This window comes from Ictidomys tridecemlineatus, chromosome 12 (assembly GCF_052094955.1).
Source record: "Ictidomys tridecemlineatus isolate mIctTri1 chromosome 12, mIctTri1.hap1, whole genome shotgun sequence".
In the NCBI taxonomy this organism is placed as follows: domain Eukaryota; kingdom Metazoa; phylum Chordata; class Mammalia; order Rodentia; family Sciuridae; genus Ictidomys; species Ictidomys tridecemlineatus.
Genome location: NC_135488.1, coordinates 23,926,529 through 23,995,829, shown reverse-complemented (window position 1 = coordinate 23,995,829; position 69,301 = coordinate 23,926,529). Strand labels below are relative to the sequence as shown.

Here is a 69,301-nt window from a genome sequence, read left to right as displayed (position 1 = left end):
CAGTCAGGGTCCCTGTCCACCTGCAGATCCCAGTTTGGAGGTGCAGCTTAGGGACTGCGGTCCTCCCTGAGGGGCAATGGCACACAGTGACCACAGCTCAGAGTCTTCTTGCAAACAGAAGGGACGCCCCGTCTGCCTGCCCATGCGGGATCCGCGACGCTGGCCTCTCGTTGGAGCGCAGATGCGCCATCTTTCAGCCTCATCCCAGGGTCGTCCTGGCCTCCCGCCTGCCCTGTCTGTTTCCTTCGTGAAGGGCGGGCTTCATATAAAAATAGCCCTCCCGGGCATCGTGGGGCTCCTCGCAGGTTCCCATAGAAACCAGGCAGTGCAAACATGTGGAGGATTTTTTCTCAAGTGAGCCCAAAATTTTATCCTCCAAAGATTCAGGGTCATTCTGTCTCACAATTTGGAAGAACCCTTGGCTGCTTACAGAAGGTCTTTAAAAAGGAATTGATAAAGTGCCCTCGTCCTCTCCGTTTCTCCTGCACTCTCACACACTGGTTTTGTTCCATTTTAGAGGAGCCACAAAATGTCACTTCCTGAGGTTTCCAACTCACCCCTCAGGAGCTGGGAAAAAGCCCTTTTGAGATAGAACTCCCCAGACTCGGAAGGCAGAATGGGAAGAGATGCGTCACTCCTCCCGTTTCAGAGCTTGGCCTCGCCCGGGTTAGGTCACTGGGAAACTGTCCATCAAGGAAGGGAACCTGGCCTCCAGCTCTGAACGGGTCGTGGGAGGCAGGTGACATGGAGAAGCAGGGCCCCTCACGGCCTGGGGCACCCTGCCTTGCGCAGCCCAGTTCAGTTGAGGTCAACTGCGCTTGGTCAGCGGAGGCCTCTTCAGGGCGTCGAGCTGGAGGGTCAGGAAGACGTGGAGCCAGGGCTTTCGTCCCTGTCCCTTGGTTTTCTTGGAGCTCGTACTTGGCACAGGCGTGGGGGGCCGGGCCGGCAGACAGGAGCAGAGCCCAGCAGCCAGGCCATGAGGTCATCCCTCCAGGCCCAGCCGTCACTAGTGGAAGCCGCTCCTTGCAGGGAGGACAGCCCTGCAGAGGTGTGCTCCGGCTTCGCCCTGGGACCAGGCCAGGGCCACGCTCCTCTGAGTCCCCCTGGCCCAGGACAAGGGCATGGCTTCCCTGGACAGCAGCCCCTGACTGAGTCCAGCCCTGACCTGCAGAGGTCTTCCCCATGGGTATTTTAAAGGTAAAGGAGCTCTCTCTTGGGTGGGGTGGCTTGCAGCCCCCGTGAGGAGGAAGTTCTGGCTCCCTGGACCTGCAGCTGTTCGGAGAAGGAAACAGGGTCTTGGTAATGTCAGGTTGGGCCCGTCCAGGGCGGCCTCAGCCCAGGAGGACCCGCTGTCTTGGTCAAGGCCTCCATCCTCCACCAGCCGCCAGTCACACTTCTTCCCTGAGTCCTGGTCACCCTGACCTTGACCGTGGCTCTGCCTTGCCTGCAGCCTGCCCGCCCACCCTGCCGTGTGCTTTCTAGAAGTCTCCATCCACCAACCCCCTGAGCCTCTCGCTCCCCCTCCCTGAAGGGCTCTGCTGCCCTGGGTGGGGCGCAGCCCCTCTGTGTGGGCACCTGGGGTCCTCTTCTCTCCTGTCCACAATTCTTCTCTGACACGGAAAGGGCACAGAGGGAGAAGGACCCTCACACACCCGGGGAGGACACCATGTAAAGACAGCCATGGCCGGGTGGCGGCCCTACAGGTAGCAGGGCCAGCAACACGCAGAGCTGGGGGGCTCGGGGACAGGCGCTTTCTCGTGGGCTCACAGGGCCCAGCCTGCCTACACCTTGACCAGGGACCACAGGGCTCCAGAGCCTGGCGAGGACCCATTCTGCTGGTGAAGCCCCCAGCCTGGGGTACCTTTGATATGGAGCAGGGCTTGCCTGCTGCCCAAGGCACCAGACGCCTGCAGGACGCCTGCAGCACTCGGTTCTGCACAAAGAAAGCACTTTCATTGAAGGCTGACCCAGGAGGGGGGCACACTGGGGCCGCCTCCCTCTCGGCTGGTGGTGGAGGAACTGACACATGGGGAGGGGAGTGAGTGGTTTGAACAGGAGTCCTGGGAGCCGTCCATCCCCGCAGCAGGAGGTCGGTGCCCAGTGTGCCACTGTGGTGGGACTGGGGCTACTTAGGGTCCCTCTGCAGCTGTTGACGACACCCCCTTCTTATCCCCCCCGGGGACCCGCGCTCTGGCCTCGGGTCCCATTCGTCAGAGACCTCAGGTTGCACCCGACTCTCACGTCACCCCAGGCCAGGCCTGGGTCTGAGTCTGGTCCTGAAGACGCTTCTCTGGGCATCGACGTTGCCGTTTCTAGCTCGAGCCTGGGACTGTGTCTTTCATCTGGCCTGTGCATCCCGGGCATCATGCCTGGCCCCCAACCTTGGCCCTTCTTGGGTAACTCTGAGCCCCGGGTCATCAGTGCCCAGAGCTGCATCCCCGCAGGATGTGGGTGGGGGGCAGCAGGGTGCTCAGGGAGCCCAGGCTGGTGGAGGGCTCCACTGGGAAGAAGGGGCTGCCGGCTGTGTGCAGAGGGGCCTCCTTAGAAAGCCCATCTCCCCCTCTGCAGGTGTGCGAGGAGCACTCACCTGGGGAGACCTTGAGAAGCCATGTGCAGCCCGAGTCTGTCTGGAAGGAAGGGCGGGAGGGTGCCTTCCCCGCAGGCTGCTCCTCAAGGCACTTCCCCGACTTGAAAGAGACAGCGCCCAGTGCTGCACGGCGCTGCCCTCCCTTGGAGGCACTTCTCCAGGGGAACGGCGATGCTCAGCTGGCTGTCAGTCGCGGCCCGTGATGGGCCGGGGAAAGCGCTACGCTGTGAATTAAGCTGACTGATGGGGACGCCAGTTTTATTAGCCTTCTTCCTTGGGTGATAATTTCCATCTAGGAGGATGAGTTACTAAAGAGGTCCTGCAGGCGCCTGTTTGGATGATGCAGGCGTTTTAATAAAGCCTGCCTTTCCTCCTTCGCTCTGGTTTTGAATATTTGATCTTTGTTGGGGGAATTGTTTCCATGCTGCTGGCCCAGGATTGGGCAAGAAGTCGACAGCGCGGGCCGTTGGGCGTCTGGCCACCTCAGCGTCGAGACTCACGGCTGAGGGGCCACAGTCCTGGGCAGGGTGCCTCTGGAAGAGGGTTACGGGAAGTCACAGGAAAACGGAGAAGTGGCGCTCAGACATCAGCGGTTGGCCGCAGGGACTCAAGCCCAGACAGGAGTGTCCTGTGTAGTGAGAATATTTCAATGTGTGCGTCTACCCCCCATTTCCTGTGTGTCCCAAGCCAGGAACCCACTGAAAGCTCCGTGGACCCCTCCCAACCCCTGCAGGGACCCCTTGCTGAGCAGACCCCACACCTTCCCCTCCAGAGCCGTCCGCTCCAGTGTTGGGCTGTGCTGGTGACCGTGACTAGAGCCTCTAGTAGTTACCAATCCCCCGGTGATCACCCGAGTTGCCCCCAGCCAGCCAGAGGCTTCACCTGCCCCCTTCCAGCGCGATATCTCCTGAGGTCTGCCCCTGGGCCTTTGCCCTTGATCTACCCTCCTCCCTGTGCACCATCCCCGGAAGGCTCCATGGCTCCTCCCTTGTTGGCTTGTTCAGTGTCCATTGTCCCTCAGAGGCAGCCTCCCTGAGCTCCATCCCACAGCTCTCTGCTGTCGGGAGTCACCCCAGAGGTGGTTTGCACCCGTCTCCTGTGCACTGATTTCCTGCACATGCTGGAACACCCTGGAGGGGTGGGGGGACTTGGCCCTGGGTCAAGGACTGGAGCAGGGCTGGCACCCACGGGAGCTGCTCATAGGTCCTCTGCAGGCAAAGCCATCCTGGGGGCCTCAGTGGAGGACAGGACCCTGTGACGATGTGACCTGGCTGCTCCGGAGGACTTAGGTCTTACCAAGAGCCCTAAGCTTCGTCCACGAGAAGAGCAGATGCCCTGCTATCAGAAGGGCAGCCGGCCCGCTCTGGTCCCGGGTCTGTCCCCTGACCAGCCCTAGGAACGAGGGCACAGGGATCAACACTCTGGGCTCCTGAACCAAAAGGCCTCTACCCAATTAGCCTCTGGCATCATTGTCCCCCCAAACCAAAGCCTAGACAGTGCGTGTCCCCTGCTCAGGGTGACCCTGTTCACCTGACCCCGTCCATCAGCCATGATCACTCCTTTGATCTGCACACACGGCTCAGCTCTGCACGTGTGATGGTGAGAGGCCGTGAGCATGTGTGAGAGCCGGCTTGAGTGTGTGCAGCAGGAATGGGAGGAGAGGAGAGTGCCAGGTGTGAGGGCTGTGGGTGAGCAGGCGGGTGTGCGGGCCCTCTGGGTCTCGGCAGTCTCGGGAAGTGTCAATGAGGGCGTGTGTGGAGTGAAGTGTAGGTGGGTGTGAGGCAGTGTATGTGTGTGTGACAGCCTGGTGTGTCGGTAGGAGTGAGAGATGCTGGGTGTGATGACAGAGGTGTGAGGAAGGTGTGAAAGTGCGTGTAAGGTGGGTGTGTGCACTGTGCCAATGTGCACGGTGAGTGTTCACCCAGCATGGTGTGCATCCTGCCATGATGTGTGTGTGTAAAACAATACCCTGCAGTGTGAGTGTGCACATGGTGTGGGTGTCGATGTGTGTGCATTGTGTTACACACGTGTGTGCACAGGTGCGTACAGTGCGTGTGGCCATGGGTAGGATATACAGGTATGCATATGTGGTCTGTGGATAAACGTGGGGTGTATGTGCAGTGTGAGTATAAACATGCCTTATGCATGTGTGGGCACATGCTGTGTGTGAATGTACATGTGTGACATGTGTGCACATATCAGTGTGTGTGCAACCCACGTGTTATCTAGGTGTGCACACTTGGTGTGTATGAGCATAAACTTGTATTTTAATACACATGGTGTGTAAGTATGTGTGACTGCACACATGTAAACACCACATGATACACTTGTGCACACACCTGGTGTTTGCCGGAGACCCTGCTGCTCGATGCACAGACGTCTCACTCCTGCCCCTGCAAAGGAGCAGTGGTGCCGGAGAGCCTTGTGCCTGGAGTTCCGTGCTATGTGCCCGGTGCTGGGCCCGTGGCGGGGTGGGCTGAGCAGTCCTGATGTGGCTTCTCTGGCTGCTGAGATAGCCGCAGGCTGTCGTGTGCCTTTGTTTCCAGGAACTTCACCGTAGACACAGCAATTGTGCCTTGTGAGCAAAACCAACTGTCCACATTTGGTACTATTTAGTTATGTTGAAAAAGTCCAGCCTTTTGCACTGGTGCACTGCCGAGTGCCCTGTGGTCCTTGCCCGGTCCCCACGCTGCAGAGCAGGGGCTGCCCCTTGACATGCTGTGCTCTCTGCAGTCAGGATGTGCATGGCGCGGCTCTGCAGACAGGGCCACCTCTGCACCCTCTGTGCCCTCTGAGCCCTCTGAGTCCTCTGAGCCCTCTGTGCCCTCTGTGCTGGGTGCACCCTTTAGAGGAGCAGGTCCTGCCTGTATCATGCAGCCTGGGGACGGCTGAGGACGTTCCAGGGCTCATCTCTGGCAGAGAATTGTGACACCAGCCAGGAAGGGACTGGGAGCTTTGCAGTCTGGTGTCGAGTTGGGTTTTCAGCTTTTAATCTCACAAGATCTCTGTGAAATAAGAAATACATCTGTGCATACATCTCTGTCCCCAGTTCCTGTCACACTGCACCTCACTTGTCACTCCATGAGTGTCAGGGGCCAGGCGAGCCTTTTGTTGGATAGTTGGTCTCTGCCCTGGTTCCTGCAGCAGAGCTCCCGACCCCGTGCTGGTTGCCGAGTGCAGGGAACATTTTCCATCCCCGTGAAACAGGGCTCCTGGGCTCCTGGGCTTTGGCTGGCCCTCCCGGGCGTAGCCGGCCACCACAAGAGCCCAGCGGTGGCTAGAAGCCTGGAGCCATCAGGGGCCCACTGGATCAAGGGGAAAAAACATTCTGGTGGGTTCCCAGGTCACTGGCGGGTGACGTGTGGGTTTCCAGGCTGAGGTGGCGACAGGCGCTCGGCTCACTTTGGGAGAACTGGGGGGCAGGCCAGTTCCTGCCTTCTCCCCCAAGGGTCCTGTCTTAGGACAGGTCTCCGGGACTCCAGGCGGCCAGCAAGGGTGGTGCCCCAGGTCCTGGCGTGATGGGACCAGAGTCTGCGCCACCCAGATTTATGGGAAAGCCTCACCCCGGGAAAGGCTCTGGCTGTCGCCAGGGAGGAAATTACAGAAGGAGCAGCCCAATAACTCAGAGCGCATGAAGGGTGACCTACCGAAATTTGTGCTCCTTCTACCCGCCACTCCCTGGCCTTTCCCCCCCTCTGGCTTCCAGGGGGCCATTTTTCAAATATTCCAAGCACCTTCAGACTTGCTGCATCTGCAGTCTCTGGGGTTAGAGGACGGAGGGGAAGAGAAATGGCTGAGCTGCCCCTTAGCCCCAGCCCCGGGAGAGGCGCACGCAGGCCGGCCCCACCGCAGCGTGTCTTCAGTCATTGACGTGGAGGGGCCGGGCAGGGTATGGGGAGGAGGACGAGAGGCCCGAGTCCCTGGTTCTGAGAGCAGCTCTGACCCGGGCAGCTGGTCCCCATAGCGCCCTCTCCTTGTCCTCAGAACGTGACTGTGTTTGGAGGCCAGGGCCACAAACGGTAAGGAGGTCTGTGGTGTGGCCCTCTCCTGCAGGACCGATGACCTTAAAAGACGGGATTAGCACACACGGGAAAGACCACGTGAGGACCCAGGAAGAAGACGGTGCCGCAAGCCCAGGAGGGACCCCGGAGACGCCCGTCTGCTGCACCTCGATACCAAACCTCCAGCCCCCAGATGCGTGGTCGAAGTCCCCTGGACTGTGGCTTCTGTAGCACCAGCCGTAACCAAACCAGGTGGAGAAGTGGCTGTAATTGTGGAATCGCCCATTAACACAAGAGTGAGCCCAGGCTCAGCTTCCTTCTGGCCGGGTCCCCAGGGCCTGTGGCCTCTCCACCAACCCCCAGGCCCAGTGGCCTCCTCCACCAACCCCCAGGCCCAGGGTCAAGGTTCTGTTGACAGAAGACTCAGTGGAAGAGGCCAACTGTGAGGACGCCCAGCTTCATTTCCATGGACGTCCTGGTGAGTCCAGCCTTCAGCCAGCCCAGCCCGGGGCCAGCTGGGCCGCCGTGGTTTTGTAAGGCCCCGATGACGGGAGGGTCCTGAGCAGCTGGCCCCCGTGGGAGTCGGCTTCTTTGCCAGGCATCCAGCCAGCTGGAGGCTGAGGGGGACGCGTCAGTGCCCCCCGTTCTGCTGCATTGTCCTGGATCCCACCACCCATTTGCTCAGAAGCTCCGGGATCCTCCACCAAGCCCCAGTCTAATACCCACACCGTCTGCGGGATGATGGACGGTATGAGAGCTCTGGTGGAATACAGAATCCAGTGACCGTGGGGTCTGCACACCGAGGGAGGAGCAAAGGATGGTGTCCACAGAATGGTGTGAGACAGAGGTCAGAAATCTGAGAGCCCCGGGATAAAATCACCACAACAGTTTGCGGGTCTGCATTTTACAAGGCACTCGCTGGCCCAGGTGTAGACAGGTGCCAACAGCTCTGCCTCAGTCCCTTAGGGCTGTGAGGCCTGGAGTGCCATCCTCACCCGGGGCCTCCCCTCTCAGGCCCAGGGAGATCCCTGCCCCCAGCAGGCGCTCATATGGAGGCTGAGCCCGGGACAGGGTCAGCCTTTCACTGCCCGTGTCCTCCCGTGTTTCACAGCAGCCTCGGGAGGTCCGTGGGGCAGGGAGCAGAGGGGGAAGGCCTGTGACCAACTGTGCCCAACGTCACCCAGAACAGAGCCAAGTGGGCCGAGGCTGAGTCCTAGGGGGTGCACCTGGAGCCTGGAGCCAGGGAAGCACAGGGAACAAGAGCCACTCCCCGGGGCTCCAGCCCACAGGGACTCCTGGCCAGCGGTCACATGGCTGGGGGACAAAGGAATCCCTGCCAGCTGCCTGGGCCTCAGAGTCCCTCCACCTCTTTCCTGGACGGTGTCATATACCCGGAGACCGACCATCCCCGACCTCAGCTCCAAAGCACTGGGTGGGCTTCTGGCCCCCAGCGTCTCTGTGGCCTGTCCCTAACCTCTCCAGGGTGACCCACAGATACTCTGTGTCTCAACATGTCACCACGTCCAAAACAGTCAGCGTCCCCCACCCCCACAGGAGGCCTGCCTCTGTCCCTAGGGAGGGGAAAGGTGTGTGTGGCCATGTGCAGGACATACATGTATGTACATGTGGACTGTGGGTCAACGTGGGGTGTGTGGAGGGCGAGTATAAACATGCCTTATGAGTGTGTGGACACGCACTGTGAGTGAATGCACATGTGTGACATGTACGCACATATCGGTGTGCGTGCAACCCACGTGTTATCTAGGTGTGCACATGTGGTGCACATGTGAGTGTAAACGTGTATTTTAATATACATGGTGTGTAAGAGCGTGTGACTGCACACATGGGGGGAAGGGCACCTCCATCCACGGTGGCTTGTGCCAGAGACCTGGGGTTTCCCTTGACCCCGTATCTCCCTTGCCCCAGAGTGGACCCCTCTTCAGGCCTTGCCAACGTGGCCTCCTACTCAGCCTGGATATTGGCTGGGAGATGGTTACCTGTGTCATGGACCGAGTGCCCCTGTCCCCAAGGCCACATGGTGAAGCTGGGACCTCCAGGATGGCCGTGTTTGGAGATGAGGCCTCTGAGGAAAGACTGAAGTGGAGTGAGGATGTGACAGTGGGCCTGCGTGACAGCACTGTGTCCTTACGAGAGGGACTTCCTGTCTCCCCAGGTCAAGCACAGAGAAGAGACAGGACTGTGACCGCCTGAGGTCTGGGCATGGGTCCGCAGCCCCGGTCATGGCAGCTGGAGTGAACAGACAGAGACAAAGGTCAAGCTGTGGTTTTTTATTACACTGTCTCGTTTTGTAAGAGAATCTTTCCAGAAGCCTCGTATTCTAATGTCGTCAACGTATCCATTTCTTCTCAATGATTTTCCTCTTGCATCTCATTTAAAAACACTTCTTCTCTGTGTGGCATGACCCTCTGTGTTTCACTAGAGATTCTGCTACCGACTCTCATACCTCTGGGATCTGCCTGAGGGGTGTGTGTGTGTGTGTGTGTGTGTGTGTGCGCGCTCACATGTGCATGTGACAGAGGGGCTCTTCTCCCACTGTTTCTGCCCACTGCCCCCTGGGTTGGGTCGCTTTGCCACCCCTGTCCCCTCTGTAAGTTTGGGGCCGTCCGATCGCAGGTTTGGAGAGCAGCCCTGTCTGGTAACTTCCTTTGCTCTCAGGAGCGGCTCTCTGAGCACTCCCTGGTCCTCCAGGGTGGTCCATGCTCTACCAGAGGGAGGCTGCCTGCCAGCGTATCTGGGACTGGACAAGAGGCCCGGCCACCTTGAGGAGGCCGTTAGAGGACTGCTCATTCCTGCGCTGGCTTAGCCCATTTCCTGCAGCTGTAACAAAGTATCAGAGATGAAAGTCTATTCCGTTCTCAGGTTTGGAGGAGGAAAGCCCAAGGCTGGGCAGTCCATCAGGTGGCTTAGGAGTGCGTGACTTCATGGGGGTAGCGTGTGTCAGAGGGACATCCCATGGCATGAGAGGAAGCCAGAGTCCAGGACCTGGGGTCCTGGGGACACCCTCAGGCCACACCAGCCGGCCCTCCAGCTCCGTGCTCCCCAGAAATAAAGTGACGTTTGGTTTTTGCAGAGCTTTGTTCTGCGGCTGTTTTCCTGATCCACGTGAGTCAGGGCAGTGAAGGGCTCGCTGTCTCGTTCTGTCCCCAGGAGGTGACATGCAGCAATGACCCGTCAATGAAATTCCATCATTTTCTCCATTGTCGCCATTCACCCTGACCTGGTGGGTCCGTGGCCTCCTCGCTGCTCCGTGGCAGTCCCTGTCCTGGGGGTGGCGGTCTGCGTTCCTTCTGTGCCTGAGGACTGGACCACCTGTCCACCTGTCCCAGGGAGCACCCCTCTTCGTTGCCTGGTGTTCGGAGGCCCTCCGTGTTCCCAGCTCTCCCTTCTTCCTCGTGGCTCTCAGAGCAGGATCGTTGATTCCGTGAAGAGCCCTGTTTGGGTCTTTACTGAAGTGCGTGGGCTCTGGCCATGCACGCGGCGGGCGATGCCCAGAGACTGCGCCTTTGTCTCTGTGGAGCTCTGTGCATGGCCCCGTCGCGGTCTCTGGGGGCTTACTGTCCGCACCTGGGCTTGTCCCCTGTTGCCGAGGATGGGTGTTCCAAGCGCTGGGTTTGGTGTCCTTCATCTCTGGACAGAAGGCATCGGTGCTGGGCTCGGGTCGCTGCCTGGACAGGCCCTCTCATCTGGGCCAGAGTTGACCGCCGTTTCCCTGGGCTTTCCCTGTGGCTGCCAGGCCACCATGGACAGCGCTGACCTTCGCTTCTGCCTCTCCAACGCTGCATTGGTGGTCTGCTTCTCCGTGCGCAGTCTGGGCAGACCTCCAGCCAGGGCTGGGGACGAAAGCACGTCCCTCTCCGTCCTGACTCGACCATGACCATGGCCCCCAGAATGTCGTGCTTGACCCGTGTTCTGAGCAGAGACATGACCACAGTGGCCTTCACCGCAGCAAGACACGGTGCTGCATGACAGCAGCAGACGCTGCCGCGTGTCCTGACAGGAGCCACAGGAGACATGTCTGGCCGACTGCCCTACTCTCCGCCCCAGCCCGCCGGCTCTACTGCGAAATGTGCTGAGTTCTGTGAGGTCCCCTCTCTTGGCCCCAGGTGCAGGATCTGAGGACACAGCAACGGGGCTTCGCGGTCTGGGGAAGTCCTTCTGCCAGGGAGTGTGTTGTGATTCAGTCACGAGTGGACCCGCTGGGAAGGCTGGGAGGCCGGGTGGGGGACTCCGGGTCCCTGGGTTGGGGTTGGGGGCTCCAGAGCTTGAGATTCCCACCAGGCCCCCGGGGGGTGTGGGAGAGGCCCAGATCAGCTCCTTCCCGTCAGCCATGACTTTAATTTGGGGGAGCCAGGCCTTCCAGGACTATGGGTCCAGCACAGTCCAACTGTGCCCTTCTCCTGCCAGCAGTGTCCCGTGGCTCTGCCCTCAGACTTCCCAGGCCTGCGAGCTGTCCCATCGCCCTGGCCCCGGCCCACCCGGCCTTCTCCCAGCTCTGCCCCTGCTGCCCTGGCCTCCACGTCCCCAGGGCCCAGGTCGGGCCTTTGTGAGGAGTCCGGGAGCAGGAGGAAGGGCTGTATGATGCATATTTCTCCCTGGAGGGGCCCTGCTCCCCAGCGCCCGGGCAAGCTGGCACTGTGTGTGCGCTGCTTCCCACACTGTCACTGCCGTCCCCTGCCGGCAAGGGCTGTCCTGACCTGTTCCATCTCCTCACCGCCTCTTCGGCACCCGTAAGGCTCTGTCCAGAGGCTGCCTCCTCCAATGACCCGCTCTCCTGCCCCAGGAGCCTTCCTGCCCAGGGCTGTGACCTCCACTCTGGGCCAGAGGCAGAGACAACCGCACCCCGCACGGTGCACCTCTGCCTGGCCCTGCGTCTCCGGAGCCTGGCGCTGCGGGTGGCACACAGCGTGCGTAGAGGCTGGCACGGGAAGCTGGGCGGTGCGATGTCCACAACTGGGGCACTATGTGACTGGGTTCTGGGTTCTGAGTTCTGAGTTCTGTGTGACTGGGTTCTGGGTTCTGGGTGACTAGGTTCTGGTGACTGGGGTTCTACGTGGCTGGGTTCTGGGTGACTGGGTTCTGGGTGACTGGGGTTCTACGTGGCTGGGTTCTGGGTTCTGGGTGACTGGGTTCTGGGTTCTGGGTTCTGGGTGACTGGGTTCTGGGTGACTGGGTTCTGGGTTCTGTGGACTGGGATTCTGTGTGACTGGGTTCTTGTGACTGGGTTCTGTGGACTGGGTTCTGGGTTCTGGGTGACTGGGTTCTGGGTGACTGGGATTCTGAGTGACTGGGTTCTGGGTTCTTGGTGACTGGGTTCTGGGTGACTGGAATTCTGGGTGACTGGGTTCTGGGTTCTGGGTGACTAGGTTCTGGTGACTGGGGTTCTATGTGGCTGGGTTCTGGGTGACTGGGTTCTGGGTGACTGGGGTTCTACGTGGCTGGGTTCTGGGTTCTGGGTGACTGGGTTCTGGGTTCTGGGTTCTGGGTGACTGGGTTCTGGGTGACTGGGTTCTGGGTTCTGTGGACTGGGATTCTGTGTGACTGGGTTCTTGTGACTGGGTTCTGTGGACTGGGTTCTGGGTTCTGGGTGACTGGGTTCTGGGTGACTGGGATTCTGAGTGACTGGGTTCTGGGTTCTTGGTGACTGGGTTCTGGGTGACTGGAATTCTGGGTGACTGGGTTCTGGGTTCTGGGTTCTGGGTGACTGGGTTCTGGGTGCCTGGGTTCTAGGTTCTGTGTGACTGGGTTCTGGGTGACTGGGTTCTGGTGACTGGGTTCTGGGTTCTGTGTGACTGGGTTCTGGTGACTGGGTTCTGGGTTCTGGGTGACTGGGTGACTGGGTTCTGGGTTCTGGTGACTGGGTTCTGGGTGACTGGGTTCTAGGTTCTGGGTGACTGGGTTCTGGGTTCTGGGTGACTGGGGTTCTGGGTGACTGGGGTTCTGGGTGACTGGGTTCTGGTGACTGAGGTTCTGGGTGACTGGGTTCTAGGTTCTGGGTGACTGGGTTCTGGGTTCTGGGTGACTGGGGTTCTACGTGGCTTGGTTCTGGGTTCCAGGTGACTGGGTTCTGGTGGCTGGGTTCTGGGTTCTGGGTGACTGGGTTCTAGGTGACTGGGTTCTGTGGACTGGGATTCTGGGTGACTGGGTTCTGGGTGTTTGGGTTCTGGGTGACTGGGTTCTGGGTGACTGGGGTTCTAGGTGGCTGGGTTCTGGGTGACTGGGTTCTGGGTGACTGGGTTCTGGTGACTGGGGTTCTACATGGCTGGGTTCTGGGTTCTGTGTGACTGGTTCTGGTGGCTGGGTTCTGGGTGACTGAGTTCTGGGTTCTGGGTGACTAGGGTTCTGGGTGACTGGATTCTGGGTGACTGGATTCTGGGTGACTGGGGTTCTGGGTGACTGGATTCTGGGTGACTGGGGTTCTGGGTGACTGGGTTCTGGGTGACTGGATTCTGGGTGACTGGGGTTCTGGGTGACTGGGGTTCTGGGTGACTGGGGTTCTGGTGACTGAGGTTCTGGGTGACTGGGTTCTGGGTGACTGGGTTCTGGGTGACTGGGGTTCTACATAGCTTGGTTCTGGGTTCTGAGTGACTAGGTTCTGGGTTCTGGGTTCTGGGTTCTGGGTGACTGGGTTCTAGGTGACTGGGTTCTGTGGACTGGGGTTCTGGGTGACTGGGGTTCTGGGTGACTGGGTTCTGGTGACTGGGGTTCTACATGGCTGGGTTCTGGGTTCTGGATGACTGAGTTCTGGTGACTGGGGCTCTGGGTGACAATTCCAGACATGTGTACAGTGTGCACTGATCAAAGCCAGCCACACTCTTTCCACCCCACCCCAGCACCCTTCCCAGGCCCTGGCCACCACTTTCCCACTTGGAGGCCGACGCTTCTTCAGTGTTCACCTTTCTGTTCTGGCTCACTTCACTTAATGTCCTCCAGCTCCATCGAGTTTGCTGTAAATGACAGGACTTTGTTCTTCTTTGTGGCTGAATAGTACTCCATTGTGCATGTATCCCCTGAATTTTCCTGTCTATCCATCTGTTGACGGGGACCTGGACCAGTTCCTTAACTTAGCAACTGCGGATGAGGCTGCCATAAACACAGGCAAGTGTTTCTTTTGCATTCTGATTTTTCTTTCCTTTAGATTCCCACCCAGGCATGGGTTGGCTGGACCAGGAGGCAGGCTGTCTTAGAGTTCCCAGGAAACTCCAGGCTGTGCCGACTGCTACTCCTATCAGCAGTGCCCGAGGGTCCCTCTTCTCCACACCCTTGCCAGTATATGTTTTTTTTGTGTTTTTTTTTAAATTCACATTTTAAAATGCATTCATTTACTTGTTCCAGCTGGTTCTACATGAGGACAGGATGTCTTTCAACTCGTAGTACACAAACGGAGCCCAAGTTTTCATTTCTCTGGTTGGACACGAAGTCCAGCCACACCATTCATGCCTTCATACATGGACCCAGGGGCTTTTTGGGTGCTGTATTTCCATGGCCCTGTCCTGGTTGGAATTTCATTTTGCATTCCCTGTGGACAACCCCACCCATCACTTTTCTGTGCACAAGTCGCTGTTTGTGTTTCTTCTTTGGAGAAGAGGTCCACTCAGATCATTTCCCCTTTTTTTAAATGGGACTGCCTGGGTTTCTGTCACGAGGCCCTGGGTTCCTTGCAGATTCTGTCACTGACCCGCTGGCTGATCATGGCAGGCAAGACTTCCTCTCGTTTTCCAGGTCATTTCTTCTCACTGCTGACTGTGTCCTGTGTGATGCGGGAGCCTTTTAGTTGGACGTAGCACCATTTGTCGAGTTTTGCTTGTTGCCTGTGCTTTGGGTCCTACCCAGAAGGTCTCTTTCTGCACCGGCGTCTGGAAGCATGGCCCCCTTTTCCTCCGGTTCTTTCCTCCTTCACACCACCAGCCCCTGGCTGCTGAGCTGGAGGCCAGGGTGTGCCTGCTTTCCCAGGTTCTGCAGCACAGCCCTGCGGGGCCCAGGGAGGGGGCGCTCAGCCTCCCAAGAGCTGGGTCCAAACTGGAATCTTTCAGCAGCGCTTAGGAGCCTGGTGAGTCCACTGCCTCGCTAAAAGGAAAGTTTTCCGGAACTCTTTGTTCAGGAAGTGGGTTTGACTTTACTGACGGCTGATTCCCTGCGGGTAACAGGGAATTGCAAAAAGGCTCTGGAGTTAAGTGTCCACTTACTCTCAAAGACGAGGCAGATATGCATATAAAATGTACAGTCTCGTGCTTGAGCACTCTTGGGGAGGTGGCTTTTAAGCCTCCGTGGCTCTTGGTGCCATCTCCCGAAATTTCCCACCCTGCCACCATGGTCATGCTGGGGCTGGGGGGACGCCATGTCTGGCATCCCAGGGTCCTGGGCAGGTCTAAAGGGAATTCTTGATTCAGAAATGGATGAAATAAATCCAGACCAAAAATACTGCAGTGCGGGGGTGTGCACGTGAGCTATTTGTGAGAAATTTCAAGTCTTTTGAGGTAAAAATCAATTTATGAAGAAAACAAGCCCAGCCAAGGAAAGTCACCAGTTCTGTTCACTCTGGGTCCTATTTGCATAGAAAGCAAGCTGCCGATGATGCTTTAGCCGAGCGCAGATTAACACTGGATTTGCATACTCTCGTGCCTTCCATTTCTGGAGAGGTTAAAATGAGTTGCTTGATTAAGCCTTGGTCCATCTCTTTTAATTTATTCGATTTTTTTAAAGTCATCAGCTCTGTTTAAGGTGGAGCACCTCGGAACCTTGGAATGAAGCACTGGCTGGTGGGGTGCTTTGTCCCCTTTCATAACCAGGTGTGACCCACTCCCACTCCTACAAAGGTGTAAGGGTCTGGCGAACGATGGAGGAAGAGACCACCAAGAGACCGACTCATGCAACAGCAAAAGGGGGTTTATTGAGGATCCAGTGCACTGGGGCTCCAGGCTCACTCAAGAAGGGACAGCGGCCAAGAGCCCGGAGCAGGGGTTGAGCAGTGCTTAAGTACAGTTTTTGGGGAGGGTGGGGGCTTTGCATACATCACAGTAAATCATCATGAGGTGCGGGAAAATCAAACAACGACTCTCAAACATGATTAGTACATTCATTGGCGGGAACAGGTCGGGCGGGAGTGATAGTTCACTCCTAAGGAGGGGGATACATTCAAACTGATTGGTTTGGGCCCTGAGGTGCCTACGTGCCTAGCTGCACAGGGTCCAAGTTGTTAAACAACTAAGTGGTCAAGGAGGATTATTTAATGGGCAGTCCCGGGAATTGTCCTAACAGCTACAGGAATTTCAGGCTTTGAGTGTAGCATAGAAACTTAACAATACCTGGTCCTTTACATTTTAACTCAGGCTTTGCAGCTTAGAAACTCTACAATACCTGGTCCTTTACATTTTAACTTCAGTTTCTTTTATCCTTTCAAAGGGACCTGTAAATGTTGAGGTGGGATTGCAATAAATCACCCAGTCAATCTCTAAGCCGGGAATGGAAACTTTATTCACCAGCCTGTGGTCCAGATCCACCAGCAGGCAGGCCAAGGGCAGGCTGCAGGTCTACACCCTTCAACCCTCTCGGGGTCTGAGTACAGCTTTTATAGTCCAAAACCATCTTAAAGTAGAAGTGGCTGTTGATATGATTCAAAACCATAAACAAACGTCATGAGATCTAAAATCATAAGCAGAAAAGGGAGTGGCCAAAAGGTCCCTAGTTGTGTACAAGTTACAGAATGGTCACCAACGTCTAGAGAGTCAGTCTCTGCCAGGGCACATGGTCCAGGGAAGACGGGAACCCAAGAGAGAACACTTTTACATTGTGTAAGAATCGCCATTTTGTGTTGGCAAACATGCTATGCTAGGCAACTGTTGACAGGCGCAGAGGCAGGGTTTTCCCTGGGAGAAGGCTTTCTAACATGACATGGAGGCTCAGGGCAAAATGGAGTCTGTTTGGTCACTGCCCACATAGCCTGGGCCATGACATAATCGGGCCTCACAAGTTCTTTTGTTGTTGTTTTTTTTTATTTATTGTAATTTGTTATACCTGACAGCAGAGTGCATTATAATTCATATTACCCATATAAAGCACAACTTTTCACGTCTCTGGTTGTACACATCGCAGAGTCACCATCCATGTCTTCATGCATGTACTCGGGGTAATGATGGCCATCTCATTCCACCATCTTTCCTACCACCCTGTCCTCTCCCTTACCCTCCCTACCCTTTGCCCTATCTGAAGCTCCTCCATCCCCCCATGCTCTCCACCCATCCCCTTAATGGATCAGCATCTTTAGGTTTTTTGGGGATTGACTTTCTTCTCTTAGCATAATATTCTCCAACTCCATCCATTTACCTGCGAATGCCTGGATTTTATTCTCTTTAAATGCTGAGTAATTTTCCATTGTGTATATGTACCACATTTTCTTTATGCATTCAACTATTGAGGTGTATCTAGGTTGGTTCCACAGGTTAGCTATTGTGAATGGTGCTGCTATAAACATTGATGTGGCTGTGTCCCTGTAGGATGCTGTTCTTAAGTCCTTTGGGTATAAACCGAGGAGAGGGATAGCTGGGTCAGATGGTGGTTCCATTCCCAGTTTTCCAAGGAATCTCCTTACTGCTTTCCATATTGGCTGCACCAATTTGCGGTCCCACCACACCCTCGCCAACACTTACTGTTGTTTGTCCTCACAATAGCTGCCGTTCTGAATGGAGTGAGATGATGTCTTAGAGTAGTTTTGATTTGCATTTCTCTAATTGCCACAGATGATAAACATTTTTTCATGTATTTGTTGGTTGATTGTATATCCTCTTCTGAGAAGTGTCTGTTCAGGTCCTTGGTCCATTTGTTGATTGGGTTGTTTGTTTTTGTGGCGTTAAGATTTTTGAGTTCTTTATAGACCCTGGAGATTGGTGCTCTGTGTGATGTGTGTTGGTAAAACTTTGCTCCCATCCTTAGGCTCTCTATTCACCTCATTGGTGGTTTCTTTTGCTGAGAAGAAGATTTTAAGTTTGAATCCATCCCATTTATTGATTTTTGTTTTTAATTCTTGAGCTATAGGAGTCTTATTAAGGAAGTCAGGGTCTAATCCTACCTAATGGAGACTTGGGCCTACTTTTCCTTTGTTAGGTGCAGGGTCTCTGGTCTAATTCCTAGGTCCTTGATCCACTTTGAGTTGAGTTTTGTGCATGGTGAAAGACAGGGGTTTAATTTCATTTTATTGCATGTGGATTTCCAGTTTTCCCAGCACCATTTGTTGAAGAGGTTGTCTTTTCCCCAATGTATGTTTTTGGCTCCTTTGTCTAATGTAAGATAACTGTAATTATATTGGTTAGTCTCTGTGTCCTCTATTCTGTACCCCTGGTCTATAAGTCTATTTTGGTGCCAATACCATGCTGTTTTTGGAACTAACAGATCCACCCCAAGGCATATCATAATGAAAATGCAAGACATACAATATGAGGAGAGATCTGTTGTGATTTTGTACATTTGGCATCCTATAAGCGTCTTGTATTGGATTTTCCAATTTATTCTTCATGTTTGGAAATTTTCTAATATTATTTCATCGAATAGATTGCTCCTTCCTTTGGTTTGGATCTCTATGCCTTCCTCTATCCCAATGATTCTTAACTTTGGTCTTTTCATGTTACCCCACAATTCTTGAGTGTTCTGCTCATGGTTTCTTACCGTCCTCTCTGTGTGGTCAGCGTTCTTGTCAAGATGATATATTTTGACAAGAATTGTCTGAGCTCCTGTCTTCCAAGTGATCTAACCTGTTGGTGGTGTTGTCTATTGAGCTTTTAATTTGGTTTATTGTTTCTTTCATTTCAAGGATTTGTCTGTTTTTTGTTTTTTCAGAACCTTTGTCTCCTTATTGAAGTAATCTTTTGCTTCCTGTATTTGCTTATATAGCTCTTTATTAAAATGGTCTTTTGCTGCCTGGATTCGCTCTCTTATGTCATCCTTTAATTCACAGAACATTTTAATCACGTAACCCTGCACTCCTTCTCTGTAATTCCTTCTGCTGTAGTGGCCTGGAGTCTAATAATGTAGAACCTTGGTTGGTTTGGGGACACTTTCTTCCCTTGTTTTTTTTTTATGTTGTTTGTGTGCCTTCCCTTCTAGTACTGCAATCTGAGGGTTTATCGTTTTCACCCTACAGGCTTATAGTGTCCTTGCAGGGTTTAATACCTGTCCTTTGAGGGGGAGGATAATCTTAACAGACCCCAATACAACCAGTACAACCTGAAACCAAATAGCTGCTATGAAGACGTATACAGTTTGGTCACAATGTTCGGAAATAGTTCAATTATTATCTTCAATATAAACAGTAGGTTTGCAAAAGGGTCTACAGTTTCTGATGTGAACAAAGAACCGGGGGTTGGGGTTAGGATGAGATGTTGAGGGGGAAGGAGGTGAGGATAGAGTTATTACATCTTAGAAAGCCTGAAAAAGGAATCTAAGGGAGTTGGTTAGTAGCAGGAGAAGAGAGCTGAAGTGATTGGGATAGACAAGTGAGCAGGAGGATAGTAGAGCACATGAAACAAACACACACCAATATCAAGAAGAATAAAAATGTAAAAATAGGAGATAAAAGAAGAGACAACACCACCGGAATGCACTATTCAGACCTCCCAGTCCTCGGTAGCCTGGTTCATGAAAAGCAGTTGGTTTCACAAATGTTGGGGACGTGAGGGCAGGAGAAGAAAGAGCAAGAGGAAAAACCTCGAATGAGGAAACCAGGATTATTTTTGTTGTAAATCAGTATCTCTCCTGCTTCCCTTCTCATCCTACAGGGGGGTTGTCTGTCCTTAGCTGGTTTCTCCACCCTCAGGATGGTGCAGGTTATTCGGGTGGGAGAGCCGGTCTCAGGTGCGGGGCTTCTGGAGGTGGGGGATGGCACTTGCTCTTCCTGATGGGAGACAGCACCCCAAGGATCTCCTCTGGGACCCGCTGGTCTGATGTGGGCGCCTGGTCTTTCTCCTTATATCACCTGTAGACCTCACGGTTCCCGGTCTCTAGTTTAGTCTCTAGTCTGTATCCCACTCACCCCTCCCTCTCTACTTCCTAACTGGGGACCTTTCTCTCCTAGAGGTCTTGTGGGCTGAGCCCTGGGGACTGTGCACCTGTCACCGGAGAGCTGTTTTGTATCGGGCAGTCACTGTGCCAGGTGGCAGGTGCCGGGCAGACGGGGAGGCTGGATACTGTCAGGACCTGCCCAGCCGGAGTTCCAACCTGGGAGTTGTCCCAACTAAAGATGGTGATGAAGGTGTCCCAAGATGGAGGTGGCTGCTTTCAGCGATGAGGAGAGGGTTGTGGTGGACATGGTGTTGGGCAATGTGTCATAGACGTGGCTCTGTGGCATGCAGTGTTGTGACTGTCGGCTGTCTCCAGATGTGGGTGCCTGTGCGATGTCCTCAGTTGCAGGCAACCTATAGCGTGTAGGGAACTATGGTAGTGGCTGCAGAGTCCCAAGATGGAGGTGACCGGAGGAGCCCCACTTTGGTGGATGGGGGTCCACATGGGGGTGGCAGCCAGGGTTCCTGCACAGGGGCAGTGGCAGGTGTCCTGTGTGGGAGTCGTGCCAGGATTCCTGCTCCGGTGGGTGGCCGGGAGCCCTGCTCGGATGCTGATCCCGGTAGTCCTGCTGGGGCACCCAGGGTCCTGCACTGTCGCTGAGGCCTGGACCCCTGTTCGCACGGCAGCCATGGTTCCTGCCCAGGAGCAGCTGTGGGGGTCCTCTATCACTCGCAGAGTGGAGCCACACAGAACATCGCCTCCCTTCAGCAGGGTCTTGCGGCTCCTCCTCGACAGGTTCTTTGAAGCCCATGGATTACACTTCCCTCCCACGACCCCCGAGGGCCAGCGCCATGGGTGAACCGGTGTGCCCAACTAGGGGTGCCCGACTAGGGGTGCCCGACATGGACTTGAACCCACTTCCTGGTAACGAGAGCTTTGTGAGTTACCAGCTGCCCTGTGCCTATTCCCTCCCTCGCACAACATGAGAGGGTGTGGGGGGCGGGGGGTGCCCTGCAGCCTGGGTCCCTGGAGCCCTGAGCCTCACCCCCGCAGGCCTTCAGGAAGCTCGGTGATGGCCTTGCAGTGCCGCTGTTGGGCCGGCCACCCTATTGGCCTTCTGGTCATTTGCTTTTATCCTACGTCTCCACGGGATCAAAGTGGCTTTGAGAGGCACTGGTTGGTTCCTGTGAATCCAAGTGGCATTATTTCTCTTTTCTAAATTTCTTTTGTAAAGTGACAAATAAAAATTATATATGTTTATGGTACGTGGAGCCGAGTTTGAAATACGAGGGACGGCCCAGTGAGCTGATGACCAGGTGCATGGTGGTGAGCAGCGTTGACTCTGCATCTGAGGCTTCAGTTAAGGACACATTGTGGTCCCCACATGCTGTTGAACCTGCTCTTCTAACTACAATGACCCACACTCCCCACCACCCTCCAACCTCAACTGGCACAGGCGGCCCTGACTCTGAACCCTCCAAAGACTGAAATGGATGCTCCCTGGGCACGTTTGTTTCAATCAAGAAAGACTCTCATTGTTCCCAGCTGTCCAGAGTACAGAGAGAGGCCACTGGCCCTTGGTGAGGGGAGGACATGGTCTTTAGTCCTGTGTTTGTGCCTGGACCCTGTCTATCTGGGCACCAAGCACATGCTTGCAGGGCGATTATTAAATTAGGTTCACATCATCAGTGTGCAGTGGGGACGGGTGTGGGCAGAGAATGGGGGCTTCCTCAGGTCAGTGCCCAGCTGGGAACTGACCCTGGAGCTGCCAGCAACCTCCACCAGCTGCCATGTGGCTTGACAAGACCTCCGAGGTGCAGAGTGGGAGGGCCCCAGCCACACGCCCTCCATGGCCCAGGCCTAGCCCCAGAGTCTGATCTTCCTTCCTTTGGACCTTCACCACCTGCTCAGGATCAGGGGTCCCCGGAGTTCCAGCCTGGGGCTCTGACCTACAGGATTCTCCGTGACACGCTGCCCATGGCCCCCACCACTCCCAGGCTTCAGTCCTACCTCGGACATGGCCCCGTGTGGACGTTGACAGACTGAGTGAGGCAGAGGCCATTTGCTCAGAGCTTGCAGGGAGGGGCCACTGGCCTCACTGGCATTTGGAGACACCCAGGGGTGGCAGGGGAGGAGCCCCGTGGGAGACTGCTGCCCTGGGCAACTGGAGGTGACACAGGGAGACAGGGTGTCCTGAGGGGCTGGCTGGGAGCATGACTGTCTCTGGGGTTCCTGAGGGAAGCAGGAACAAAGGGGCAGGTGTCAGCAATGAGGACGTCCCGGCTGCTGGAGGCTGCTTGCCGCAGAGGGTGCAGCTGGGCACTGAGTGGGTTGGAACTCTCCCTCCACGAGCGGACTGGTCTTTGCACCTTCAGCCACACTGCTGAGCCTCGGAGTCCACGGCGCAGTAAGAGGCTTGCCACCTGTCCCCTGCCCAGGGCAAGTCCCCTTCCTCCCTCCCAGGCCTCCCCCAGCCAGGCCATCCAACCCCGGGCCCTGCTGACCCCTCCTCCCAAGTATCTCCTAACCACAGCCCCTTGCCCCTGCCTCTCACTGTTCAGAAACCCAAATCACCTTTCTGGGGCTGCTGCTCTCCCTGCCCAGACCCCTCCCCTCCAGACTTGTCACCCAGCTGTGGGTGGGGGATCCCCCTGAAGCACAACCTGGTCAGGTGACTGCCCTGTCTCCCTGGTGGCACCTTGGCTCCTCTTGAAAGGCCCATGGCATGCAGCAGGTACATGGCGGCTGGGGGCAGAGGCTGGCCTGGCCTGCGGGCTCCACTCCTCACTGGTCTCCTGGAGCACTCCAGTGGGTGGCATAGACCTGCGAGAGCTCCAGTGCTGGCTTCCGGCTCCCCAGTGTCCACTCTCCAGCTCAGGGCCTTCACCCACATGTGGATTGAGGGCTAGGGAAGGACAAGGGACCCTTCCCCTCATGTCTTGGTGTGGATGACTTGGACGAGGTGGGCGGCGAGGGCTCTGCCCTCCTTCAAGTGGCAGCCTGGCAGGTAGCCCTGTGGGAAGCCCGCCCCTCAGGGACGCCCCAGCTCTGCTCAGGGATCCCCAGGAAGTGGCTCTGGGATGACCTCATTCTGCAGTTAGGCTACACCTGGCCTCAGGTGACTCTCCTCCTCTCTGAAGCCCCAGTGTGCAGCGTGGAGTCGGCCCAGCAGCTGCAGTAGGTGCTCAGAGATCACCTGTTGCACGAGCAGAGCCCATTTCCCCCAGCCCCCTGCATCCTGGGACAGACACCTGCCTCCTGCAGGGCTCCACAAACAATGAACAGGAATCTTCTAGAAATCCAGACAAGAAACCCAGTCCGCCACCACCGCACACGGGCCCCATCACCACCGCCCCTGCTCTGCTCATCCCAAAGGGCTCAGTGCACTTAAAGCCTGGTGTGCCTCAGAGGCGCCCCCTCATGGAGAGCCACAGGAGGCGCCCAGGCCCCATGCAGGAGGTGTCGGGGTGGAGGTCCTGCACCCCAGCAGTTGTGCCATGTGTGAGCAGGGGGCGGGGTTTGGCCTGGAGCCCCTGAGGAGGGCAGTGTCAGAGTCCATGCTCTGCAAAGGCACAAATGGAGGCAGGAAGTCCTGTGGCCAGGGCCCTAGGCGGGGAGCCAGGCTGAGCAGGGGTGGAATCTTGGCTTCAGAGCCACGTTCTTCACCGACAGTGGTGATCCCCCCACAGACCACGGTTACAATTTCACACACGGTTCTGAAATTTGCATTTTCATTTAACAGATACATCATGACTACTTTTCCATATATTTGAATATTCTTCGACAACATAATTTTAAAGCCATATAGTATTTCATGGCATGGATGGAGTGTAATTCATCTTACCAGGTCTCCATTCTTCAACATTTAGGTTGTTTCCAATTTTTCAATGGTTATAAATATCACTGCGAGAAGCACCCTCACAGATAAATCTCCTTCCTTCTCTGTGGTTATTTCCTCTGCAGAAAAATCTTAAAAGCAACGTGGTTGGACCACAGAGTTTGCCATTTTAAAACTATACACACATTTGCAAATGTGAATTTGTGAATTTCGATGATCAAAACTGTTTTTAAAACCTGTGAGAATTAATGTATCAAAATACCATTTGCCAACTCCCGTGGAACAAGGAGTTAGGTTCTATTCACACTGGAATTCTGAACACAAATGGAGGGTACGGCAGGTCATAAAACAAACCAGCGGCAGGACTCACAGGTTAGCCAGAGTCCAGAGGGGATTATCTGAGAGTAAGATAGTGAAGATGACAAAGGTGGTGGTGATGGCAGTACATCTGTGTGGACAGTAAGGCAGCCTGACATGCTCAGCACTTTACTGTGCTCCTCATTTGCTCCTCCCAGGAAGCAGGGGGGTGGCAGAATGGCCTTCAACACAGACCGCCTGTCCCTTCTGCCTGCCTTGCCCAGCAGAGCCCAGCCTTGTTGTGTGTGGACAGTGCCTGTGCTGGTCAGAGACCCTTGTCCCAGTCTCCCTTGCTGGTGGAAGTGGCTGCTGGACTAAGTGGTCACCAACCCTTCTGGAAAGGGGATGTGAGTTCTCGAGACCCTCTACTCCCCCCCTTGCCCTCCATTCTCTGGATTGTGAGGAGGACATGGCGGGCTGGCCTCCACCATGCAAAAGGGACAGTTCCCAGTGATGGGACACTACAAAAAGCAGCATGGGAGAAACCCTGGTCTCATTGAGCTCACAGAATGAGGCCACCTGCCTGTGTGTGGTTAGGTGAGAAGAGGCAAGCATTCATCTCGGTGCAGTTTTGGGTCTCGCTGAGCAAAACAATGTGCCTCCGAGACCAGTAACTGAGGCCAAGAGCCCGTGACCAAGCAGGGGCGGCCAGAGCCCCTCCAGACTCCGGGAGGGGCTTGCTCACCCCCAGCCTCATGCCCAGAACTTCAGAGAGAAACAGATACGAAGGCTGGCCAAACCCTGGCTACTTTAGAACAGTCCTTCTGGAATACTCCTTGGGGAGGGAAGCAGGACCCAGATGCCACAAGCCTGTGCCTGAGTTCTGTTGCCATCACCTTCCAGGGACACTGGGGGGCTCCTCAGGGCATCACCAAATGTGGCCCCTTTGAAAAGGTGACAACGTGTACATCTCAGTCTCCTCTCTATGGAGGGTGAACACGGAAGACAGCTCCGAGGTTTGGAGCAAAACCTGAGATACAGAAATGGTTCTCCAATGGACATTTTAATTTTGTGAGACCTTCACCCTCGGTATCCCTGGGGGATCAGACTGCAGGACCCCCAAGGACACCACGTCCACCGAGCTCTGGCCCCTCATTAGCCATGTTTGCGTGGCACCTGCAGACAGACCCCCTGCTGTGCATTTTAAAACCTCCCAGAGTTGGTTACCGTGTCTGATTCAAAGTGATGGCAGGGTCGACAGCTGCAGGGCCTCCTGGTCTGGGTGACATGCGTGTTCACTGCCGATGCTACGTTTCCACAATGTGTTGGATTCAAGTTGGGTGAAGCCACACAGGCGGGGCCTGGGGACACTTTTCCATCAAGCAGACACCCAGCCTGGTGCTCCCCATAGCTAAGCCCTGGGTGCTCCCCATACCTCCCAGGGTGGGTCTTGGCGCCTGGCCCTGGGCCCCCACTGGCTTGTACTGGGCAGGAGTTGGCCCTGTGGGCAGCCTGAGCTGACCTGAGCTGGCCTGAGAAGAGGCGTGGGTGTGCAGAGCTCAGGAGCCAGGGCCAAGTAAGCCCCTGCCCACAGATCAGCAGGGAGACGTCGCTGTCCTGGGTTCTCACCCACCACGCCCCTGCCTGGGGACACTGTGGCCAGCAAAGCAGGTGCAGCAAGGTCCCTCCAGTCTGCCGCCTGGCCTTGTGCTTGCATTGAAGTCCTCAGGACACTTGGCAACACGATGAAGAGAAATGAGGCAAGGAGGAGGAGAAGGCCGAGGGAAAGGCCACACGATCACCCTGTCACTATTTATTACGGAGTGTAAAGCAGGAAAATTAAAATGTGCTTGCAGCTAGTAGCTTAATGTGATTGAGCGCTTCAGAAAAATGAAACCAGGGGAAGGACAGGTGGTGAACCTGACTGAGGGGCAGGAATTACCTTCCTCTCCCAAGGAGAGCGGCCCTCACCGGTGTGGTCCGCCGTCTCCGCATCCTGCATGCAGGGGAAGTCTCTTCCAGACCTGGGGAGCCAGGGGCAGGTGCTGCCGCCCCACTTGGCCTGTGGTCCTCATCCTGCTGAACCTGGTGGAGCCTTGGGGCTTGTGGGAGTCAAATCAGACTGCGGCAAGCACAGAGGCCTGTTCCCAGGAAGGGCAGAATGTTCCCGAGGGCAGGCACCAGATGCCGGGAACTTCTGTTGATGTCGGGAAGTTCTGTTGCTGAGAGCCAGCCCTCTGCAGTCAGCCGGCCTGAAGGAGGAAGGAGGGGGAGGCAGGAGGAGGCTGTGGGTCAGCCAGGCTGAGACCACAGACACACGGCGAGCGAGGGTTTGCACGTTGACACCTGGGAGAAAATGCGTCGCTCCACATGGGACAGAGAAAACTACCAAATCGATATTAATAGACTTTTAAAAGAAATAAGAAATTTCTTTTCCCCAAGAAGGGGAAAAACAACCCAGATGTACGGGAGACGTGTTTGTCATAGACTCGGCAACAGTGACCACAGCCTGGGACAGCAGGAGTGGCCCAGCCTACAGTCCCCCTGGGGGCAGGCACGGGACAGGGCTCATGAGCGCAGGAGCGGGACATGCTGGGTATTTTAACTCTCTGGCCCCCAGCACCCTCCTTCTCCTATGGCCAGGGAGAGCGCCAGGGTCCCCTACACATTCCTGCCACAGGGCACAGTCCAGCCACCTCCATCTTCTCCTGGAAGTCTCTGGAAAGGGTGTCTTTGGTGGCTGGGGCACCACCTCTCCTGAGCCCAACTGCAAAGGGCAGAGGACTCACCGTCCTGTGGTGGGCAGGACCACAGGGCTCTGCTCCTTCGGCCTCCAGGGCTCCTGTGAGAAGCCCCTCCTGGGGTTCTGCCTGGGCTGGCCTCCAGGATGGCAGCGCCCACCCCACCTCCCTCACCTTTGTCCCTAGCACCTTTTAAACATGACATTCTCTAGCCATTTACTCTGCTGTGGTCTGTCTCCCTGACAAAATGTCAGCTCTGAGTGAACAGCAGTTCCCCTCCCCTCCCCGTCTTTCCGTGAACTCTCTTCCCGGGACCTAGGACCGTGCCTGGCACACACTAGGTGCTGAGAGAAACTCCCCCAGAGTCCTGAACGCCCTGGGACTTGCGCTCCCAACACTAACCTTGCTCTTCTTCACCTTTGGTAGGTGCAGGATGACCGCGACGTGAGCGCTTGCTCCCCTGTGTCCTGGGTTCCCACAGCCGCCTGCCTCTCAGGGACCCACCCCCAGCTCCCAGATGGCGCCTTGGAAAGGTGGAGTCTGGAGCTGGTTGACCTGAGCTCTCTGGAAAAGCCCCGAGCCTCAGCCTCAAGCAACTTGGCCCGAACTTGGCGGGTTTGTGCAGGAAGGGACGCAGGGGCCCCCTTTTCCTGATGAGTGACCGTGTGTAGGAGCCCATGGGTGACCCAGAGCTTGCACTGGGCAGCAGGCAGACTCAGGACGGCTCTGGGGACTGCGCCCTGGCCTAGTGGGAAGGGGAGCCCTCTTCTTGCACCCGGTTCTCCCCTTCTAGCCCAGGTCCCTGCTGTGACTCAGCTGGGCACCTCCTGCACATCCAGGGCTACTAGGGCCATGTTGGTTGGGGATCAGAAAGGCCGAGCCAGCCCCGTGGGTGGGACAGCCAGATCTGGGGCTTGGTGCTGACCTCAGGGTGGAAGAGGCCAGCTGGGGATTTTGGAGGTGCACATGAGCACTGTGGGCGAAGCCCACGGCAAGCCGAACGCAGAGGCTGCAAAACCAATGTCCAAGCAAGGGGGACTCGAGGGCTGGATGGAATGCCCACCACCAGCTGCCCGGAGCTCTGGTGTACCTGCAGGGAGTGAGATCTCCAGGTTTTGGGTCTCCTTGGTCCTGTCTCCCACCCATCGGCCACATCAATCAGGCCCTCCCTGGCAGGCTGGGGTGGGGGCTGGACTGTCCCCAGTAGGTGCCTGGTAGGCTGAGCCCATGGCCTGACCTTGAGCTCCCCTCCCACCCGGCTGGTCCCCTGGTCAGCTGACCAGCTACACCTCCCTGGTCCTCAGCCAGGGAGCTTCCCCCTCCCCTCGAGCCCTCAAAGTTGATCAACAAGCCAATCACATGCTCCCCCAGGACCAGGGACATCCTACCTCCCTGTCACTGCGAGGCCTGCCTCCCATGCCCTGCCTGGTCACTCTGCCCCAACTGCACCCCGTGTGGCTCTGCATGGCCAGCCCGTGCTCCTCCCTGGCTGTGAGTCTGGTGACTCACAAGCTGCTGATCCCACTGCCACTCCAGCATCAGGTGGGAGTCCTGTCCCCACCAACAGCTTGGAGCAGAGGTGGTGGTCAGATCCGTTGCACAGGAAGAGAGTCTGTCCAGGACAGGAAGGAGATGGACAGCAAGCCTGTGCCCACCAGCTGTCCTCCAGGACAGGGAGGAAGGCCGGGGTGAGGGACCCAGCTCGCCCATGGGATCCAAGGACACAAGCCCGCGTTCCCAAGCCCACTGTGACAGCCCCTCACGGCTTTCCTGCCCACTGGGCAACCAGGCTTGGAGGAGGGACTGGGCTCTTCATAGCTGTGTCCTTGACTCTGGCCTGGGGCCTGTGAGGACAGAATGATGAACAGGGAGGAATGCGGGGTCTGCCATGACGCTACTGTCCCAGCCCGCAGGGAAGGAGGGAGCTAGGGGAGAACCCATTGGTGACAGAAAGGGCAGGGAGCTTGCGAGTCCTTGTGCCCAGTGTGCACTGTGGACTGTCACTTGGCCATCCAGAGAAGGAGTCCTGGCCCAGTGCAGGGGGGAAGCTAGAGGAAACAGGGGCCTGGACGGCAGCCTGGTATGCGGCTGTGTGTACGTGAAGTGGGCGGAATAGGCAGGTCTACACGGCCAGAAATGGACCGGAGGCTGCCTGGGCTGGGGCCGGGGATTGGATGGAGAAGTGGCCACCAGGGTGCCAGGTTTGGGAGTGAGCGTTCAAGATGGGGAGATGGTTGAACTACTCTGTGGTGTGTACACGTGGGGGTGTTGGGCTGTGGGGGTTGCACCCCGGTAACGTGTGTAAAATGTAAAAGAAAAGAAAAGCAGTCGGCAGAGTCAGGATACAGGGAGAAGACGCTGCTGTGTTAGCCGTGGTCTGTCCCTGGGACCACAGGTCCGGACGAGGGCGACTCAGAGAAGTTTGTTCTGCGTCAAGGTTTCAGAGATCCAGTTAGTAGCAGGGCAGCCCCATTGCCCTGGGCTCGGTGAGGCAGCCCATCATGGGGGATGGCAGGCTGAGGAGCTCTTCTCTGCTCAGGGTGACTGGGAAGCAGAGAGGGGAAGGGGCAGAGGACAATTCCAAGGCAGCCCCCGCGAGCCTCCTCCTCCAGCCCCTCCCACCTGCCCCAGTCAGGCCCTTCAGACTGGGTGGACAGATCAGAGTGCAGCCCGCACAGTCCTGTCACTTTGCCTCTGAATGCTCCTGCACTCACAGGATGGGGACCCCACAACAGACAGGAGCCACGGGAGAACCAGCCTGTGATCCTGAGGTTCAGCCTCTGGAACTGTGAGGCCCTAAGTCTCTGCTGCTCCAACCACCCCGTCTGGCTGCCGTGCTAACAAAGGCCGCGGGGGAGCCCACCTGGCCCTCCGCGGTGCTCTGAGATGGTGAGCCTGGGGCTCGAGGTCAGCCGGCCCAGCGCACAGCCAGGAGATGCTGCGGTAAGGGCTTGGCTCCTCTGTCCTCTGGGCTCACCTGACAGCACCCGGGGAAGGAGTTCTGAGCAAAACCTGACCAAAGCCTCATTTCATGCAGAAAGGATCCTTTTAAAAAAAAAAAAGTAATTTTCCTTGAAGTTTTCTTCCAAACCTGCACATTCTGGACTGCTGGGGGGACTTCTCCAAAGACTCCTCTGTGGTGGTTTCCAAGAGGAGCTTGGGCAGTATCAAGGTCTGGAGAGACCACAGCGCTCTCTGCTCACCAAGGAACCGCAGGTGTGGGCTAATGCTTGTGGGGGATTAAATATGACCACCAGTCCCCTTTAAGAGGTGCAGTCCCTTTCCCCTCACCTTGAACCTCGGGGGTGTGGGGAAATGACAAGTGGATTTAGGAGCTACCTAAGTCGGGGATCCACAGAAAAACAACCCACAGGACACACGCACACATACACGCACACGCGCACACACACACGTACACACACGCACATGTACACACACGTACACACACGCACATGTACACACACATACACACACGTACATGCACATGTACACACACACATGCGCGCGCACGCGCATGCAGAGGTCACGGTCCCTGCAGCCCTGGAGCTGTGGACATGAGCCATGGGGATAGAGCCCCTCTGCCTGCGAGCTGGTGCCCGGGTCTAGGGGGGCAGCTGCAGTCTGGGTCTTGGCAGTCCAAGGCCAGGAGAAGACTGATGTCCAGCTCCAGCCCTCGAGAGAGCGATGGCGCCTTCCCCCGCTCAGGGCAGGTCATCTGGAAACACCCACAGGTTCACCCAGAAAGAAGGCTTAGCCAGACCCCTGGCCACCGCGGCCCAGCCCCGCTGACCAGTGACGTGACCACAAGGAAGGAGCCTCGGCCTTCGTCCTGAGTGCTTCCTGAGACCACCTTGCCCAGGAGGACTGGAGAAAGAAGCCCAGGTGGTGCTGCCCAGCCCAGCCCAGCCCTGCTGACCCTGGAGGAGCCACCCCGCAGGAGGCCAGCAAGGCCAGCCCAGGATGCCTGGTCAGCCCAGAGCGTCCCAGGGACATACAGCCACCACAGCTTCACGCCACTCCCTGGGGCTGGTGTGCACACAGATGGCTACAGTGGATCCACAGACGTCCCCCCAGGCCCATGTGTGGAGGCCGGAGTCCCAGCTGGTGGCTGGTCCAAGGAGGTGGGGACCGGCAGGAGGGAGGAGCGAGGCTCTGGGGTGCGCCTCTCTGGGGGCTTGGGGGCCCCAGCCGCTCCCTCTGTCTCTTGGCTTCCTGGCCCCTGTGAGGCCAGCAGCCTTGCTCCACGGCACACTCCAGCCACGATGTTCTGCCCCACGCAGCAGAAACCCGCAGGCCCAACCGGCCACAGCGGAACCTCGGAAGCCAGGAGCCATGGTAAGTTGTGGTGAGCCGCCTCTGCCGCTTATGCAGATTATGGTCGCCATTACAAGATGGCGCTGGCTCCGCTGTGGTTTGTGACAAACAACTCCTTATTTGGGAGAGTTGACGCATGGCTTTTCAGCACCCTATGAGAAAGTTCCACGTGGCAGCTTCGCATTGGGGCTTGAGATGCTACATTAAGGCTGGGAGGGGCATCCGAGGGAGTAGTAGAAGAAATATCAAGGGCCTGAATAAACCGCTGAAGGAAGATTCCCGAGTTGCGTCTTCCTTGCGCGGGCAAGGGATGGCGACAGTAAGTAAACCTTTCCTCCTTTCACTTTGCTCTCTCAGGCTCTTTGTCCCAGCAGCGGAGAGCTGACGGAGGCGGGAGCTCTTCCAGTCAGTCGATGAAGACGGAGAGCAGACCTCAACCTGAGGAAAGTTGAACTTCCAGGATTCAAATAAAAATTCTAGTTATATTCTTTTTATCCCCAAACTAATGGAACAAAGACATCGTCCAACAAAATTGCTCAGGAACACGGGGCCCTGCAGTAATGGTGTGGAATAATTTGTGATGTCTTATTAATCATATCCAAATGGTGCTTCCAGGGCTGGGAAACAATTGATTCTTTTAATAATTTAAACAGTGCTCCTGAAATTCTTTGCAACATGGTTTACTTAGCAAAATACTTTCTCTTAAATCATTTAAGGAAAGTCTTTGGTCTCCCACAAATTGGTAACATCACCAATTCCCCCACTGCTCCTGCCCTGCAGAGCTCCCTTCCCCTGTGGGGACCCGCCCTCTCCGAGGCAGAGCCACACACTTCCCAGGGTCACGTCCGATGAGGTTGACCACGACACCCAAACGAGGGGGGTTGGTGGCACTTCCTGAAGATGCTGCTGGCACCTAATCCATGGTGGGTGCACATGTGTGTGGGGCGTCTGTATACGTGTGTCACTGGGTGTGTGTGTACCTCTGTGCAAATATCCACGTACACGTGTCTGTGTGTGTGTGTGTGTGTGTGTATGCCTGTCCCATGTATATGCATGTCCTGTGTGTATGTGTGTCCCATGTGTGCGCTCCCTCTAAACAGCCTGAGCTCTGTCTGTTGGGCAGCAGGCTCAGACCGATGAGGTGACATAGCATGGGGGCTGGGCTAATGTCCCAGACCAGATGTTGTGTCTGTGGGGCCGTTTGTGACCTGTTGGTTGTCCACTGTGTCATCCCCCCAGGAATGCAGGTGTCTGCAACAGGATGCAGGGAGCTGATTTAAAATAGGAAAATCCTTAATTACCCTGATCTGACCTTTAGGCATCAAACATGCGAATGACATTATCACACCGAGCCTCAGACACACGCACAATTAGTGCATGTCAATGAGAAGCACTTTTAAAAATTGTAAAAGGAACCCTTCTGGCCCTGCAAAATCAGGACCAGAGCTATTGGGGACCTTCACCCCTGGATGCCTGGCCCTCTCTGGGGAGTCCCTGGGCTGGGAGACCTGAGGGGGCACAAAGAGCACTTCATCTGTGAGACTCGCAAGGACGGGCAGATGGCGGAGGCTGGCCTCTCCCCCGTCAGAAGGGCTCCCCTGAGCTGTTGTGGGGTCAGGAGGCTCCCCGCCCCCAGCCGGCAGGCCATCCCTTCCCTAATTAGCCCGAGGGGTGATGGGATTCATGGCTGAACGGAGCAGCCCCTCGGCTGGTTCTGGGGAGAATGATCAAAGAGGGATTTAATTAAAGTTTCATATTTAAATTTCTTCTTCCATTTTCACTGCCTCCTTTTACTCACAAGATGCTATTCTCTAAGAGCTGAAGAGTCGCCCAGGAGAGCAGAACTCTGTCGGAGGGAGGGAAACGGGGACTTTATGGGTTTTCTTTAAAGGGCTCCCATCTCCCATCTCACTCAGCTCAGAAGGTGCACCTAATTTAGGGCAGCAGCGTCTGAATTATGAATCGACTGCTCGCGCTCGCACTGTGAATTAAACATGCAGCCCACGACCTCCCCCTCGGCCTCCTCAGGCGGTGCAGGTGGAGTCATTCACACCCAAACCAGGCTAGAGCCGCGTAGGAGAGTGCAGGGGGCACAGGAGGGCACAGCCCACCACCTTCACCCAGCCAGGCCCGGGGGCAGGGGTGCCTCCATTCACGACCCTCACGGTCCACAACGCGGTGTGAAAATGCACGCAGGCTTCCAAGGAAAGCGTGATGCTTTATGGGGTGCCATGGGGGTCTGCGGGGGGTCGAGGGCCTGCCTGTGCATCAAGGAGATGGATGTGGTAGACAGAGGGTCCGTGCTGGGGAAGGGTGTGCCTCTGTAGCTCCCTCGTGGAGAGGGTCTGTCCTGAGACCCGCCATACTCAGTCAGCAGCAAGAGCCCGCCCAAGCCAAGGCGTGCAGCAGGCCAGGTCAGCGGGGGAAACTTCCTCCAGCCTGGGGAGACCGCGTGCTCGCTCATGATCCCTGTACTTATTGCACATCATTCTCATCTGCCCGTTAGACCAGCTGTCCCTGGGGACAGCCTCCCGCTACGCACTCGTGTCACCTAATTGGAGCTGTGTTTCAAGTGCAGGAAGGGCCTGTGGGGTCAGGGGAGGCATGGGTCCCTTAATTCTGAGCCTCCAATTGTTGCAGACCCAGTGCTGAGACCGAGTGACTGGCACACCTGCAGCCAGGTGAGCTCTTGCTCCAGGGTGCTGGCGAGGCCACCTTGCTGCTGTGGTTCAGCTGTAACTGCCGAGTCCATGAATGTGGTTTCACTTAGGGTCTCCGCAGATGTGACGAAGTGAAGATGGGGTCATCCTGTACCAGGGAGCACCCCAAATCCTGTCCTTGTAAAAGGAGGAGAGGACACAGGGAGGGAGGAGGCTGTGATAAGACAGAGCAGAGATGAGAGCAAGGCAGCCAACCCCAGGAACACGGGATGGCAGAGCCACCGGGAGCCAGCAGAGACCAGGAAGACCCCTCCCCAGAGCCTTGAACAGCGCATGGCCCCGGCTGACAGCTCGACCTTGGACTCCTGGCCTCCTACAGGGAGAGATAAATGCCAGCTGCCAAGCTTCAGCTCAGGACACTTTGTTGAGGAAGCCTATTAGTCAGCTGGTCCCCACTGTGACCAAGTCACCGGCAAGAAGAGCTGAGAGCAGGAAAAGTTAACTTGGGCTCATGGCTTCGGAGTCCATGGTCAGCTGGCTCCCTTGCCCAGGGTCTGAGGGGAGCAGACCAGCATGGTGGAGGGCGCGCTCAACTCCAGGCAGCTGGAAGGAGAGAGAGAGAGAGAGAGAGAGCGCACCAGGGAACAAGACATGACCCTCAAGGGAGGCCTGGCCCCCAGTGACCTATCTTCCATCCACACCCCCCACCCACAGTTACAACCCAGGGGTCCATTCAGACTATTAACTCATGTACTGGATTAATCCACTTATGAGGTGAGTCATTCCACCTGAACCTTGCTGTGTCACCTGACACATGAGCCTCTGGGGACAGTCCAGATCCAGCCAGACACAGTCCCTTTCCTCCTCCAAAATCAAGACCTCCCAGACGGCAGCACCCTCCTCAGACCCCGGTCACCTCCCACAGTCCCTGTGAAGTGTGGGGACCATTCACTCTTCCCTCTTAGAGAGAAGACCCAAAGCCAAGAGGCCAGATGACTACCCAGGAGGGAGGTCGTTGGGGACAAGTGGGAAACGGGGTTCAACTCAAACCTGGGTGTCATTACCTGCTCCAGAAAGAGAGGACCCCCGCTCTCAGTCCAGGTGAAGCGTCCTTGGAAGCACTGGGCGGGGGAACAGTGCCTGTGAGGTTCAGGGCCAGCTGGATTTGGAGTCAACTGTGGAAGGGACCCCAGGCCGAGTGCCCTCAAAGTCTGTCTTGTGACCTGCCTTCTAGGGTCGTCTGGCCACGAAAGACCCAACTGACTCTACGTGTAACTTAGAAACTGAATTCAAGGTGATGGTGGTGACGTCAAAAGCACAGTGACAAGGGCAGGCAGCCTGACAGTCTCATTTTACAGTTAGATCAGCCCCCGGGGTTTGGGGAGGAACGGGCCCGACACAGGAAGCCAGTCTTCTCCTGTCCCAAGGCTCCCTCTGCGGTGGCAGGGCACCTCCTCTCCCTTCAGGACAGTCTGTTTCCAGCCGAGGACCAGGGGCCACAGGCAGCCGCTGCAGGGACCTCTTCAGAGGTCTGGGCTCTTCCAGGGGACCGTGATGCTGGCTTTAAGGCTCCGGCAGTGCAGTGGCCCTGCTTGGCCTGCGTCCCCGCTGTCCCCAACCTTCCCCTGTGGGGGTGCTGTGTCTGTGTCTCCCTGGGAGCTCTTGCCCTCTCATCTCAGCAGGAGGGTAGGAGCGGGAAACCAGTCCCACACTCCACTGGGGCCTGTGAGAAAACCCTGACAGCCTCTCTGAGCCTCAGCCTCCCGTCAGCATGAAGGGGCACCGTGGGGTCTCCCTCCAGCACAGTTGGGGGATTAATGGGCAGGAGGCGCTGTGCAGGGCCTGCGCTGCTCTAGAGGCCCACAGTGGCCGGCCCTTCTCTCCCCACTGGTGCTGCAGGCTGGGTCTTCCGGACTCTGCTCTTCAGCAACTGGAGAGGGCAGGGCTCCCCCAGGACACTCACACTGACTGCTGTTTTGTGGTATGGACACAGTCCAGTGCAGGGGCTGAGATGTGGCTGCCAGGGCAGGCTCTCTGGCCTTGGATGGCCCATGCTGGCCTCTCCCCAGTCTGTGGCCTCGGTGTCTCCATAGCTGAGTGTCCACCTCGGAGGCAGAGAAGGCGAGGGAGTGGCTGAGTGTCCACCTGGGAGGCAGAGAAGGTAAGGGAGTGACTGTGTGTCCACCTCGGAGGCAGAGAAGGCGAGGGAGTAGCTGAGTGTCCACCTGGGAGGCAGAGAAGGTGAAGGAGTGACTGTGTGTCCACCTCGGAGGCAGAGAAGGCGAGGGAGTGGCTGAGTGTCCACCTGGGAGGCAGAGAAGGTGAGGGAGAGACGCAGCCTCACTGGGAGGAATCTAAAGCTGCCCCTCGTGTGAAGTAGGAGCCCAGCAGTCCTATCAGGGCCACTTAGAGGGAAGAAGTGCACTCAGCTGCCCGTGTTCCCACCAGCAAGTCCCGGGCACCTTCCTGGCTGTGGGTTTACTGTGAGCCTGGTCCTGCCCTGAACGCCGGGCCCAGCAGAGGAAACAAGAGACACATGGTCCTCGTCCTCCAAAATGGATCCTAATGACCCAAAGGCCCATGTGCTAGACTTGGTACCTAGGCGGTGCTGTTGAAGGTGGAGCATTGGAGGTGGTGGAACCTGGGGGCGGCGGGGCCCAGGGGGTCTCTGGGTCTTTGGGGTGTGCCCTGGGGTGCACTGTGGACACTATCCCCCTCTTCTCTTGCTTCCTGTCTGTGAGGTGAGTGGCCTCGCTCTGTCATAGGCCTGGAAACAAGGGGGCCAACAGACCACAGCCTGGAACCCCCAAACCCCTGTGGAGGTGGGGCAGGGCAGGGCCTGCCACAGATGAAAGCCACGGACACTGGGCAAAGGCTGAGCAGTTGCTGCCCATCCGCAACCTCGTCTCAGCTACTTCTGACTCCGTTGGATGGTTGTGGTCCACCCTCTGCTGGCATTCCCTCCTGTTCATTCAGCTGTCTACCTTCTATCAAGCACAAGCCTGTGACCAGGGCATCGTTCAAGCCTGACCTTCCCACAGCGCCAGTGTCCACAGCGCCGACGTCTGGGGCCTTCTTCTGTTGACTCCTTTACCTCTTGACAACAGATTGCCTTATTCTCACTCTGTATGTGGTTCATGGCCCTGTAAATTAAATGCCAGAGAGGAAGTAGGAACAGAGTAAACAGGGTCGACACTCAGAAATGGTGATCTTCCTTATCTGTCTGTGAGGTGAGTGGCAGAGACAGAGGAAGCCCCGTCTGGTGTGGAGGGGTGGGGGCCACCAAGGTCATTACAGTGCACCAGAGACTCCACACCCCATCCCCGGGCTCCAGCCACCTCAGCAGCCTCTGTCCCCTGTGTCATGGGCTGGGGTGTCTCTTTCCCTACTCTGGCTGCCCCCCAAGATAGAGGGCGGTTGCTCCCCTAACCCTAACCCTAACCCTAACCCCTAACCCTGACCCTGACCCTCACCCTAACCCTAACCCTAACCCTAACCCCTGACCCTGACCCTGACCCTAACCCTAACTGTGACCCTGACCCTAATCCTAACCCTAACCCTAACCCCTGACTCTGACCCTAACCCTAACCCTGACCCTTACCCCTGACCCTGACCCTGACCCTAACCGTGACCCTGACCCTTACCCTGACCCTAACCCTAAACATAACCCCTGACCCTGACCCTAACCCTAACCCTTACCCTAACCCTGACCCTAACCCTGACCCTAACCCTGACCCTGACCTTGACCCTGACCCTGACCCTGACACTATGAAAGTGTGGGCGTGAGAGATGCCTCGTCTCCTGCTGTGGCCTCGTCCAAGGCCCCCTGAGCCTGGTCCCGAGCAGGTTTAGCTCAGTCCCTGCATAGCATGTCCCTCCATGGGGACCTGGGACAGGAGAGCGTCCCCACTCCCTAGGGGCAGCAGGCCTCTGTTCATTACCTCTTCTGGACCCTGGGTCTAGCCTGGGGCCTCTCTGCCTCCGCCCAGGGTGGACGGCTTCAGTCCCCCGACCCCCATGCCGTTCTGCACTTCCCTGGACTGGCTGGGGGAGTTTGCCTCCTGGGAGTGGAGTGGAGTGGGAGCTGGGTGCCACCAAGGGGGCCCTCCTGGTCTCTGGCCTGCCCTGGTGTTTGTTGTGTCTTGTGACTGTCCTCCCTGAGGACCTGGGAAGAGCTGGTGACTGTGGGTGGACACAGCGCCCTGCCACACTGCCCTCGTGCCGTCTTCAGAACTTGCTAAAAGTTCAGGGCTTTTCTGCTCCCTTCTCTGCCTGGGGCCACCTTATCCTCCGGTGCGTGTCCAGACAGGCAGCTCACAGGTCCCCTCTCTTAGCAGAGGAGCTGTCGCCCTTGGGGACCCAGCTCCCTGGCTGTCTGGCTGCCCCACCCCCATGGCCACTGGGAAGGGTGGGACCTTGCTGGATTCCCCACCTTGCCTGGTCTCTAGGGTGCCAGCAAGGCTGGCCCCACTGTCACACGGAGCTTCTCCAGGATGAGTGTGTTCAGCCTCCTGAGAGATGTGTGAGGCCGCCGTCCTGATGACTTCTGTCTTACAGATGGCAAGACCCAGGCACGGGAAGCACACTCACTTGCCCGAGATGAGCGGCTCCCGGGAGGTAGAGCCCAGTTTGGCTCCAGAGGGTCTCAGGGCCCCACGACACTCCACCTGTGGGACAGAAGCTGATGTGCTGCTCGGTGACAGAGAGGGTGTAGACAGGAGGCAGAAGCCGGGGGGAAGAGGCCCTGCACCCAGTCTTGCTCCATGCCGGGTGTCCGAGCTCTGCAGGCTGCAGATTCCAGAGAGTCCCATTCCTGTCCCTTAGCATCTGCGTGACACTGGGTGAGGTGTGACCTCTCACGCTCTCGTCACCTCATCCACAGAACAGACACCACCACAATCCCACCCTGGAGGTGACTAACTTCTCAGACAAACCTGGTGAACAAGAGCCCGCAGCAAGTGGGGCTGTGCTGTTGTCACAATGGTGTGTGCGAGGACAGCGGGAGGCCTGTCCTCCAGGCCCGAAGATGGACACCCACGTGCTAAATCCTCCCCAGCTGCAGCAGACCCCCAGTGTCCATGGTGTCTGCTCCCTGCCGTCACCTGTGGTCAGCATGGCACAGTGAAGGAGGGACAGAGGAAGTGCCAACTCGGAGCGTCACGGCCGTCTCTTGTCCCAGCTGTTCTATTTTATAACTCAACATCACCACAGCCAGGCACAGGAAGGAAAAGAAAACCACAGCACTTATAGGGTTTGGTCCCATCTGCAGTTCCCGGAGTCCCTGGGGAGCTTGGAACGAAGTCCCCGAGGGCGAGGTGGCTCATGTGGGTGAGTCGCTCACTCAGCCACTCAGCGGTGACTCCTTGGGCACCCACCGTGCTCCGGGAGCAGCAAGAGGCATGGGCTGTGCCCTGAAGGCAGAGACCACCCTTCCCCGCTGCGCTCCTGCAGGGGACGTGGCCAGCAGATGGAGCTGAGGGACTAGAGGCCTAGAAAGCTGCTTAGACACAGAAAGGTGCCCAGTGGGAGCCACCTCTTAGCAGAGCGGTCGGGGGGAGCTGGCCTCCGATGGCGCGGGGTCTGATGGAGGGTGAGGGCCACCCTGCGCTTTCCGTCCTGACCTCCTGGTGCTCCTCGATGCTCCGAGGTCCTTGCTTCCTGGTCCTTGCCCTTGCTGTTCCTCTGCCTGGATTTCCAGGTCCCTCCTTGTCCCAGCAGAGCCTTCCCCACCTCCCCATCCGGAGGCCCTGGCCCACGCAGGGCACCCTGTCACCCCGTCTCCTCTTGTCACTCTCAGTACCTGCACTTACCTGCCCATGGGTTGATGGCTTTGGGCTGTCTGGCCTAGGACTTAAGCCACACGGGAGGGTGACCTCCTCTCTTTCCCCACCAGCGCAAGCCCCAGCGATGCCCGTGGATCTCATCTGGAAAACCCCTGACCAGCGGGCTACTGGAGATGCCGTGCGTGGATGGGGACCCCAAGCAGGTTTGTTCCCAATGGCTTCCTGGGCGGCGGGGCAGCACCTGGGTGGACATGGAGCATCCGAAGGCCAGTCACACTCCCTCTGCACGGGGATCCTGAGAGCCCCGTGTGAGGAAGGAAGAGGTAATACCAAGGAGCCTGCTCTTAAAACAACAGCAACGCCAAAACGGCCACCAGCAGAGGGCCAGGCCTCGGTGTGCAGCCCACCTGGGCCCCGAGGCTAAGCAAGCAGCCCTGCCAGGGAGAGGCTGAGCCGCACAACAGGGGCAGGGGCCACCTGCTGGCACTGACCAAGACAGGAGGGTGTCTGCCAAGGTGGAAGGTGGTAGTCCTGCCCCTGACCAGGCCTTGCCGCCCCTTGGACAGAGCAGGGCCTCCCAGGGGCTCCCAAGGATCCTGAAAGTGACATGTGACTGAAGTGACAGCCCCCATTGGCTCCCAGAGGTGACATGTGACAGAAGAGAGTGCTCACTGAATCCCAGAGGGGCATGTGACTGGGGAGGAAATCCCTTGCGCTCTAGAGACCTTGAGGAAAATGGCGCACTTGCTGGGGGGCAGGTGTGGGGCCATCTGGGCTGTGCCCCAGCCAGAGCCAGGGGAGTTTCTGACGGAGCCAAGATCCTGGGCTCATGAAAAGGGACCCATAAATGAGACGCTTGGTCCTGGAGGTGGACGGGCCCCGTGTCTGCAGCGTGACTCAGTATGGTGAAGGAGCAGCTCAGGTATTTGCATCCTTGGTGCTAATCAGGGCAACACAGAACCTACCTTTGAACACTCACCAACAAAAGGAACTAAATATACCCATCAGGGCCTTCATCATCTGCCTTCATATCACAATAAAATGTCAAAAGAGAAAAAAGGAAGCAGATTTCTGATATTATTACTTTGAACTTTCCTTGGTTATTCTCCCTCGGAGCATGACATTTACTGGAAAAAAAATGGAGACTAAGTGGGGGGTTTTGTGGAGCTGGTGCTAATCATGCTTGTCTTTGGGACTCGGGCTCGAATCCTTCTGAACTCGGTGGGAGTCTGGGCTCTGGCTCTGGGGATCTCTTGCTGTAGCACAGACCACTCTGAAGCTCACGGGCTGGGAACAGTCAGGTTCTTGGGCTCACGATCTCGTTGGTTTTGCATTTGAGACGTGAGAAAGACTCGACATTGGGGTTTGTTCCTGGATGATGGCTTCCTGGCTGGCTCGGGCACTGGGCCCCAGCTCTGGGATCTGCATGTGCTCTCTCTGCAGGGTCAGCATCCTCCCCGGGCTTGGCTTTCACGGTGTGGCTGAACCCAGGTGTCAGGTCTGTTACAGGGTGTCTGACTCCCTGCCCAGCAGGAATCCCAAGAGCCCATCTTCCACAAGGCCCAGGTGGCCGCTGTGAGCTTCTCATGACCCTGCCTTGGAAGACCCAAAGTATCCCTGGGGCTGTGTCAACCACCACGTGGGGCAGCAGGGCCTGCCCAGAGCCAAGGGCAGAGACCAGATTGCAGTCAGCCGAAGCCACCGCAGTCCTCGGTCAGCTTCAGTCTATCGGGACTTGAACACTACTTTCCACCACAGAGGGGCGGCTCCCAGAGGTTCCTGCAGACCACGGCCATGTGTGGAGGGCAGAGTGGGGCCTGCCCTCACGTGCCACCTCCCATCACCTGCCACCTGCGAGAACCCCTGGGCCTGCCTTCTCATTTCCACGCTGGCAGGTAGCTTTAAAACCATTGCACGACCTGCCGATTGGCCACGCAGTGCTGGCTGCAGAGGGAACCCTGCCTTTGGTGCGGCTTTTGATGGGATTCTGCACGTGAGAACTTGGTAAGCTCCCCCTGGGAATGCCACATCAGACCTTCTCCGACCCCCACCTGAGCTCCCGACACTAACCACTGGGATTCGGAGCTGGTGTAGACTCCCCAGTGTTGACCGTGGCAGGCCCCCACCCTGTGATGCCCGGAGAGCTTCCTCCCACTGCCACGGTCCCCAGAGGCACTCCCAGGAGACTCCCCAGCCTGGCCCCTGCTCCGGCCCTCCTGGGAACCCCAGCACCGTCCAAGGCAATGGTGCTTCCCCTTCCTGCAAAAGGTGCCAGGTGCCCGTAGGGGTCAGAGGGACACTGTGGAGTCAGGTCGGAGCCTCGGGCGCTGGCTCTGGAGAGCACGTGGGCCAGTGTCGATGAGGCCCGAGTCCAGCCGAGCACACACACACCGTGCGACCCCAGGGAGAAGGCCACTCGGAGAGGACAGACTGTCTTGGGGACACTGCTGAGGAACAACCACCACACCTGTGGCTGAGGTCCTGCCTGAGCCGTGTGTCCAGGCCTCGCAGCTGACACACACAGAGTCCTGCTGTGCAGCCGCCTCCAGATGCCCAGACGGAGGCGCCTGCCTCCAGGGCTGGAATCCAGGGGTTGCAGGCAGGGAGACAGGCTGCTCAAATGGAACGATGGAGCTACGAGGGGCAGAGGGCAAGGACTTGTTGAGCACAGAGGAGAACCCTGAACCCAGGGCTCTGGGGCAGTGTCCAACCTGAGCCCCAAAGGCTGAGGACAGGGCTGAGGAGCAGGGAGTCTTGGGATGGACGAGGGATGGCTCCAGGGCGCTGGAGCTCCGAGTGTGGGGTGGATGGGTGTGGGGACTGGCATCCGGACGGTGGGCTAGACCAGGACTTGGACACTCAGGCCAAGCCACGTCTAGACTAGTAACAATCGGGTGGCTTGATTGAATTCTCTTCCGTTGGAGGAGGCCCCTGTTTACAGAGGGCCTGGAAGCCTTTCAGCCTCTGCACTTCAATTAGCAGAACTGGGACGACGGAACTTGCTTCCCCCCACCCCGCTCTGCTCGAGGAGCATCAGAGGAGATAATATACGAAAAGAGGCTTGGAAATGGCCTAGCGGGGAGGGAGGGCACCCAGAACTGCCCAGGTGCCTGGCACACTCCCCAGGTCTCCCCGTCGACCCCGGCAGCCCCTTCCTCACTTTGTGAGAACTTGTCAGGCTGCATGGTCAGAACCGGCCGACCCTGAAGGCTGGCGCTTAGTCCTCAGACCTCCCCTCCTTCTCCACCCAATCAAGACCCACCCAAGAACCAATTCCTCCCTGGCTGCATTTAGGGCCTCTGGCTCCCGGTTGGGCTCAGCGTTTGATCTATATAAGTGAATCTAATTTAGCTGATTCATCTCTCGTGTTTAATTTTTATGTTAACAAGGTTATGTAACCGAACATGAGAGGCCAGGGACAGAATCTATAATTTATGAGTGGCGGTTACGGTTTTAAAAGAGTTTCTGAAAGAAACCGGTTGAAAAGCCAAGTCCTCTGACCAGCGTTTTCTCTTAGGAGCCTGGAAAGCTTTCAACTGGGTTTAAATGTAGAATCAAAGCTATTGGCATTTAACAGCCCCTGTTTGAAAGTCAGGGTTGACTAGACCCAGCTGCCGAAAGAGGGTTTCCCAGAGTAAATGTATTTCCGGGGCCTTATCCCTGGGGCAGGAAGGTTACGTGCGTGGAGAGAGACTTCTGTGTCCCTGGGATTGTCCAGAGTTATGCGTCCTGTCCACAGGATTCTGCAGGACAAGGAAGCCCGAGCGTCGTCCCCTGTTTTCTGGGGCTTTGAGCTGCGGCAGGGGAGGGTCCTCCGGGGCCCTTCCTGACCTAGGCCCAGTCTTTCTCACACCCTGAGCCTCCCCCCGGCATATGGCGGACGTGTGAGCTTCTCCCAGCGATCCCGGGTTCTGGGAGCTGGATGGCTGTGGCCCCTGGAGAGCTGAGCTGGTCATCACCATTTCCTGGGTGAGTCACCCTGGCAGGCGGAGGTCGCGACGAATCAAGCTTCATTTCGCTCCTGGATCTGGAGGTTCCGCATCCGAGATGGAGTGGGGGGCACCAGTTGGGCCTCTGGGGAGGAGCCGGTGGCAGATGGTGGCACGACAGGGGCCATGTAAGGGAGGAAGAGGCTGCCTCCTGAGACGGGGTCAGAGGACCTTCAGGGGACTGGCTGCCCTACCACCAGGGGTCACTGGACAGCGGCCTTGCTTCTTCCTGTCATTGTCCTTGGTTTGTCCCCCACAGATCCCACCTCCCAACATCCCCATGCTGAGGGCCACTCCTGACACATGAGCCCTTGGGGACATGCTCAAGTCACATCTAATCCACGGGCAGGGTGCCCACCCAAGATCCGAGGACCACCACCAAGAGCAGGCCTGGGTCCACACCCCAGGGCCACGACCTGGGGGCCTTAGGCACCCCACCCTGGGGGGCTTTGGGCTCCCAGGAGAAAGGGCCCTGGGCTCGCTTCTCTCCCCCAGGCTTTATGGCACAATGTCCTGAGTGGACGTGCAGATGCCTGAGCCCAGCGCCAGTGGCCCAGCTGAGTGCTGACCAGTGCCCAGAAGGCCCAGGGCACTGCTGGCCCTCTCTCGGGTGAACAGGGGCTCCACACCCCAAGAACAGAGGGCAGGGTCTGGCCTCCAGTCTCCTTCACGGAAGCCACTCCGCAGAGTCCCCAGAGGAGGGCTGCACAGGGACCTCCTGGAGCAGGAGGGTTGTTATGGCAACACATGGCCCTGCGTCTCCAGAGGGGGTCAGCCCAGGCGGCGAGGGAGGTGCTGGGAGGCAGAGGTCACCCTGCAGAGAGCTCAGACCACACGGATCTGCACGTGTGCAACTGGTCAATGGCTGGTGGGGGACCCTTACCCACGGCAGCACCAGGCAGGCTCAAGGACAGTGAGGGGACGGGGTCTTGGCCTGGACTCAAATGGGAACTTACAGTTGCTCCTGCCAGCCTCTGAGCAGGGCTATGGGCCAGGTGTGGGGACCTCTGCAGTCCCTGTTCCCACAGTGGGGAGTTGTGTGGTGCAGGAGGGGGGTGTAAGTGGGGTGCTGTGGGGTGCAGGCGGGGAGCTGCACAGTGGGAAGCTGTGTGGTGCAGGAGGGGGGTGCAAGTGGGGAGCTGTGGGGTGCAGGAGGGGGTGCACAGTGGGGAGCTGTAGGGTGCAGGAGGGGTGCACAGTGGGGAGCTTTGGGGTGCAGGAGGAGGGACCGCATGGTAGGGAGCTGTGGGGTCAGGAATGGGCCAGCATGGAGGCGGGGGACGCTGCCGAGGGCATCACAGGAGAGCGGGCACAGGGATGCCACCCAGCACCCAGTGCAATGGGGCAGGTCTGAGAGCCCTAGGGGGATGTCCACTGGACTCCGTGTGGATGGAGGGAGGATGATGCTGGGGTCCCCGGGGTGAAGGACCAGCTTTGGGTCCCTGGGGACAGGCAGGGAGAAGGTCTCAGTAGGAGGACCTGGAGCTGCAGGAGCCTTGGACTGACCCTGCCCTGCGACACTCCTGTCCCCCCAACACATCTGTGTGTGGGGTCTTTTCCCAAGGCCACCTCTGCCCCAGCCCCCTGGGCACACAAAGTGGGCAAGGCCTGGTGGCAACGCAGGCTGTCCAGGAGATGTGGCCCCTGGAGCTGGGGTCCACCCTCACGGGCTCATGTGGGTGAGGACCAGGGCCACCGAGCGCTCACCCCAGCCGAGGATGCCCCTGACACCTCTGGTGTCCTTCAGCACTCAAGGTCATGTCGCATCCACTGATCCTTCCAGCAGCTGCCAGGACGGGGCAGGAGCAGCCAGGTGGCCCTCAGACCTCCTCCCTCTGTGTCCTCACCCAGCTCCTCATACCCAGGGGTCACGGGAGCACAGCAGCGAGCTGGAGGGGTCCAGTGCCCAGCGCGTGTGGCTGCCAGGAGCTCTCCCGCCTCCTTTCTGGGCACAGGCAGCAGGACGAGGCAGGACAAGGCAGGACGAGGGGTCCCCAGGCCAGCTGGGGACATGGTAGCTGCTGGGTGGGGCGTGAGGCGCAGGTTCTCTTGCCTGTGGGTGCTGGGGCGCGGGAATCACCCTGGCTCTGTGTTGGGTGAAGACCTCGGGGACTCCTGGGCCGTGGCCTTGGAACCTTGGCTGCCTGGGTCCTCACCCATGTTCACGTGCCCAGGTGCTGTCTGCTGCGGCCTCTGGGGGGCCAGCCTGGGGCCATGCTCCTGGCTCAGGGAACAGGGAGAACCAGGTGCCAGAGCAGGTGGTCACTTGGCCTCAGAGGTGCAGCACGGAGCCAGGAGGCAGATGCAGGCTGGCTGAGGAAGGCTGAGGGCCTCGGCAAGGCCAGTGGACAGCTTGGTGGTCCCCGACCCCTGGTGTCCTCAGTGGGGAGGAAGCAGAGCCCAGCAAGACCCTGGGAGGACCAGGAGTCCCTGTGGCCAAGGCATGTTGTGTCAAGTGGAAGAACCTCAGAGACCAGGCCGACCCTGGGCCAGGGGCCATGGAGCCGCAGCTGACAAGGGGCCTTGGGACGTGCTGTGTCGAAGTCCATGAGTTCACCAGCATCCCATCCCTCCTCCCCTCTGCCCAACGCTCCTTGGTCTTTAACTTGTTTTAACTTTTTGAATTTGTTTGTATTTATTATCTATCTGTAATGCAAAAAATAAACGCCAGGCGGCCAGGGCTTTTGTTCTTATTGACCCCTGTAGCCCGGATCAGTTTCTGGCACTTAGTAGGTGCACTTTGTTTGTTGAATGAATGAATGAGAGTCTTTCTGTCTGTAAAGCATCAGTGTCCCCTTCACCTGGTCATGTTTGGGGGCCCCGCGGCCTGTCTCTCTCCCTCTGTCTCCCTGACAGTCAAGACTCATCTGCAAAACGGTCCCTCTGCCTCACCTCCCCCTCCACGTTTCCCGCTCCTCCCCGCACCTTCCATTCCACACACACCTCCCGCAGGGTCATCTGTATAAACATGACCAGACACCAGGTGGCTTCATATAGACACGTTTGTCCCCTCCCAGCTCTGCGGCCACAGGTCACCCTGGCTGAGAGAGCTCATCCTCCCCGCAGCTCCCCGTGGCCCAGGTAGCCCTGGGCTTGTGGCCACCTCACCCCAGTCTCTGTGTCGGTCTCCACAGGCCACCTCCTCCCTGTGTGTCCCTCCTTTTCTCATAGGACGGCAGTGAGAACAGCTGCGTCCCCCGATATCAAAGATGACTCCATTTTGACTAATCCACCTGCAAAGAACCTATTTCCCAATGAGGCCCATTCTGAGGTGTGAGGTGGAGCTATCGGCCCACTCTGTCCAGGACGGCCAGCAGCTCCAGCCCAGGCACCCCTTGCCCGGATCCTAGGCCCCTCCCCTCCTCCTCTATATTGCTTCTCTCTTTTCTGTGGCCTCACCCTCTCCTTCCCCATTGTGACAGGTCCCCTGGCCTCTCTCCTGAACTATTTTCATCAAGGGCTGCACCAGTCCTGTGTCAGTGTCCTCTTGGTCCACTGCCTGCCCCTCTGTGGGAGGCCCTGAGAGCATTTCTGTAGAGTGAGCGTTTCTCGGCTGCGCTCTCTCAGGCTCGCCTCCTTCCTACAGCATCAGCCCCAGCCAGAGCCCCAGGAGGGGAACTGCCCACCAGCTTTTCCTGGGGACCGGCTGGCACACTGCTGTCACCTTGATTTGCTGGTCCAGTCCCTGCTAAGGCTCACCCTGGAAGTGGCCCTCTCTGTGGCACGGCAATGTGCTGATTCCTCCTGGGACCGTCTGAACGGAGGTCCCCCTCCCACGTCCAGGGAGGTGGTTTCTGACCAAGATGAGACCCACACAGGCAGCTGGGAAGGGGCCCGGGCAGCGGGCAGAGGTGGACAAGAAAGCACAGGACGGCGCTGGGCACCCAGACCAGGGCTCAAGGGGAGGGTCTGCTTGGAGTCTGGAAGTGTCCCTGGGGTGTGGGCTCCTGTGGGTGGGGTAGGGGGCTCAGGCCTCATGCTGGTGGGAGGGGACCCAGTGCCCTGTGACCACTGACCAGGGGTCGTGTTCCTGTACAGGTTTGTTCCAATGCCAGTTGGTGGCATTTGCTGCCCTCGATGCCCTCTGCATGGTGGTCTGCTGGCTTGTTGAGGATGGCCACAGAATGCCCCACAGAGGCAGCCCGGCCGGTGCCTGGGGCCACCCAGTCTGCCACCAACACAGGTAACGTGGGGTTGCAGGGGTCGGGGGTCATGACATCTCATGCTGGGAGTCCCCGCGTCCTGGTGGGCTGGGGGTGGAGGACATTGCAGGTTCCACCCTGGTGGTGGGCCTCCAGCAGCCCTGGCCTTTGTGACAGCTCCCCCCGTCCTCCGTGTCCAGGGTCTGACATCCAGAGGATGGGATGTCTGTCCTCTCAGGCCCAACGCTGGCCTCCTTGTCCAACAGGCAGGAGAGCTCTCCTGGGCCTCTGGGGCAGTCAGAACTGGGCCAGGGGGAGCACCTAGCACCAGGTGGTGATGGAGCCCTTGGGGTGCCCCATCCGCCCCTCCCCAGCGTCTCATTCCTTCTCTGCTCAGTTTGGGGACACAGCAGGCGTGACACCAAGATGGGTGACTCGGGTTTCCTGCTCCCTTCCTTGCCTCTGCCACGGGAGACACCTCAACTCCAAGGATGAAGGTGGGAGGCTAGGGGCAGGAGCGGGGGGCAGCACCCGCACACGCTGTCTCTGCTCGGAGCTCCTTCTCGCCTCCCGCTCGGGCAGCCCCATCCCTGGGCTCCTGCCCCTCTCCAGTCTTCCAGTGAGAGTGGGTGACCCTTGCCTGCTTCTGCCCACTGGGAATGAACGCCTGTCCATGCACAAAGCCCAAGAGAGTCCCTGCCGCTCCCTGCTCGGGCTCCTCGCGGGGCAGGCGGGGAGAGGCCGTAGGCACCTTTTCCTCCTCCTGCTCTGGTGGTGGGGTGCTCCATGATGGTGGGAGAACCCAGGGGAAAGGAGAGGGTGTGGTCAGTGGGTGTGCCCCTAACCAACCAGCTCCCTGAGAGGGATGCCCGTGGTCCCTGGCAGCCCCTCTCCACCTCTGCAGGTCCTCTTCCATGGACTTCAAAACTGCAGACGGAAAGTACTCAGAAAAACATCTTGTCTCTCCCTAAGCAGAACCCGGGGCAGGGACTATTTACGTAGCGTTTACACACATTGGGGCTTGTAAAGAATCCAGAGAAGGTTCAAAGCATCGGGAGGCCATGCACGGCCATCTGCAAATTACCACTATTTTATGAGCGACTCAACCCCAGATTAGTGCTCTATCACTGAACCACATCTCCAACCTGAATACAGAACACTTTTAATAATTTTCTGGTGTCCCCCTTCCTGGCCCCCAAATCTCCACAGTGCAGGGTGGATTTTCAACAGAGAACTGAGTAAGCACCTGATCCTCCGTGAAGCCTAGAGCTGGGGGCACTGACCTGACTGAATGGTGGCATCAGCCACTGTGGCCATCAGGCTGCGATTATGATCAGCGTGTCAAACCTAATGGCAAAAGCAAAGTCCATTAAGAATCAAGTGAGAGGCATGTCAAGCTCAGGCTCTGATGGGTCCCCAGAAAACTGAACCAACAGCTTATGTGAGATAACTAGCCAGTGCTAAAATTCATTTCTGGAACTTTTAGGTCACTGCATGGGAAGCAAGAAACACTAGGCTTGAACCATCCCATGATCATCCATTGGCTGCTCTGAGTCACCTGCAGAGATGCAGGAATCACTAACCCACATCACTTCGCCTTCCACAAAAGTCTATATTCGTGAAGAACATTTTTATTTTTCTATTTTTTGGGCACCAGAAATTAAACCAGGGGTGCTTTACCACTGAGCCACATCCTCAGCCTCTTTTTTTTTCTCCATATTTTATTTAGAGACAGGGTCTCGCTGAGTTTCTTAGGGCCTTGCTAAGTTGCTGAGGTTGGCTTTGAACTCACCATCCTCCTGCCTCGGCTTCCCAAGACACTGGGACCACAGGCGTGCACTACTGTGCCCATCCGGTGAAGAATACTTGCAGAATGCACAGTAGGTCTTTCCTGGTATTAATTTTACTATGTGCATTACGACTTAATGGAAGTAGAATTCATCGTGCCATGACTTTCCTGACAGTGGTGCTAAAGGAGAAGAAAACACCGACCAGGTCCCCCCCCCAGCCACGTGCACTTCGGGAAAAGTTTCCTGGCACTAAGAGCAGTGGTCACTGGGGTCAGACCCCGCCTAGCTGTGCACCACCAAAGTCAGCCTGCGGCTTGCATCTCTGTGCCCTGCAGAGCTCGACACACAGCAGCTCAAGACGCACCGGCTGGCACATAGCACCAGGGCTGAGGGTGGAGACCAGCGGCCTGGAGAAGGGAAGACTCGTGGGAGACATGTCCACCGCCCAGGGGAGGGCTAGCCAACAGCCCGCTGGCCAGCCACACAGGCTTAGTTTCTGACAGTGAGGTTAGGGAGCGGGCCAAGGAAGCTGCCAAAGGAAATGCCTCCTTGGCCATGATGTTCTAGGATGCCTGGCCTTCATCCCTAGTCTCATGACCTGAACGCCTAAGAGCCCTGTCCCTCCAGTGATAAGTGACAGAGGTGGAAGGAGCATCCTTTGCTATTCATCACAAGCCCTTTTTCAACCCCACCTGAGCTTAATGAGGTCGCCCTGGGAAAGCCCCTCAGGATGGGGATGTGAATCCACAGGGGAACCTACCAGGGGATCAGAGAGCTAGAACTTCCAGCCCCACCCTCATCCTTGCCCCCTACCTCTGGGGAGGGCAGAGGGGCTGAAGATTGGGTCGATGACCAATGGCCAATGTGTAATCCGTCATGCACACATAACGAAGCCTCCACAAAAAAACAATAGTGTTGGGGGAGCTTCTGGGTTACTGAGGGGCATGGAAGGGCGCACCTGGAGAGGGTATGGGAGTTGCACACCCCTTTTCCTGCACCCTGTACCTCTCAGTCTGGCTGACCTGAGCTGTACCCTTGTACAACAACCAGAAATCTAGTAACCGAAGTGTTTTTCTGGTCACCTCTGATTTATAGGCGATAAGTCAGCAGCACAGGTGTTAATGTGGACATGCAGTTGGTGTCTGGAGAGAGGACAGTCTTGGGGACTGTCCTCAGTCTTGGCTCAGCCCTCAACCTGTGGTATTTGATGCTAACTGTGGACAAATTGTGTCCAAATTTAATTGAATTGCAGGACACAAAATTGACGACCAGAGAGTTGGACAGTTGGTAGGTGTGAGAAAAAATAACACACACTTGGTGTCAGAAGTATTGTGAGTGACCATAGGTGGGATAGGGGTGGATCACCAGGTTGGACAGGGCAGAGTGGGGGGAAGGGAGGGGCTGGGAATGGGAAAGACAGTAGAAGGAATCGGACGTAACTTTCCTAAGTTCATATATGCATACATGACCAGTGGAACTCCATACCACCAAGTTCAACCACAAGAATGGGAGATTATACTCCATGTATGTATAGGTCCAAATACACTGTACTGTCATTTATAACTAAAAAGAACAAACATTTTTTTAAAAAAAGAAGTATTGTGAGAAAGTAGAGAAAAACATTGGGCTTCCTTCTTTTAAAGATCCTTCCCAACTCCAGGATGTCAAGGTCTGTGGTTCTCATTTTAATTAGACAGTTCAAATTGACTTTGGGAAGTTCGGGCTTTACCCACACAGAGGGTTCCCCTCCAAGAGCTCGTTATAAGATGCCTCTACACAGGTGGAGCTTGGAGACCTGCATCCATGTCTCTGAACTGTAACAGGAAGTCCCCTGTCCCCTCCCTAGGACACACACTCACCAGTTCCAGAACTGCTTCCTTTCAAAATAGGCTCTGGGCTCATGCGTGTACAACTTCAGGAGGATCTCAAGAACTACAGAGAAAGGAAAAGCCACTCGGCTAGGAGATGAAGGGGTTCTTCTCATCCAGGGAAATTAACATGGCGTTGATTAGAATGACGACATCATAAACCCAGACAAAGATCCTGCCTTGGGGGGAGAGAGAGACCCTGTCACCCGCATTTCAGCGAAACGAGTGCGATCCTCTTTAGGGCCCTACCGGAGAGACTTTATTTCTCAGCATCCCCAACACACACCACTCCTCACCCAGGAAGGTTCTAGCAGAGCTGGAATTCATCTGCCTCTGCTACCCTGGTGCAGCCTTCCTTTCCCAAGAGGAACCAAGGAGGGAGAGAGGTGCAGCTTCCCCAGGCTCCCCTTGGGGGCAGCACCTGGGTCAGATGAAAGCTGAGGCAGAATCAGGGGGCAGGGAGGTGGTTAGGGTTCGGTCCAGGATGTCCCCAGGAAAAATCGCAGCCTTAAATAAGAGAGCTTCAGAAAACCTACTCCCCATGCACACCGTCCAGGTCTAGTTTCCTAAGTTTGGAGACAAAGTGGGTGAACAAGCCAGCCTGCCAGCCCCGCTTCAGCTCCCCCTCCCAACTCCTGCACAGCTGCCCCAGGTGTTCAGGTGCCCCAGGGAGCCTGCCATACGCACAGGTAGGGGAAAGCATGGAGAGGCCACCCTAGTGTCCTCCCCTGTGAGGAGCACTTCTGTGATTCAAGATTGGAATTAACAGAAAAGAGTCTCCGTGTAAAGATCTTTGATAAATTCCAAATGCAGGCAGCTAACAGGGACATTCACCTGTCTCAGGGGCTTCCGAGCCATTTGCTTTTATGAAACATTAAATGTAAAGAAAACAAGAGGCCACTATGGCTGAGAATAGGCCGCACACGTTAAAAGTAAGGCCTTAAACCAGGATAAATGGCTCTTTCCAGAGGCCATCGGCTAGAAAATTAAGGGATACACAGTCCTCCTTTAGCAGTTATCCCAACAAAGCTGACTCATCATTCCTGACCATAATTCACAGAATCAAAGTGCCAGGTTTGTGTCAACTTCGTGTTTATGCTGGTGGGGCCAGGATCTCCTGAATTCAGAGAGGGGTCAGCTTCCCTGGCTCAGGGGAAGGTTGTGGTTGCATGTTGCCTAATGCAAGTTATTGAGTTGAAGTTGCATTTGTTAATTCTAAAATATGGAAGGAAGTATGGTGTTTGGTCCACTTGAGGATTCACTCAATAGAGTATCAGACTTTGTTTCTTTTTTGTGGCACTGTGGAAATGTGAATGAGAACAAGTTGGTGACATCTTTCAGGTGGAAGCATTGTCCGAGGACGCACTCATCAAGTTGGCCAAGAAGCCATTTTGTGAAGCCCCTGTTGTCTCAAGGCTTTTGACGATGAATTCATGTGTGGAGACGGTAATTCTTCATGGACCTTTGCATTTGGTGAGTCACGGAACGTATCTGAGTAGATCATCATTTACCAACATGTCCACAATAATCTCACATATTATGCATAACAGGTCATGGCTGGGTAAATATTACCATTTCCTTATTTGCTTTTAAGAAAAGTAATAATGACATTATATTTTCTCCTTTTTTTGCCTTGAAGTATGTCAGTGTCTTAACCAAGCATGATTGTTGGTAGGTAGGCTAGCAAGAACTTGAACTCAGGGAATTTACTGTCATGTAAATCTATTGTTTTTCATTGATTTCTATTAATATATCCAGGTTGGCATCCATTACCTTTTAAGCATTTCACTTTCCCAATTGTGGGCATCCTGACAGCCCTCAACCTTCTGTAAGCACAGACAACTCTATAAGGAACCTGAGGATAAATTTCCCTGTGCATGTCCCCTTGTGAAACTGCTTAAGCACCACCTGGTTTACACACAGGTGGCATTTTTAGATCAAAGTGTGCATGTTTACTTCTTTGACTAAGCACTGCCAGGTGGCTCTTCTGAATAGCTCTACCTGTGGCCAGGATTCTATTATCTAGCTTTCTAACTTTTGCATGTGGAGTAGATACATAGTGGGAGCACACTGTTTTTGTTGGTATTTTTCTTGGTATCTATTCTGATGCTTTTCACTGGGGGATTTTCTCCTGTGAAAATGGGCTTCCTCTGGATGCCTCTGCCCGTTCCTCTACTTGACCTTATTTTCTTCTTCTTTTTTTAAAATTTTTCAATGTGACTTTTTAATTTTAGTTTTATTAAAGACATTGTCCTTTGCTTGCATAGTCTATACCTAAACACTAATCCTTGCTCCAAGGCCCAGCTTGCTCTCAGCTGCCCCGGGAGGGGAACGGTCTTTGGTGATAGCCAAGAGACACCCCTGTAGGGGGCACAAGTGCTCTGGCCCTCTGGTGTCTTGTCAGCAGTGCTTCCCATGCTCACAGAGGGTTTCAGACATTATAAAATTGAATGAGTTCATTCAGAAATTAGAAGTTCTATTGAAAGATATTTGCATGAGCCAAATAAAACCTATTTCTAGGCATCCTGGTGAAGACAAGGTTTTATCTTTATGTCTATGTTTTTTTCTATGTTTTGTTGTTGTTGTTAGAATGAAATTCATATGTTGCCAGACCATTCTAGCAGATGTGTAACTAGATGCCATTTAAATTACCCACTTTTAAATGGTAGACATTTTTTTAATGAACACTGCCCGTCTGCACCTTTTTTAAAAACAGGACTGGGCTGAGAAGCCCAAATACCAATGGTTAGCTGGAACATATTTTTCATTTGGCCTGTCAGTATTCCCTGAGGTCATCTGTGCAATCAGCTTCGTTACTCCTGCTCCCTCACTGGATTTCATAGAAACCATATGCTATGTATGAATCAGAGACACCAATCCCTGATTAGATGCTACCCTACTTTCCAGAAAAGACTGGGCACACCATGAGTTGCACAATGATGGGACCAGGGTCCAAAGGCTGCTGAGAGGGAAGGACTGGTTGTGAATGCATTTTTGAAGGCTCCAAGCTGGAACTCTAGAGGCACCAAGCAGGGCAGATGCTGGTGGGGGTATTTGGGTACTTGTTGGTGAACACATGCGCACCTGAGATGGGTAGGCATGGAGGAGAAATCAGCAGCCCATAGGGCTTTTGAGAGTGATCTTATGTGAAAAGAGGCTCAGGTATAGGCACAGGAAATGACATCATTGCCTTGACAATGGATCAAACAGAACATAGAACCCTGGTATCCAGGCACCCACTTAACTGACCAAGCTCATTTGGTTGGAGAAACTGGAGTGAGAAGGATGTTCCCCTGTCCTTGCAAACAATGCCGAGCCTCAGGCTCCCAGGAATCTCAGGGGGGCCAACTAGCCCTTTTGTGGATGCACTGGATGAGGCTTCAACTTAGACGCCAGATCCTCTGGCAATTGTCGCAGAGGAGCTCAAGAGTAACAGTGAGTAGCACAGGGCAGGTGAGCCCAGCAGGCCCTCTAGTCTGATCCCTGATGAATGGCCCAGGACTCCTATTCTGACTGTGTGTGTGTGTGTGTGTGTGTGTGTGTGTGTGTGTGTGTGTGTGTGTACTGATGGGAACTGTCTCATTGTGCTTTGACTCTAGTGTATTGGCACAAGTCATTTTTCTGTTTGTCACCATTTCCATTTTGAACCCACCATTCTTGGTCCCAACCCAGGGTGAAAATGATGAGAACACGGAGGAGCCTTTCAGGGTACAGAGCCTTGAACCTTACAGGCAGGACCAGCTTAGGAATGAGCTCCTGCCTGTCATTTGTGGGAGGAACCTACATTTCAGCAGCAACATGGGGTTAATCTCCTGGGATTCCATCCCCACCCAGCAGGTGCTGGATCTCTTGTTCTCAAGGTAAGCACCAGACCACCAAGCCCAAGTGTGTAGCCCCCTCAGGCCTGGGTCTTGGGGCTGCCATGTACCTCTCAGGGACCCAAAGGTTTGTGATACCTAATGAGATAGAGGACCACACTCATAGTGGAATTTCAGCCCCGAATGGGACGAGTCCTGGAGGTGCCTGCCACAGCCTTGCAAGGGGAGTGAACTTTCCCTCTTAGGCAGAGAAACCATCCTGACTCCAGCTGATCCACAGAGGTCTGTGGAGCAGTCCCCACACACCTGGCACCACAGCTCAATGGTGTGCACTGAGCTCATTCCCAGGTGGACTCAGCGAGGCCAGGTGGTCTTTCTGGTGTGATATTGGCTTCTTGAAGAACGTAGATCTGTGCCAGAGGCGTCTCAAAACTCGGGCCTTGGGAAAAGCACTTTTGGGTTAATAAAGACATGTTAGTATACATAGTGGGACAGAGCGTCCTAGCTGGGACATAGCTGGACAGGGGCTTTGGACATGGCAGCTCCCACACCCAGAGAGATGTGGGAATCAGCAGTTTGGGCTCATTTACTGATGAACATGGAGAAAGCACCCACTGTGTGAAAACACGTTTCCAGTCACATTTCATAATTCAGTGAAAAATGGAGTGCAAATGACCGCCATTGTGTCCCTTTCCATGGGGGTCAGCCTCAAACCGCAGGTGCCATGAGTACATATCCTACATGTGACTGCATCCCTGACTCCATGGGGCATAACTGCACGTTGTCCTCTTCAGTGACTATGGTAGACCCCTGGAACAACTTCAACATAGAATGGGCTTGGGGTCAAGAGGGTGGGCTCCTGTTTCCAGAATAGGGACCTGCAAGGTGATTTGACTTGGGAAGGCTGAGGAAAGACTGCTCTCCCCAATTCTGTGTTCTGCCTGCAGTGTAAGGTGTGGGGCTTCAATAGTAGGAGGGGTAAGGCGGGGAGTTGTAGGTAGTCATGGTCCACTGGGGAAGCCCCTGGGACAATGGATCCCCCCACACCACACCTCCCTGTTCTCCCCCAGGGCCACAGAGATGTGGTCTGCACTCATGGGAAAAGAGAGGTCCACCGCTACTCAGGGGGACTCAGTGAGAGCTCACAGAGAATGAGGTAGCATTGCAGCCCACGCCAGGGGAGGAGGTGTCTCTTGAGCCCTGAGAAGAGTGGGCAGGAGGACAGACACTCCTGGAAGGTGCATTCCAGGTTGGAGAGCACGTAGCCAAGAGGAAGAAGAGTGTCAGGCCTGCCCAGAGGAGGGGAGAGCTGGTCATATCATGGATCTAACGCTCCTTCCTTGAAGGTTCTTTGCCTGTGGCAACCTGTCCTGTCCCTGCCTGTACAGCCACTGTGTCTGGTCTGAGGTGGACTGGTGTGTTCAGAACCAGGGACAGTTCAGAAGTGTAGGGTCAGAGGTTTTCTCTGGAGGCCATGGCAAAGGCAAGGCCAGGGTTTTGCTGACTCCACACCTGCCTCCCCACAGTGCCTCACCTTCCTTCCTGGGGACCTGGATTAACTTCTACACCGAGGCTTCCCATCAGCCTCCAGGCTCTCTGAGTCTGCAGCAGCTGCTGCCATATATGGGGCTCTTGCTGGTTGGTTTGTACCTGGAGCATCAAACATACCACCTCCTGGCCACAACTGAAGATGGCATATCAAGCCAGGCAGCGCCTGAGAGGGCGGACCGGGGTGAGTACCTAAGGGTATATGAGGAGAGGTCTGACTCTTGTCCCACTGCAGGGAGTCTGTATGCATGGTGTTGGGCTGGAAATTAGGATAAGCCTTTGTCCATTCAGGAAGTGACCCCAGTCTGCAAAGAGGTCCTGTGTGGGCTAAGGGCCTGAGTTCTTCCTGGCAGCAGGGGTATTGTCTGTCTGTGGGAAGGTCAGGGCAAGGCAGTCATGTTGGCATCTTTTCTCCTCTAGCTACAAGCTCAGTTCCTTTATCAGCTCCTCAGCCAACCCCAGAGCCAGAGCCTTCTCCCTGGGAAGGGGCAGAGCCAGAGTCCAGGACATCAGGGGTCTCCACTCGGTACTCCCCACGGCCCCAGTACAACAGGCGGGTGAGAGGCAGGTGCCTCATTCACATCTACCTGGAAAATGAAATGACAACACAGTATAGGAGCATCCTGGTGAGTCTTCGAGCAGGGGAGTCTCCTGGGAGCCCACAGTGGGGAAGACCGAGTCCACAGCAAACACCTTGGACTAGGCCTGTCTTCTTGAACTAGAGCTTCTGGAAGGTCAGGAAGGAGAGCATAAAATGAGGAAGAGGGAGGCGGGAGAGCAGCAGCATGCCAGGTCTGGGTGCGAGTGGGCCTGCGTGTTTTGGGGTGTGCAGGTCAGAAGTGCAGGAGTGAGTGCTGGGTTCAGAGGAGGTCAGAGAAATATCGAGGGTACAGGCCATCCTCTACTGACCTCGGTATTGAGGAGGAGTATATTGAACCGTGGAGGTTGAAGCACAGGAGTTGGCAGTCATTTTCTTGTGTGTGGGAGGGGATATGTTGCTGGTGGAAGGGAAGGGAGCCATTGTAGAATGATTAGGGTGGATAGGTGTGGGTCACAGACAACTGGGGGCCTTGGAGGGGCCCATTAGTGTCCTAGTTTGCATGTATGTGAATAGAGATTTAGCGGCTCTCTCTGCAGAATTTTCCTGGGTGTGGAGTATCCATCATGAGACTCTGGTGTCCACCTCCAGGGGAGCCATGTTGAACCACGGCACCTGCTGAGTCCAAACCTTCTGACACCCCAGCAAGCACTGACACTCTCGAGCCCAGCAGCTTCCATGCCTATCATTAAAGAGTCCTAGTGTGTGTTGTGCCCTGGCTGTCAGGACCAAAACACCTAGGGTTTGTGCCTGGTCCACACAAAAATGCAGCTGCATCCCAGACCAGAGCAGGGATATGGAAGTCCACTGGACCATTCCTCCCATCTTGATGGGAGTAGAGTGTGTCTGTACAAAGCCTTTTGGTCCTTATTCCCTTGTCCCTGTAGGGCATAGCAAGTTGAAGCAAACTCTTGTACCAAGATTGGACTAGAGGCTCATAGGAAGACCCCACATGATCACATGAAGGCCTCAGGTAGCAGGGTAACAAGATGGTGCCCTTGTGTTGAGAGCTCTCTTGTCTCTGATTGTCCTTGAGCACTGTCCTCTGGGTAGCTACTCCCAAATTCCCTCTCTGATGAGCCTTCTCCAACCCTGCTCAGGTGACCTGCCAGGACAGCACTCAAGTCATCATCCGCAGGGCCTTAGATGCACACTTGCTCCAGCAGGAGGATCCAGAAAACTATGAACTTCTGCAAATTGTCTCGAACCATCAGAGTAAGTGGAACCATCAGAGGGTAGGGAGCAGTGAGTCACAGTGGGCTCAGGATAACTGGGAGCCAAAACACAGTGTGCATTGACCCAATGCCCAGGAAGAGTATGGTGGGACTTGTGCACAAAACAAAGTGTAATGATGGGGCATAAATCTGCAGGTTCTTCATGTTCTCCAGGGGCTGTGGACCTGCCTATCATGTGTTCTTTCCTTGGCCTGAGGAGGCATTGCAAAGCTATTATCCACAAGGGGCCAAGAACACAGGCTTCTTTGTCTTGTGTTAAAGAAGACAGACAACCACAGGATGCCTACTTTGGCAGCCTTTCCTGACCTAGATGAGTACATGAGAAAAGCAGTTCAATGAACAATCATTTCTGGCTTCCAATCTTTCTATTCCTTGCAAACTGAGTGCACTTAGGACCAGAGGCCATTTCTAGAGAGAAGTGTGTGGTATAATAGAACCCTTCACAGCTTGTAAACCCTTCTTGGAGAGAGGGGGGGGGAGGGAGGGAGGAAAGAAGAAGGAGGAGGAGGAGGATGAGGAGGGGGAGGAAGAGGAGGACGAGGAGGAGGAAGAGGAGGAGGACGAGGAGGAGGAGAAGGAGGAATAGAAAAATGAAAATAAGTTGAAGGAAGAGACCATGAATAAGAAGGTCAAGATGACTATAAGAAGAAGCATGAGGAGAAGATGAAGAAGAACAAGAATAAGAAGGAGTAACACAAGCCAAACAAGAAGTATAACAATAAATTGATTAAAAATGTGAATGAGAATTATACTCATGAGGAGGAAATGCAGATGTGGGGAACTCAAGAGAAATATATTGCTCTGGATGGCACAGCCCTGCTGTGGACATCCTCCACCCACGCTCAACACACCTGCAAACCACACCCTCAAATTAGTGTAGCTTTGTATGAGTGGATGAATCCACTGGCAAGGTGGAGGCACCCACCATCAAGTGCTTTTCCCCAAACCCACCTGTGATTATTGCTGCAGTGGGGAGAAAACCTTGAACACATGAGTCTTTGGCGACCAATCCAGATACAAAGTCTAGCTGTTTGTCTTTGGTGGGTCCAACATGAACTAAGAGGGTCTGGGGTACAAGGGGCTATTTCCTTGAAAGGTGTTCCTGTAGTGGACCTCCTGTGCATAGAGGGTCCTCAGGGAGGAATCAGTGGGGAGTCTTTGGTGGAACAGTAGCTGGATTCGGGGGCTCTCAGGTCTGTGTGTGAGACCTGAGCTGGCAGAGGTTCTCAGTTGTGGGGGATGTTGGGTAGTATATTCCTTGATTGTCACCTACCACGCCTCTGCCCCTGCCTCTCCAGAGCTGAGGATCCCTGCTGATGGGAGAGTATATTACGACCTGGATGGAGGAGTGGATTATAATTTTATTCTTCGGGAAACAGCTGCCAGCAAGTCGTTGACGGTCAAGCCAAATGAGGTAAACAGCCACCTTCTTCAGTCTTTATTCCTGGTGCCACTCCACATCCTTCAAGGGGACAAGAACCTCAGGTTCTGGATGGATGTTGTAGAATGCCCACAGAACCAACTGCCAGGCTGGGTGGGGTGCAGTTGCTGGGCTTTGTTGATGTTGTCATCCCCCACAGTTCTTGGAGCCTTCTGTGGCAGTGGCATCCAGGACCCCAGCAGCTGTGAGCAGCAGCTCTGCGGTGGCTGCAGGACCATTGCCCCAGGCCACCCAAAGCAATGAGTGCTGCATGAGAAAAGTCACCAGTAGCAGCTCCTCACTGCTTCACTCCAGCGAGCAGGTGGAAGACAGCCACTTTGTTCACGTCCTCCTAGAGGGACAGAGCCTGAGGGAGACAAAGTGCATCCTGGTAAGCCCGACAGCAGGGCTGCCTCTGGGTGTCCACACAACGGAAGGCAGGAGACACAGCCAACCCTGGGGCTATGGTGGGAAATAAAGAAGAGAGAGGTCTGTCTTAAGGGCTTGACCTGAGGAGGTAGAGCCTCAGCATGCCCAGCTCCAGTGGTGAGTGGGCCTGTGTATTGTGGGTTTTGCATTTGCAGGCCAGAAGTGCAGACGGAAGTGCTGTGGACAGATGAAGGCACAGATATGTCTAGGGTGTAGGCTGCAGTGCCTAGAACTTGGTATTCTCAATGAGTGAGGTTGGAGCAGAGGAGGTGGCAGTGATTTGTCAAATGTGTAGGAGGGGATGTGTTCCTGGTGGCAGGGAAGAGAACCTCCTTAGCATGACTAGGTGTAGGAATTTGGGGTCGGGATCACCTGGGGGGTCATGCCAAAGCTTCGGAATGTTAGCCTTTGCATGTATGTAAATATGGAGCTAAAGGGGTTCTGGGCAGAATTTCTATGGATGTGCAGTAGACACACTAATGCTGCAGGTGTCCAGCTGCAGAGGAGACATGTTCAGTGACTGCCAGTGCTGAGTCCAGTACATCATTACAACCAGACCTGCACCGAGCTTCCAGAGGCCAGGGCCTCTCAAAGCTGTCATGAAGCACACAAGTGCACACTCTTGTATCTGAGTCTGTTTTGTGTAGTGGCAGTCAGGACCAAAATTTTCAGTGCATCTGCCTCTTTTTCTCCTGAATGTTTGACCACAGTCTTCTGGGTAGCTCCTCTAAAAGCCATTCTCTGATGACATTTGTCCCACCCTGATCCAGGTGACCTGTAAGGAGACGGTGACAAGCCTCATCCGCAGGGCCTTGGACCAAAATTTGTTGCAGCATGAGGATGTGGACAACTTTGAGCTGCTGAGTATGATGTCTGAGGATGAGAGTAAGTAGGACAATCAGACAGTGGGGAGACATGATGCACAGTGGGCTCAGGATAACTCACAGCCAAGAGAAAGTGGGCCTTGTCCCCAAAATACCAAAGTGTGGTGGGCCTGGCAGAGACTCTCAGGGGTTGTGGGTGTTTTGTGGTATAATCCTTGAGTGCCACCTAACAATTCTCTCCACTTCGCTCTGCAGAAATCAAGGTCTCTGACCACTCACTGGTGTGTCTGTCCATGAATCCGGGAATAAAATATTTTATCGTGAGGAAACGCCCCCAGGTCAAGGGAAAGGAGGTAAACACCTACCTTATTCAAGCTGTACTTGTGCTGCCATTCCACTCCCACCTGGGGAAATAAGAAGCCTGAGCACCTGGACATATGTGCTAGAAGCCCATAGAGCCAACTGACAGGCTGGGGTGGCTTTCTGTTTCTGGGTTTGCTGATGTTCCATCCCCCACAGTTCTCAGAATCAACCTGCAAGTCCTCCAGGCCGCTTTCCCACAAGCAGGTGGGAGACACCTGCTTAATTCGTGTCCACTTAGAAACACAAAGTCCAAAGATGGCCAAGACTGTTTTGGTAAGCCTGGGAGCAGGGGTGTCCCCTGGTGCTTACACCTGGGTGGGGAACAGACACTGGTCCAATACCATGGACTACTCATGCCCTCTTGAATTTGGAGCTTCTGGATGATCAGGAGGATAGAGGGGAATCAAGAAGGGAGAGGTCAGTGTGAAGGGCTGGAGCTGAGATGAGGGAGAGCAGCAGCTTGTCCACTGCCATATCTGAGGGAGTCTGTGTGTCAGGTGGCAGCATGCAGTCCAGAAGGGCAGGGGCAGGTATGGGTGACAGATGAGAATAGGATAGGACCTACGTTGCAGTTCCCTTGTATGGGATGCTGACGTCTATGGAGGAGGACAGCAGTGTGAGGTTCTGCATGTTCCTTGAACAAGGAGCTGAGAGAGTCTCTCTGCAGAGTCGATATGGATTTGGAGCAAGCACACTAAATGTCCAGGTAACCCAATGACCACGCTTGCCGGATGAGGTGCCCTCCTACATCCCAGCCAGCACTGAGCCTCTGGAGGCCAGGAGCTCTTGTGGCTATGTTTCAGCACTCCTGTGTGTGGTCATGTTCCTGGGTCTGTTTTTGGCCCTGGCAATCCAGACCAAAGCCTCTAGGTTTTGTGCCTAGGCCATTCCCAATGCCGCCTGCATCCTCGGGCAGACCTGGGATCTTGGAGGCTATTGTCCAATTCCTCCCAACTTGTGGGATGAGATTGCATCTGTATGCAAGTAGTTGAGTCCTTTCACTTCGAGAGGAGTGCAGCTCCACAAAGAGCAATGGCAAGCCCAGGAAGTCCTATGTACAAGGATTGGGCTAGTAGCCTATGGGAAGAGCCTACACGATGCGCAGGAGGTCACCCTCAGGTAGTAGGGTCATGGATGTTGCCCTTGTATTTAGAGTGGAGGTGCCTCCAGAATGCCCCTGCCCACTGCCCTTGAGTAGTCACTTCAAGGCCCATTTCCTGAAGGCCTGTCTCCCATGCTGCTCCAGGTGACCTGCCAGGATAGGGCTCCTGTCGTCATCCGCAGCGCCCTCGACCTACACTTGCTTACTCAGGAGAAACCGGAGGATTATGAGCTGGGCCAAATCATCTCTCACCGTCAGAGTAAGTGAGACAATCAGATGGCAGAGAGCAAGGGTCAGGATGTGGACTCAGGTCAACTCTTAGCACCAAAGAGTAGTCTCTGACCCCCAAGAACACTCCAACAGGGTGTGTTGGGTTCTTGCACAAAGACAACTGCACTTCTGCTGGTGGAAGTTCTTGAGGTCTAATAGTGTACCCCAGTGGATATTGTGGCTCCCCACCAGGTGACCTGCCCAGGACATGAACAGGCATACAAAGCTGACATCATTGAGGAGTGAGGAGGAAAGCCTCTTTCCAGGAGCAGTATGCTTTCATGGTCTGGGATAGGAGTGGTTTCAAAGAAACGTGGGAATGCATGGGCTAACGATGGAACTGGCATTTTGTGGACTGAAGCAGTACTATTGAAAGCCTTTTGTGTGACCAGAAATCCACTGCCTGGGCAGAGCATTGCCAAGATTCTAACAAGCAGTAACAGGATGAAATTGGGAAGAAAACACAGCCTGGGAGACAGCCTGAATCATTTGTTTTTGCATAAATTCCATGGTCTTCCGCACCTGAGTCCACTTGCCAAGGAGTGATCACAATAGCCGGGTTGTGATCCCTAACTAAAGTCAGATGAGGGCTTCCTGAGCACGTAGCCACAGAGCTCATCTGATAATAATGCCAGTGCTTTTTTGTTGGTTGGTTGGTTGGTTTTTGTGAGCCAAACACCACAGCATCCATTATCCCAGCCTATGTACACTGAAGACCACCATCCCAATGAGTTCTAGGATCACTTGTCTCCTATCTTAACCTTCTGTTAGGTTAGTAGAGTCTATGGAAGAGGAAGTCTGTGTGGGGCCTTGGTAGCCTAAGAAATTCATGGCAGAGATCCCCACATCCAACCCATAAGGGATGGAGAACAGGCTCTAGGTTAGAGGAGGGTGACAGGAAACAGGTGTTAAGAGGAAGGAGAAGCGGGCTGTTGTATTCCCCCACTCGGGGTCATGGCACCACTGGGCCATACACCATGTTGGAGGGAAGCAGTCCCTTTGCTGGTCGTTGGAACCATTGTTCTCAGTAGGGCAGCATTTGGAATGTGGCCTCCATTCTCAGAAGCCTGGTTCACATGGAGGCAGGCTCCACCAACACAGAAGCATGGCTCTAATGTGGTATCCGTGCTGGTCAGCCTGTCCTCACTGTGGCCATACTTGAGGAAAATAACTCAGAGGAGGAATCCTAGGTCTTTTCTCTGGGTTTCATAGCTTTCTCTTTGGTTGTGCACTGAGGCTGTCCATAAAGCTCTAGTGTGTGGCAGTGGAGAGCTCCTCAGCCCTTGCCACACAGGCATAGACTGGGAGAGAGAGAACGAGGGTGGCAGAGAGGGAGAGAGAGTAAGATGGAGAGGAGGAGGAGGATCTCTACTTGGAGAATGAGGATTCAGTGGAGCCAACAGGAACAAGGTACTGTTGCCCAGGGCGCAACCCTGTTTAGGTCTTCCTCCAACCATGCTCAACCTTTCTTCCAGTCCCTCCCACCTCCCAGTAGTGTATTCATCTTGAATGAGAATTTCATGTTGACATCAGAGCACTCACCATCCAATGCTTCCCTCCAAACCCACCTATGAAGATGGCTCATGTGGGGACTGAATCTTCGGCACAGGAGCCTTTTGTGGGAGATTTCAGATGTAAATCTAGTGGTGTGCTTTGGCAGATGCAAGAGGACCTGAGATGTTCTGGATTCCAAAGCCTTTGGTAGGACAGACATTAGGTGTGTTGAAGTGCTCTGCTTAGTTCTTCCTCAGGGAGGACTGTGGAGGCTGTCTTGTTGGTATTGGTGCTGAATTGGAGAGCTCTCAGGTGTGTGGCTCTGGCCTTTTCTGGCACAGGCTCTCAGATGTTGGGGTGTCCTAGGGAGCACCTCCTGAGTGGCACCTTCTTTTTGTACACCCCTCTCTCCCCAGAGCTGAGGATTCCAGCGCAGGCCAACGTATTTTACGCAAAGAACCCTCACAAAAAATCCAACTTCGTGCTAAGGAAAAGGAGCCTCTCCCAAAAGAATGATGAGTGGATCCAGCCTCAACCTCCCTCTCGTCCTGCAAAGAAGGTTCCAGCCCTCCTGAGGATGCTTGCAAAAATCTGCTGCTGTGTGCCTGGGCGGGGCTGAGGCAGCCCAGGAATATTTACATTGATTACTATTTGCTTCAAAGTTTGAATCTATAGTTTGCCATTGTCTTTGACCTTGTTAGTAACACAGTTGTTACTCTATCCTATATTTTTTGTTTCCATTAATATATTATTATTTTAAAATATATATGTTTTTGTTACCTGATCTACTCTGATGATTTGAGTATACTAAATGTAGCAGTGTTTCCTAACGGACACATCCAAACCAACAGGAAGGAATGTTTCATTCTATCAGCAAGAACTTCGGTATTTAGGAGTTTGGCAGATGGCATTATCTGAGTTAGTTTTCCAATGGGGGCAATGAAGTATCAAGTATCATGGTACAAACACAAACAAAGACACACAAACACACACAAGAGCGCACACACTCACTGAGAGATAGATAGACAGATGGAGTTGGTCCCTGCTGAAATACTTTGGAGACGTGGTTCTGATTTCTCCCATTTTGGGGTATTTTCAATTGCACAAGGTATCTTGCAAATGAACCCATGTCTGAGGAAGACATGCATGTGTACTTCACATGCCACTTTTCACATAGCAGGAAGGTCATGTCATGTAATATTTTTCATGCAGCTGTGTTTTGACTGTGAACCATCCCATGAGGTCAGCTGTGGAATTTTCCACTGGTAGCATCACAATGGGGATCCACTCTTTGGATTTGGAGATATTTCCGATTTTCTTGATTCAGATTGGAATGATATATATATAGTTTTTGATGAAAATTCTGCATTAGATGGTAATGAATGCCATGCATCTAGGAATCTGTAGACTGGAGACAATGAATGGATGCCTACTATTGCCTGGACTGGTCTGAAAAGTCCTGTAGCATCTGAGCATGTGTGAGGGCTTGTACAGGTCTTGCAAAAAGTCCAGGTCAGATGATCCTGCACAAAGCTGAACTCCTAGTGGTCTCCACAACAGTGTAAGGGCCAAGGAGAAACACACTTCCACACAGAAGATGGGAAGCTACTTTATGAAGGTGATCATAGGTAAGGGATCCTCTTGGTAGGACCCATTTTCTATGGGGCCAGAACTGTGCTCTGAATGTGGTTGCTGAGAACTTGGAATTTTCTAACTGAAGCAGGGAGTGCAAGCTGCTTCCACTTGCAGGAACAAAGTGTGTTCTCGTTGAGCACTTTAGGCTGTCCCTGGTTGAACTAGAGTGTCAGAAGCACTTGTAATGATTGGCATTCACAGTTTCACATTGAAGCCTCTGTGCCATCTGTCAACCACTGATGGCTGCAAGTGGAGAATGGAAGCCATTTGCTGCAAGCAGTTTCAACTTGCAGGACTAACTTTGTTGTAAGTGGGCACATGGTGTTTTTCCTGTGTGAGCTAGAAGAAAGCAAAACTGCTTCTTACAGGTGACAGGCATGCTTTCACATTGAAGCTTTTGTGCCATTTATCCAAAACAGTTCACTCATGTGGGCACCTGTACTTCAACTGTATGTGGTAAACAAGTGTGACAAATGGATGTCAGTGAGACTTTGGAGAATGGACCTTAGCAGCTGGTCCTCTTTCCTCCTGCAAGTTGGTGATCTCTTTCTGTCACACTTTGTGTTTCATGCCTGAACTGTGCTCTGAATGTGCTTGATGAGAACAGTTTAGAAGTGCAGAAGTGAAGCTGTTTGCAGAAGCAGCTTCAAGTAGCACAAGCTAACTTGTTCTCAGTGAGCACATGGAGATTTTTCCCTGGTTGAAGCAGTGTGAATGAGAATGGCTTCTCAGAGCTGGTAGGCATGTTTGCATTTAGCAAACATTGCCATCTATCACCAAGAGTTCCTTGCATGCAGAAACCTTCTTTTTAAGTGTTCTCAGAAAGGTCTGATGAGTAGATTTTCATGGAATTCCGTGGAATTGATCTTTTCAGCAGTCCTCATTGGCTTCTCAAAATTGGTGATCCTGGGCGCAAGGACTCTCTTGCCAGCCAACATTGTATTTTGGGCCTGATCTCCGCTCTGAATGTGCTTGCTGAGAGTAGTTTGGGAGTGCAAAAGTAAAGAAGTCTCTCAGCAGCTTCAACATTCAGGAGCTCATTTTGTTCTCAGTGAGCACATTGGGGTTTGTCACTACTTAAACTAGCATGAAGAACCACCGCTTCTCAGAGGTGGAAGTTTCCCTCTGAACCATCTGTACAGTTGGTCAATGCGAGTTCAATGCAGGCAGGCGCTTGGATTTCAAGTGAATTCTGTGACAAACAATTGAGCAATGGATTTGAATCAACCTTGGGCAATTGCTCTTCCCAGTGGGCCCACAGTTCTCCTCCAGTTGCTGAACCTAGGTCCAAGGGCTCTCTTGCTAGCACTCTTTGCATATGGGCTGAAACTGTGCTCTGAGTGTGCTTCCTGAAAATATTTTGGAAGTGAAAACAGAAGAATTTTGGCAAGCAGCTTTCATATTAGGAAATGACTTTTTTCTCTTCGTGCCCATTGAGCTTTGTATCTGGCTGGAGTAGCCTTAAATCCAATGGCTTCTGAGAGCTGGCAGGCCCAGTTTCCATTGGAAGCAACTGTGCTCTTGGTCAATGGCAAGTTGGTTACTGTCAGGTACCTGCAGTTTCAATGAGTTTTTAGAAGAAGGAGACCAAGGGGATAAGATGAAACTTGTGCAATTCATTTCCTAATCAATGTTGGTGATGCTAGACCAGAGTGGACTTTTGCAATGATACTTTCTCATGTTTTTTGCAGGAAATGTGTTCTGAATGTGCATCCTGAGATGCATTTGTAGGGGGCAAACAGAAAAAGTTTGTGCACAAAGTAGATTTGTTCTCAGTGAACACGTGGCGGGTTTTCCTTGGTTGAACATGCAGGAAGCAGAACCTCTTGTCAGAGCTGATGGCACCATTTCACTTGGAACCATCTATGCACTCAATATTAAGCAGAGGTCATTGCAGACAGGCTCATGCAACTTCAAGATAGTTTTCAGAATCCGTTTGAGGAATGGATTCCAAAGAATCTTTGAGGTATTGACCACCCATCAGTCCTATCACTTCCTCTCTGAGCAAGTGCTCCAAGGTACAAGGGCTCTCCTGCTAGCACACTTTGGATATTGAGCCTGAACTGTTCTCTGAATGTGCTCAATGAGAAGAGTGTGAAGTGCAGAAGAGAAGCAGGGTATACAAACAGCTTCAATTGCAGGATGTAAATGTGTTTCTAGAGAGCATATTGGGATTTGGGCTTGGTTGAACTAGTAGCAATAGGAATCCTTCTTAGAGCCAGCAGTTATGGGCTTTACTTAGAAGTTTCTGTGTCTTGTATAAAGCAGAGTTTGTTGCTCATGGGTACCTTCATTTCCAGTGAGTTTTCAAAAAAAATGAGAAAAATATTTCAATAAAACTCTGGGCCATTAATCTTGTCAACCGTCCAATGTTCCACGTGAATATTGGTGATGTCCCAAGGGATCTCTGGGTAGCACAATTTGCACTTTCACGTCTTCTGAACGTGCTGGCTGAGAAAAGCTTGGAAGTGCAGAACAGAAGCATTTTGTGCAGGCAGCTTCCAACTGAAGGAACGGTCTTGTTCCCTGTAAGCACATTGAGGTTTGTTTCTGGTTGAAGCTGCATGAAGTGGAACCGCTTCTCAGAGCCGGCACTCTCAGTTTCTCTCTGAAGCATCTGTTCCATTGGAAATGTAGATTCCCTTCAATAGGGCCTCATCTAGGGAGCCTGCCCATGTGCTTCCCACTTGATTGAAACTTCTCCAGTGCACTTGTTGTCAAAGCAGGGACTCCAAGGAGAGAGGGGCTCTCCATTCTCCACACTGAAATCTCTCAGCAGGGAGGACTCCTCCATGCTTGGATGGCAGGGCTGTGATCACCTGGAAGGTGGAAATAGGAGGCTTCCAGGGGGCTGGTGGTGTTCCTAGCCAGGGTGCTGGTCACTGCAGTGCATTTAATCTATGGATCTCAAGGAGACTTATGCTGCAGATTTGTGTAATTCTGCATCTGTTTGCACACAGTTCTTCATGTGGGGAAAAAGCAGTGTTCTCAAAGTTTGCTTTACATTATACTCAACTGGTAATTTACAAACCCCAGTGTCCCATCTTAGCCCAGAGCCATTCCATCAGCCCAGGGCCAGTGGGTAGTCCAGCGATCAGTACTATGCACAGCTCCCAGGTGGCTCCAGTGTGTAGCTGAATTTGACAGCCAGTGTACTGTAGGATTTGCCCTTGAGGTTAGAATTCATTGACTTCCTCTTATGTCATTTGACTAGTCAGGATGTCTCATTAACTATCTGTGAAATCTTCAAGTTAGCAATCTCTGGTCATTTCTACCCTCTGAGGCACTGGTTCAACAGTTGGTCATGGTCATGGGTAGTCCTGGGTCACAATGAGGGAGAAGAAGACAATAATGTAGAATGGTGGTGTAGAGAGTCAGGGTGGGGCCAGAGCCCACACTGTGGTTAGGGTAGGGAAGGGATCTGAAGAGACTACCTTGAAAGTGAGCTCTGGCTGCAGTTAACCAGGAATCAGGGCCTGGAACTGGAAGCCATGACAGGGCTTCTGACTAGAAAGGACACATCCTTCTGGGCTGAGTTGGAGGTCCA

At 54.9% G+C, this 69,301-nt stretch overlaps 1 protein-coding gene and 3 long non-coding RNA genes across 4 annotated transcripts in view; all 4 read left to right on the top strand.

Annotated features, from left to right (window-relative positions):
- LOC144369118 (uncharacterized) overlaps window positions 1-9,001 on the top strand; it is a 17,694-nt gene extending 8,693 nt beyond the window's left edge. The window contains exons 1-2 of the long non-coding RNA XR_013428568.1: window positions 1-7,066; window positions 8,762-9,001. The exon at window positions 1-7,066 is cut by the window's left edge and continues 8,693 nt beyond it. This is a non-coding gene — a long non-coding RNA (uncharacterized LOC144369118). The remainder of the gene's footprint in view (window positions 7,067-8,761) is intronic.
- Window positions 9,002-29,199: 20,198 nt separating this feature from the next.
- LOC144369116 (uncharacterized) lies at window positions 29,200-32,548 on the top strand. Its single transcript, XR_013428565.1, has 2 exons — window positions 29,200-30,807; window positions 31,144-32,548. It is a non-coding gene; the product is annotated as an uncharacterized LOC144369116 (long non-coding RNA).
- Window positions 32,549-42,636: 10,088 nt separating this feature from the next.
- Window positions 42,637-56,948, top strand: LOC144369115 (uncharacterized). Its single transcript, XR_013428564.1, has 6 exons — window positions 42,637-43,198; window positions 47,257-47,401; window positions 52,360-52,491; window positions 54,691-54,878; window positions 56,363-56,568; window positions 56,805-56,948. It is a non-coding gene; the product is annotated as an uncharacterized LOC144369115 (long non-coding RNA).
- Window positions 56,949-60,536: 3,588 nt separating this feature from the next.
- On the top strand, window positions 60,537-64,898 carry LOC144369114 (ral guanine nucleotide dissociation stimulator-like). The gene is made up of 5 exons (XM_078028180.1): window positions 60,537-60,951; window positions 61,146-61,243; window positions 61,410-61,526; window positions 62,500-62,614; window positions 64,536-64,898. The coding sequence occupies exons 1-5, from the start codon at window positions 60,933-60,935 to the stop codon at window positions 64,736-64,738; spliced, it is 552 nt and encodes a 183-aa protein (XP_077884306.1). The 5' UTR covers window positions 60,537-60,932; the 3' UTR covers window positions 64,739-64,898.
- Window positions 64,899-69,301: the final 4,403 nt, after the last annotated feature.

Coding starts and splice junctions, on each gene's coding strand:
- LOC144369114 (XM_078028180.1), top strand. Junction 61,244..61,409: donor CCCAGGTCAAGGGAAAGGAG/GTAAACACCTAC, acceptor CATCCCCCACAG/TTCTCAGAATCAACCTGCAA. Junction 61,527..62,499: donor AGATGGCCAAGACTGTTTTG/GTAAGCCTGGGA, acceptor ATGCTGCTCCAG/GTGACCTGCCAGGATAGGGC.